This window comes from Symsagittifera roscoffensis, chromosome 1, assembly GCF_963678635.1.
Source record: "Symsagittifera roscoffensis chromosome 1, txSymRosc1.1, whole genome shotgun sequence".
Lineage (NCBI taxonomy): Eukaryota > Metazoa > Xenacoelomorpha > Acoela > Convolutidae > Symsagittifera > Symsagittifera roscoffensis.
In genome coordinates this window covers 3698431-3762126 of record NC_087062.1, presented here as the reverse complement: position 1 = coordinate 3762126, position 63696 = coordinate 3698431, and the positions used below count along the sequence as shown (strand labels likewise).

General features: G+C 33.3%; 1 protein-coding gene across 1 annotated transcript; it reads right to left on the bottom strand.

Annotated features, from left to right (window-relative positions):
- Positions 1-3067: 3067 nt before the first annotated feature.
- On the bottom strand, positions 3068-38632 carry LOC134841878 (uncharacterized). Its single transcript, XM_063857972.1, has 9 exons — positions 38597-38632; positions 35845-35955; positions 35739-35771; positions 35637-35657; positions 34479-34655; positions 33443-33592; positions 32998-33102; positions 8180-8524; positions 3068-3282 (listed from the first exon to the last, which is right to left on the bottom strand). The coding sequence occupies exons 2-9, from the start codon at positions 35879-35881 to the stop codon at positions 3068-3070; spliced, it is 1083 nt and encodes a 360-aa protein (XP_063714042.1). The 5' UTR covers positions 35882-35955; positions 38597-38632.
- Positions 38633-63696: the final 25064 nt, after the last annotated feature.

The following is a 63696-nucleotide window of genomic DNA, read 5'->3' as shown; positions in this document are numbered from 1 at the left end:
GAAGGCAGTATTTAAGATGAGATGAGAGTGTATTCACATCAGTCAGGCAGTGTTTGAGATTAGATGAGAGTGAACTCAAACTTTTTGAACTGATGAATTGAAAAATTGATTCTAAACTAACTAGTTATTGAACGTATGTATCGCATAGATCGTACTTTTGACGCCGCTAACTTACGAGCCGGCTTTGAGATGGAACGTGTGGTATTTCACTTGGTAGCTGATAAAATTAGTAAATAAGATTGACCTTGCTGCGGCCACACCTAGTCAATAAAAGGTATAATTTAAAACGCTAATTTATATATATAAATATGTAACTGGAATCCGCAAACAAAATGCGGAATCCACTTGTAGTTCGCGGAGTCTAATTACAATTTGCCAAATCTAATTACAATGTGCGGCTTTTGTTTACAGTTGCGGATTCCGCAATCAACAGCTCAATTTAACTATACAAGAATCATATTATGCAGTCTGCTCCGGATTCCACAAATACTCTTAAAGATTCCTCAAAACCACGTAATATTGAAGTGATTTGGAATGGTACAGTCTTTCAGGTATTTGTTTGTGGAACTCAAAACAATAAATTAGTTCAAAAAATAAATGTTGCTGATTTCTTGACCATCTGATTTTTACCTGTTGCGGAATAGGCTTACAATGCACAGATCGCTCAGTTTGGCCTCGTAATGAATGGAAAAAGCTCGGTGGTAGCTTGGACGCAAAAAACATCTAATCAAGACTTTTTATCAAACTGCCGAAAAAACTACTACTCCGAAAACACTTCTGACGAGCTTCAAATCAGTTTGGACACAGAGAAGAAGCTGCGCATCGCAAACATAAGCGAGAAAAAGGCGAAAAAATCTACATCTGCTCCACGACTGCTTGTAACATTAGTAACACTTGCCGCCAAAAACGCAGCAAAAATTAGAGCAAAAATGTTCCGGATTTGAGACTGCACCACGGTCACTTGGAAATAAACTAATGGCCCAGCTAATTCTGGATGTATCTGTTTTATTATACTCGATAGAGAAAAGCGTTTAAAAAATTTAATGGGATTTACGCAAAAATTTAGCAGTTTTCTGCTTAAAAAGGAAGTTGAAGAAAAAAGCTACAAGACGCTTTTTCAATGGAATTCATAATCTCAGATTTGGCTTACTGGTTTTCAAAAAAAAAAGAAAATGATTCGAAAAACGATCAAAAATCAAAAATTTGAATTTTTTTAAATCCATGAATTTTTCTGTAATGAAGCATGAAACTAGCTTCTTTTGCAGGAAAACTTTCCACAGTTGAATTTTTATGATTTAGCTAGTAGTTTTCGAAAATAGTGAAGAAAATTCTAAAAAAAAAACGAAAGAAAAAGTTTCAAAAAAAGAATTTCCCAAAAAAGGGTGAAAAAGATTACGCATGGTGGGTTGAATGAACTATCAACCTCAGAATCAACAGGTTAATTTTTGAAAACTAAGTTCCCAAGAAAACAGGAAAAGTTTCAAATATTGGCCTTTCATATTTTTATGACCATATTTTTTCTCACAACGCAGGGCATAGCCGCTTGCGCAGAGAAGATGCAATAACTTCACAAAATGATTTCTTGCTTTCAGTTTAGACCTTAACTTCCAATTTGTCAGGTTGTTTCTGAGAAACGTTTTAAAGTTTAACAAAAAAAGAGCTTGTCTGAGGCCAAAACTTTTTTTCTATCAGTTTTTTTCTAAGAACAAACCACTTGATAAGTGGAGATTCCCATAATTTTTTCTTCTGGTTGAAACCTTCATCTCATATTCGTGCATTCACTATATGAAAAAATGAAAGAAGTTCGAAAACACTAGGTCAAAAACCCCCTGCTGAAACTTTCGAAGGCCGTAGAACGTGGGGCAAAATGAAAAACGACTGCAAACTATGCAAGCACATAGAAGATCAGCCGGTTTGACTACTGATACCATTGGTTGAAAAATGGTTCTGTAGTTTGCGGAAAAAAAATTGAAACTTCAGTGGAAAATGCAAAAATTTTCCGAAGCGTCGCAAAAATTTTAACAAAAAATCAAAAATCGCATTTATTTTCATAATACCTATTTTTTCAAATATGACCTTAAACTAGCCAAAAGGAACAACAGATGGTATTGAATTGCCTATGTTTAAATAGGCTTAACTATAAACAGATTGAAAAATATCAAAAGAGCCACCAAATGAGCACTTTCATTTGCGAATTAGGTTAGACGTTCAATACTGTGAAAATTGTCTAAACATAGAGTGAATCTTTAAAATAGATTTAGAGACTTTGACAATATTCAAACGCGTGCTAGCTTCCGATTTTGTTCATTTTATTTTTTGTTCCGACTTCCATAAAGAAAGTAACGGAATCTTTGTGCTCGGGGTGGGTTTTTTCTCTAGACATATTTCGACTTTTTAACTAGTTATTTTGACGGGATTTATTTAATATCATTCGAAAGGTATTGTTGTCTTGAGCTTAGATAATTTGATAATTTACCTGTGATCATTTTCACAAAGTTATGGAGGTCTAAAGATTGCCGCTATGGCCAATTTGGGACAATTAACGCGCGATACACTTCGCGCTATTAACGCGTAAGCGGAGATTCAATCGGTCTCAGAAATTGTTGCAAATTGGTTGAAGGAAGATTACTTGCTAAAATTGATTTGTTACTAGGAGCGAAATCTATCATTTTGTACTTTATATGGCATGTGGGAGGATGAATTTCACAAAAAAATCTCAATTAATTTTTCTATGTTATTACTGCTCCATAGACCTTAAGAAGCAGTCGGAACATTCAGGGCCTCACCCTGATACAAGCAGTCTTGTTCAGTTTTATTCCCCATGCACCGTGTTAAAAAAATTATATATTTTGTTTGAGCAAAACGAATTACTTGGAATGATTTATTTTCAGCGTACATATTGAAAGGGCAGAAAACCCGGTGGGCTATTTAATCCAATTTGAATCATAACGATCAAAGTAGTCCTAAGTTAAATCCACCATATTTTGAGAGCAAATAGTTTCAGGTTGAATTTCTTAAGTTCTGAGGTTTTAACATCAATTTTTCTCAGATATTCTATAAACTTCCATCAATAGTTTGACGGTTTTTCATGACTTTTATCAACTGATCGGGCTTTTGAATTCTTACCTTCGAATATTGTTAGTTTGCGGGTTTTTTCTGAGACAAATACATTGAAAACTTTGGCAGTTGTATTTTGATTTATTTTGAATGAAACCGATAGTCCATGTTCCGAGTCCACAACGACACTCAAGTTGGCAGACTTTTCCGTGATTTGATTCGGCTCTAAAACAAATTACATTTTACTATAATCAACCAGAATTGTAAAAGATTAGTATTTTCATCTAGTAGTTGCTGCGACCATACTTTTAAAAACAACAAAAAAAATTTCTGTTGTTTGTCTGTCATGTTTCTGCAAATTGTGATTTAAGACGAAAAACTAGAGCTTAGGCATACTCAACAGTCATGAACTTTTTCGAGTTTTTGAAGTTTCTGATTCCTTAAACGGCGTTCAAAACTCCAAAAACTACTTTTGATTGAGTAAAATTACAATTAGGCACAAACAAACTATCGTAGACGGCTTAAATAACTCTGCTCTCTCGCTTTTTTTGATCGAAAGTAGACTAAAAACAAAATATTTTAAACGGGTTTTTCTCGACAGTGAGAAAAATGCTTCCATTTTTTTAAAATATCGTTCAAATTTCGATTGAAAAAACGTTAATATGATATATAACTCAAACCAATCTGATGATTTTGTCTTCTAATCCTCCTTTCTTAATAACTAACTGAACTTCAATTACGAGATCTTTAACCTTAAAAACTTTAATTTTATTTAAATTACAAGATCAGCAAGGCTTTTCCTTCGATCTTTAACTTTAAAAAATCTTTTTTTTGTTTGATTAATTGGATCATCATAGCCTCTCCTTAGATCTTTAATGTTAAAAAATTTAACTTATAATTTTTCGAAATTCAAATCATCAAAAGTTTTAATTAAGATCTATTAATTTTAAAACTTTCAAACTCACCCATTTCCCTATAAAAGTGTCTAACGACACATGGTGTCATGCCACTTTCCGATTCTTTCAAACGACCCAAGAGTAATTGAAAATTTTTTAATTCAAAAACTCGCCATTCAACTGAAGCCAACACTGAAGAACTTCGGTTAGTCATCCTTCATTTGGTTCTTACTGATCTTCAGACCCTGATTTGAAACAGACATTGAAACTAGTAAGCTGTTTAATAGTATCTAACAATCTACTCGTGTTCTATTTATACGTGAACTCTGTGGATTGATTTACTATTCGCCAATACTCGTTCTCATATCGATCCCATCAATCCCATATATCACAAGTAAGATTATGAATACTGTAAAGCAGAAAAAGCCACAAGTTTGAGAGCAGTATGTATCATTCAAAAGTATTGACTGACTCTCTCCACAACCGGTCTTGCTACAAAAACATATGACCTGAAGTTTTATGATATCATTCTTGAAACAGTTAGGGCCTAACAGTCCAAGAAAATAGAACAAATAACACCTGGATTTTGCATCAGTTTTTCATACTAATACTTAAGTCAATATCAATTATAGGAAACAAACAAACAATAATTATCCAAAATTGTCTCATTAGAGAATTCCTGTTCGATCTTGTAGTAACACAACATAAACAAAGAAATAAGTCGAAAAAAAACACTCGCAAAAAAATTTCAATAATAAAAAAAAATTCCAAAAAAAATGTTTTCGAGAAAACGTAACGCCATTTCAGAATCAGATACTACAAGCATACTTAAACCAAAACAATTCAAAAGCCCAGCAATAACAGACAAAACAATAAATTTCGCGAAAGATTTTTTTCTGACTCTCTATTCTATCATTTTTCATGCATCCAGATAGTGACACATCACAAAACAAAAAAATTTTGTCACAATCCAAAACAAATTTATTTTGCACAGTATCTATTCTACGCAAACATCAATTTCCAGATGTACAAATAAAAAGACAGATACTCGGCCACTACCTGCCATATCTGTGCAACATAACCTCACAATATAGAATATTCTTAATTTAAACTCTGCCAGTGAATCCAAATAAGGTTACTCCATTGAATAAAGTAAAGATGATATAAAGATAAACGAAGTTTTAACAGGATGCAAAAACAAATATACAGCATCAAAGTTCACATCAAGCAAACTCATTTTTCACAATTTTTTTTTTGCGAAAACTCAATTCATAGTTAAATATCCATCCTTAGATTCAAATGAAACATTTTATGTATCACTACCATAAACAACACGACATCGAAATGTAAGAAAATTACTCTTTTTATTCTCAAAAGTTCTAGATAGAATCTGAGAGAACTTCAACGAAACTGACATACACACTATGGTAATACTTGATCTCCAAAGAATTTTAGCTTGGTTCATAACTGAAAACTTTGAACATAAAATAGATTTCATAGAACAATCTTGGAAAAAATTTGCACAAACTGTGATGATGAAGCCATTCAGATTATATTTGGAACCCTGAATGGTATCAAGATAGTTCTATTGATATAACAAACGCAATTTCAAAATTAGCAATATAAACAGTTTCAATATATGAAGATTATTTTAAAATTATCTCATTAACAACAGAAACAATGCCATTGAATTATAACGAAATTAAGATTTTGAAAAATAGAACATAAAACACCATTTTAAATTCAAAATTCATTCATGCAAAATGCAATTAAAACGGAATATTATCACTAACCCATCAAGGTTTTCAAATCCCATCACACTTTACAAATGAAAAATTGTTGCAGCAATGCCAGGATTAACGCAACAAAGTATCACTCGAATACGCCCCACAGTTAGAGCACCACTTACAGAGAACATACACCTCCAGCAATCAAAGTTTCAATCAATAACTATACATGTTCCCTTTGGTAAGTTTTAATTTATGGATTACCAAACAAACAGACATTCACCAAAAAGGTACCTTTTTAGTAGAAAGCATCCTAAAAGAAATCATTTTTCAAACTATAAGTATGATTTTTACAACCCATAGACCATACTTGCTACCAACTACAGGCTAAAATTAAACGTTCACAAGCAAATTAGTTTTCTCAATAAAAAGAACATTCAAAAAGATCAGTCTGAAAATTCTTCCGTTTTTCAACAAAACAAACAATTTGGACAAAAAATCGAAACCATTTCTCAGAAGAAGAAGAAAATTTTCGAAACACTAACGAACGCCACGTGATTCTAACCAAATGAAGTATCATTAGTAAAACGAGGAGCAGCCTGATTTTTTGAACCATAAATGAACAAACAAAATATTGAAAGTAAAAAGTAATTAACCAGTGAAACGAGTTCCCAGTGAAACGAAAATATTTGTGAAACATAAATGGACACACAAAACATTGAATAACGAAAAAGTAATTAACCAGTGAAAAATTTTTGAACCAAAATCTACCAACACACAACCCAACAATTTCTCAAAACTATCGACCTGAAGCCATGAAAAATTAAAATTTACAACAACATGAAATCAGTAGACACCAGCTCACCAATTTTACTTAATAACTAAGCACAGCAGAATCACTACAATGAATCAATACTTCATGGGTGGATCGTCAGTTTCATCAAATAAACGCCTAATGGTTTTCACAGGATATGAATCTGAATTAGCTGTTGAAGATTATTGAAAAGCCCTAACAGCAAACCTAATTTTTAACAATAAAACCAGAACCTATAAACAAATAACCATACAAAACAATCAAGCAATTAGCTGTAAGATGAGAAACGTTGGTACGAAAAGCATACTCACTTAAAACACTTGATTACAAAATCACAAAAAGAACAAAACTCTAATGATAACGTTAACACCGCATTTACGAAAAGTAGCTATCAAGAAAGAGCATCATATCCTTCATGAATTCGCGAATTATGTTTTGATTTTAGGAAACTTATACGCAAACTAAACAATCAGAAATCACAATGAAATTAGAAAAGACAGAAAGTTTAAAATTACAATTTGTTTAACACATTCAAACAACTACTTCAAACTTTAACAATAAACAAAACTTTGAAAATGAACAAGCAAAAAATAGGAAAAAATGACACAAGTACTTTAGATATAAAATTTCTAAATGAATTCTTAAGGTTTGAACGCTTGAATTTCCCATTTGATTGTCATGAAAATCTACTTTCAATGTTCCTAGTAGTTCCGTAGGTCGGTTCCTTGAGAAGTTATAAGCACACGCATGTCTCTTGGTTTTTGTTGGTACCAGTTTGTTTTGGTCCAAAGCCTTGGCAAAGTAGTTTTTTTGTTCCACGATATCCTTGTTCAAAACGTTTATCTTTTCGTTCGCACATGACTGCTTCCTAAAATGCTTTAGATGGCATGTTACACACTAGTAATGTTGTGTTATCTGATATCATGGGTTTGATTAGGCTGTCGGTTGTTGAATCAAACCATTGATGATGTGATGCTATGTTGTATTTTTGTGTAGAACTGCCTGTGTCAAAGTCCTTCTGTGGTTCCGTGTTACCGCACTGTTTCAAAGGGCTCCAGCTGTGAGAAGTTGCTCGTTTCCAGTTCGTGGAGGGTTGACGTATCCAGTTCAAGGGTGGTTACTCGTATCCAGTTAGTCCTTGTCGTTGTCACCTCCTTTGGGGGAAGTAGACAGACAGCTCAACTCTACGTTAAACCTTACTAGAATGCTTACTACGCTTAAACTAATCACTCAAAGTGCCGGCGTAACTAATGCCCTGTTAGCCTCTTATGATATAAAGCTGGTAGGCTATTATTCCTATTGAATTTGTACAGTCTGATTGAGTACCAATCAGGTACGTTGAGTACCAATACTGAAAGTATGAGAACTGTTATACATAGTTGAGAACTGTTATACATCGTTTCTCATTTTTTATGAGGTTACCTAACGGGTTTTTTCTATACGTTTGATCAGTTTTTCTAACTATTTCAATCGAGTGTAAAAAGGTAAGTCAAGCAATTGAATATTACTTAATTAAAGAATCAATGGTTGCTATATTTCCTGGTGTTTTGACTTAGAGTTTACCACCACTATGAAACATCCGCACAAATGCGTTATCATCTGCAAATCACTGATGAACGTTTTTTTAATGAATTTTAGTAAATAGAGCGCAAGAGTTGGAATTAGTTGAAATTTATGCGACTCGCCTGTCACAGCTGAAGTATTGAGTGCTTTGTTCTCAATTGGAAGGCCTTGATCATTGAGGCCAGTGATTGCAACATTGTACGATGAGCCCGACTGCAGGCCCTGCAAAAAGGTCCCAGATGCAACCGAGATTGTTTTGTTCACGGACAAACCTTGCAACTGTTCTGCAGAAAAGAGAGCGTCTGTTAGATTCGATCTCATAATTTGGGCTTGTATGTTAATTTGAACAACCGAATCTTCCGATCGCCGATGTCGTTTGCGTTTTTTGAGGTCGTTTAGGGCATCCCATGACAGTTTAAATGAAGAAGTTGTCGGTCGGTAGGCAAACGCGTTGCTATCTTGATCGGCTGAAACACACAAAGTAAGCAAGTTGGGTGCAACACAGAAAATGCAATAGAATTGTGTAGATGCGTAAATTCCCCCAAAAAGCCCAGCACTTTTCGAAAATCAACAACCCAAAGGAGAATGCTTTTGTAGTTTTAAAACATCTCTTTTTCGGCCATCCGTCCTTCCCGCTGAAAAGTTTTCTAAATATGCCAATTTTTGGCTCTAAATCGCATTAACCCGGATAGTCTTTTAATGGTATTTTGAAATCTCAAGAGAGCTTTATTTTTTGCTATAGATCTATTAAACTGTTCAAAAAATGTTGACAGGTTTATCTTGTAGTAGTTAGTAAGAATCACTCGAAAAAACATCGGAGAATTTATTGCGACCCAAATTGATTTCACTAATTAAAAAGTTTTCTGATTGGGTTCCCTAAGAAGTCAAACAAGTATTCCAAACAATCTATTCAAAGAACTCGTCTAAAAAAATAGAGTGTTTTCATAAGCCACAAATAGGCCATACGTCAAAAATAAACGTCAAAACAATTTCTTCTCCCTTATTTCTGACAAAATTTATTATTTTTTGCTGTCAGTACGACCATGATAGATAGTAAGTAATGAGGCAGCATTTCAGAGTTTAAGTGAGTCATATTGTTCTTTTCTACGGCAATAGCAAAGCAATTAAAACTGTCGAGCAACGAAAACAGCAATAAATCTAAAACAATAATATTACTTGACTGCAAGCCCCTTTAGCTAGCCCAATCTACCAGCACGAAAACTCAGGTTGGTCAAGTTCAAGAAAAGTTTTGAACCCGAATAAGTTCGAAAAACCCTCTGTGAGGACAAATGAGCCCTTCTACTTCTTCTTAATGTATAAAACGCGGTGCTGAGGAAAGTTTGTAGGATTCATCTGAGTCAAATCACACAAAGTTGGAGCCCACTAGTTTTTTTTTACTTTGAGCAAGCGTCGATACAATGCAAATGAGAGTAATCGTTGTCAAATCGCTTTCTTAAATATGGCTATTGTTCAGGATGCCGCTCCGCTATGTACATATTGGCAGTAGCGGATTTAAGAGGGGGGGGGGGGTTTGGACGCATCATCTTTCCCCCCCCCCTCCCCCGCCCCCACCATCAGGGATTCGACCCCCTGCCGACTAAAAGGGTCACTCCTTTGTACTTTTTTGAGACATCCATTTTTGGCTGACTGACCTGAAAATTTTTCTAAGGGTGCATTTGGCGCCAAACTATACTAATTTTGAGGGGGGAGGACGCGCCAAAAAGCGCAATTTTTTGATCGAAAACTTTTCAAAGTTGCCTACAAACGCCTTCTTCGGCCTTTTTCAAAAATGGTTTCAAAGCGCTCAGAAAACCCAATCGGTCGACCTAAAAAACGGTCATAAATTCTTTCAAAAAATGTTTGAAAGTTTGCCCCCCCCCCTCAAGATCCGCACCTGTATATTGGCCTGTTTTTTACATGTAATTGCCTAATGAGTTATGACCGATGGGTATAACTCATAGAGTAATTTCGGATAGGGTACACCGTCTGCTCGTCACGCTATCTTATTTTCGGCCGGATAGATTCGTGCAACTTCTTAGTCTAATACCGATCCTAATCTTACTCTTATACTATCTAGTCTCAGGTTGTTTAACTAGTCTCTGCTAGACTCAATAGATCTAGGGTATACTGGTTTATTGCGGTTGCTGAAGTCTTCTTGGAGAGTCAACTAATTTCTAAGTTAAATTCAAATCTCTCTGGTGCTGAAATTACAAGTAATTTCAGCACTTACAAATAAGTGGATTGTTAGTCAGATGGATCATGATTGGTTAATATTAAATACTTTACATTGGTAAAATATCTAATTTATCCAATCATAAAATGTAGTTTAGATCAGGTTCCACCCATCCGGGTTTTACAGAGTTTTTTAGAATAGTCTTTCTGCAATTCAAAGGATGGATGATGGACGTTGGTATTTGGCTAACATCTTATTTCTTCTGGGTTTTCTTATTAGAGAAGTCCCAGATTCAATCGTTGTGTCTTCTCAAGACAACGACTGGGTCTTTGCAACAAACTCAAATCTGATTTCAGAATGGTTGGCTATGTCAGGTTTTTCTGTTTCATTGATGAGAACTTCTTTGTGTTTTGATCTTGTCTAGGAATGGCGTGGAGATTGTGCGTGGAGGGGATGCCTGGTTACTCGGATCTGTACGTATACTTGAACATCGAGGTGGTCATTGGTCTAGTTCAATGAAGTCCTTTTCTGCGAAGTCAAGTCGTACTCTAAATCCTTTGAGTTGTGATTGTGAGCGGCATATTGATTGTAGTTGGCCATTCTTTCTCGAGTGTAGTGGGGTCGTTTTGTCTTTGGATGTTCGTCCTTGGTGTTGTATTCTGATCTATGTATTGCATAATGTAATTTACATTTTATAAAACTTTTATTAGTTTAATGTTTTTAATTATGATTTTGGTTAGTTGTTTTCACAAAAGCTTTTTGTTTTAGTTCAGTTATTTTGAAAAGTTACTCACCCTTGAGTAGCTCTTATTAAAAATAGGAGTGTGGTCACAAAGCGTGGATGTAGCGCGGTGGGTTAGGCCGGCTATAGAGCATGCTCAGGACGTCCTTCCTGGTGGGTTAGGCCAGGAGTGGGAGTATGATTTCGTGCTGTTTCTTTGAGAGGTCCTGTTATGTGATAACGTTTTATGCTGGGTTTATGTTGGTCTTTCTTATGTTACTTTGGTCGTGTCCGTTTTTCAAAATCAATTTGTTTTTGGTATGGGTTTGTCTTGCGACTTTTTTGTGTTTTATTTTTTCTTTCTTAGACTTTATAATAGTCTTCAAAAGAATAAATTATCCGGTTTTAAACTGGGTTAATCCGGTTTGGGTACCGTTGGTTTCCTTTTCTTAGTCATGCTGTTATGCTATGTGTTGTGGTGTTTAGTAAGCTGCATTGGTTAGTTTTGTTTAGTATATAATTCCTTTCCAACCGGGTTAAAGGAAAGTTTGAAACTTGTTATCGTGTGTTAGAGTTGTTGAGTTGTGAAAGCTTGAAACTGAAATTCATAGTTTAAACAATTCTTCGTGGGCGAGCTGTGCGAGTTTGGATAGAATTCTTGTGCGAGTGAATGAAAATATCAAAAGGTTAGTACTGCATTTGCTTCTTATTAATTTACTACATAGAATTTTTAATTTTACTGCTAGTTGTTGGGGAAAATTAAGTTACAAATTTTCATTATTTTTAGATTTACTGCTTGTGGGGGAAAAATTTATGAATTAAATTACTGCATTGGTATTATATTTATTTAATTATTTGATGAAAAAAAATTAATAGAGTTTTAAACAGTTTGAAGAAGTTTTCAATTTTTTATTTTCTTTTGTGAATTTTTCAGATGATCGTTGGGTGAAGGCTAAAATTCTAAAGAAAACATGGATAAAGAATGGTGAGTTTCTAATATTTAAATTAGTTAGTAATATGTATAATTCATACTTACCTGTTAGTCGTCGGGGAAGAAACCGTGGGGGAAGATGTCGTGGATGAGATCTGAAGTTGTTAGTAATTTGGCTAAGATGCGGATGATATTTTTAGTTTGAAGCAGTGGCCAAAGCAATTGAAGTGCCTTAATGGTGGTTAGTTCTTCAGTGCCAACTGCAAATTCATAAGGTGTGTTTTGGATTAGATTAGATAATTTGTGGTTGAATTTAGTGTTATGGATGAATTCTAAAATGGGGATTTCTATAGGTTGTACAAACTCGTGTGGGATGAGGAAGGGTCGGGATTCTTCTGCGTTGAAGGTCTTGGTGATGGGACAAAAGATATACATTTGGGTTATGGGATCATAATTTCGAAGAATACCATGAAGGTTAGTATCTTTAATGCAATATGTGAAGTTAAGAAAGAATGGTGAGGTGTATTTGGAATTGATGAATTGAAAACGATGGTGTGGTTGTCTGGAGGGAGTGTGTAGGTCAAAGTGATTTTGGATGAAACGATAATAAGTATATGTGTGTGTTTGTTTAGTGCGCAACATAATATCGTGTGAGCAGTGCAAATCTCTTTCATGTGGTGCAAGGAAATGAAAGGTTAGTGAAAATATTTGGAAGCGTTCTTTAAAACTTTCGTAGGCTTGCGTGTCTGTTAGTGCTTCTGAAATAATGTGGTCAAACTTGCGATCGAAGATATTTAGTGTAAATACATATGGTGTTTTAATGAAAAATTTCTCGGTGATTTGTGGGTTAGCGAAGCGATCGTCGTCTAAGAATTGATCTTGGTTAGTTCTGATGATGTTATGATCGTAATATTCTAGTGTATATTCATTTGCTCGGGGTGCAGTGTGTGTTTTTAGTGATTTTTTATATCCAATGTAAGTAAATTGTCTAGGTGTTAGTGGTGTAGTGAGTCGATATAGCATGTCCTTATTTCGTTCTATATCGATGTGAGTGTTAGATAAAGGTAAGCAAAGGGGATTAGTAAAATAATAATATGAGGTCCAAGGAAGGGTAGGCATTAAAACGTGTTCGTCTACAAAGTTACGTGTCTCGTTAATGTCGTGAGGGGTGTTTAAGGTGTATTGTGGAAATGAGGGTAAGGTGATAGCTAAAAATTCTTTTGTGTTAGTGTGTTTTGGATGGTTGATATATTCACGGGCTGTTCCTGGTTTCGCTGGGAAAGGATGGTTGGGGAACTTTCTTTTAAAAGTGCGGTAAGCTCTATTAGTGCTGAGTGAAGATTCAGTAGATGTGGATGATGGTGCTAATGATTCAGTATATATTGAAGAGGCTGTAGGGGTAGGAGGGTTGGATGAATCTATTGTGGATGAGATTTGGTTTATGGTTGGGATGTCAAGATGATAGGGTTGTTGTTGTAGGGTAATGAAATTATCTAGTTCTGGGGAGATTCGGGGGGTATCTGGAGAATGAGATGATTGGTCTGAGTGAAGTGAGGAGTAGGTTGGAGTGACTTGGGAAGCATAATAGGGTGTAGAGTTGGTTGGGTCAGGGTTATTTGGTAATATGGGTTGAAAAGGGGGCTGGGAAAAATTTGAGGGGTTGGTGGGAAAATTATTGGATGGAGATGGTTCAGAGTCGGCAAATTCATCGGGGGTTTCAATATTCGGGTTATTGAGTTGTGATGTGGAGTATAAAACTGAGATGTGTGAATTAGTATCGGAATTCATGCCTGATGTTACATTACTGGTTGGGAAATCGGGTGGCGGGAAAGCAAAAAGTGGTATTATTGTAATGGGAGTAGTGAGGTTGATTGGGTGGGAATTTGAACGGTGTAGGGATCCAAGTTGTCGGCTCATCGTGGGCTAAAAAAATTATTATTTTGAGACTGAAAAGCGGTGGTATGGGGTTGTTCTATAATTTGTTCATAAGTATTTTCATCTTGTGAGTGGTGTGGCATTATATGTTGGATGGGACTTTGTGATATGGTTGATCTAAAATTTTGATTATGTGTTATGGCTAAATTTCGAAAATTACGTGGGACTAGGGATAATGGATGGTTATGTGGTAGGGGTGGTAACTGTGGTGCTGTTGGTGTTGGGTCTACATTGTTATGTTCTTCGTCGTATGTGTTCTGTCTTGTTGCTATTTTTGTGTTATATTCTTTTATTTGTGCGTCTAAAAGAATTTTGTTTATAGATGTAGAAAAGATTCCAAAAAATCCTGCAAATAGTATGCGTGCTACACTTGCTTGTCTATTGACTTGTGTGTGTATAGCACATGTGTTATAGATTCCTTTTAAGAGTGAAAAAAGAAATCCAATAAAGTTAAACATTGCGTATAAAATAGTCAGTTTTTCTAAGATGTAGTAGGGCCATCCTAGAAAATCAAGAATTTCATTCTTGAGTGTAACAAAGCTAAAAATATTGATAGGTGATATATCTTGGGGACGGTATTTTTCACCGTTTAGATATATATAATCTTTAATGTCTTTAAAATATCCGCTATAGTCTTGCGTATAGATGTCAGCAAATCCTGCGGTTTCCTCAAGTTTGCGTAAGTTTTGGTCAATTGATTGTCTTTGTATTGTGTCCATTTGTGTTAATAATTCTTGGAATTGTTGTGTTCTAATGTGATGTTGAATATCTGATTTTGAGTATATTCTTATTGATTGTAAGTCTATATTTGGGTTTCGAGCGATAGCGCGAATGCTTTCTGGTGAAAATTTTTTGAGTGATTGCATTAATGTGGGATATGGGGTGAGAAGGTAATATTTATCTTCATCAGGGTTTAGTTGTACTACGTTGTGGCTATTTTCTGATCCACATGGGACTGCGGTATCCCAGAAATAGGTTCTTCGTGAAAGTGTGTCAACGAAATGTACTTTATTCTTATAAAAGATAGGGATTCTTTTATAGCATCGTTTATCTTCAAAAACGTATAGTGGTGATACTTTTTTAGTACAAGTATAAAACCATAAGATGTTTCCTTCATAGTCTAAAAAATTTGATCTATTTCCTGATAGTAAATATCCTGCGTAGGGTTTTTTTAATACTGCTAGTGCAAGTGATTGTAATATTTGTGTTCTTTCTAATTCGCATAGTTGGTGTAGTGTTTCTAATTCGGAGAGTGACATTTCTTGAAAAATTCGGCTAATCGTGTAGTCTAGTTTCATATCTAAGTGAATATCATAGTGGATATTACCAAAATATGTACTATTCTTTAGTGATAGTTCTTGTAAACGTGTGCTTTGATCGTCTTGGGGCTTTAAATGTCCACCAGGTTGACCTGTATTCTTTTGAAAATGAACTGGTATGTATGATGTTCCTTCATTTGGAGGATGACTTGTGGCGTATGGGTCAACTTTTAGTTTTCCAGTGGTCATGTCGAATCCATTTTCGTATTCAACTAATATTTCAGAGTATTGTGTTTTGTGGAGTGGGTTTCTGTATTTACATGCAAGTTCTGTTTCTTGATATATTTGAAAACGTGTTAATTTATTTTCTATATTATGAATGTTTCTAAAATTAGAACTTATTTTTCGTAATGGATTTACTTGTTCATATGGTATTGATTGTATAAAATATTTTTCGTGAAATTTTATCATACGAGCGTGTATTTTTGCTACTTGAAATGTTGTACATGTGTCTTCGGGGAACCAAACAATTGTTGCTTGTGTTCTTGTTGTAGGATCGCAATAACCTTGGTCGTTTTTACAAGGTAATCTAATTCCTTGATAGATCATTGTGTTGTCTGATAAATCTCGTGTGAGTTGTATTTTTTCGAGTTGTATTTTCCAATCGAAAAACATTATTTCTTGGTATCCTTTATTTTTTGTGTCTGCTTTGCAGTTTGATGGGTCATTTATACCAATGTGTGGTATCCAGTGTTTATCGTGTATATCATAAGTTAATCGTCCGTGTGCGCCGTTATATGGGTACTTTTCATCTAGTTTTATATGTCCTTGATATCTTTCAAGTTCTGCTTGATGTACAGAATCTGAAAAAACTTGGAAATATACTAACTTTCTATCTGTGTTTTTATTTTTTGTGATGTTTAGTCGGAGTAACTCGTTTTTACAATCTTCTGGATTGAGATGTAAAAGTCGTTCTATATTACTTTGGTAGAATGATTCATGGTCAAGTCGGTTTTTATTTCCGTTTGAGACTTGTGAACAAGTACTTTCTTTTCAGAAAATGTTGCTGTGAATTTATATACTATAACTGTAGTTGCTCGGGCTTTTGAATAAAGTGTTGTTATTACATTTGTAGTTTCTATGGCTTGGGGTTCTGTTTCGCATTGTGATACTTGATTTATTGCATACTTGTGTAGTGTTTTTTGTTCGTTTTCTTCACAATCGTAATGTGTTACTAATAAATCTTGGGGTCCTGTGCGGGGAGAAGGGTTTATGTTTTGATTTGAGATTACTAGAAAAAGGAGTTGGAGAAAAATTAATAGTTTTAGAATATACATGTGTATGATAATCCTGAGTATGGGTTATAAAATGTGATGTAACCAATTGTCTTTTTGGTATATCTGTCGTATTTATATTTTACTTCAGTGGTTATAAATGGTGGTGGTAGTGATTGAGCTGTTATGTTTGGTGGGTTTAATGGGTAGGGATGTTGAGTAATGTTGTTTAATTTAACTGTGATTTCAAACTTTAATTGTAAACTGTTTTGTTGGAGTATTTGGATATTGTGTTCACGGATATCGTCGTGAATGTCTTGCCGGTATTGTAATCTATTAAGTGCCCAGTTGTGAAGGCGATTACTTTCTAGATGTTGTCCAAATAATGGTGGAGGGGCTGTAAATGTATTCCAATCTAGTCGTAAAGGGATAATTGTTGATGATTGTTCTCTATATCTGGCGTCGAGATTATTTGGAAAATTTAAGTTAAAAGGTGGTCGTGAAATCTGGCTTATTGATGGTGTTGATGGTAGTGATAATGTTTCTGGTAGTGATGAGGATGTTGTTGTATCCGTAGAAATATCTATTGGATCATTGACTAAATTTAGTTCACCTTGTGTAAATGAATGTGTTGTCCAATATGGTAGTCGTGATGCCTGGTTTGGGGGGTTAAAGGGATTTTCACGTATTTGTTCAGATGTTGGTGTTGAACCTAAATAATCTGATGGTAAGCTTGAGGTGCTACGTTGTGAAAGAAGCGTAGGGGTTTCTGGTAATATACCAATGGGGTTTTCTGGAGTGTTTTGTGATGGGGATTGAGGTATTTCAAAATGAACTCGGGGAGTTTGAAAATTTCTGTTTCGTCGAGGATGTATAATTTGTCTATTTATTTCGACTGTATTTTGGTTTTGACTAGGATTTCTTATTCTACTTAATTCTTGTGGTAGTGTTGGGTATAAGTTATATGTTGGTTCACTTAGAGTTGCTTGTCGTTGAACTGGTTCTAGTGGTTCTGATAAACGAGCGTGTCGTTCTTCAAAAGTGTATGGGTTATCTTGAAAGGAAATTCGTGTAGATGTTTGAGGATTTTGGGTAGTTGAAGGTGTTGTTGGGTTATCTTGGGATGATGTCGGTGAAGACTGACTTTGTGACTGTTGGGTAGCAATTTTTGATAGCTTTTTGGTATATTCTTTTAGTGAAAAAGTTTATGTTTATTATAGTATTCTTCTAAGAAAAGAATTAGGAGGATTGTTGCTAGAGCGAATGTGATGATTGCTTTCTTTATACATTTGCATATGGTCAAAATGAGGGATGATAGAAATGTTATGAAAATTACAAATAGTAGAAAAATATCAGTTCTACTGAAAATAGTTTGTATCATTTAGACAAGTTGTATAAATCGTACCTGTGGATATAATCAAGGGTTTTTGAAACTTGGAGAAATAGTTCGAATATAGTGTATAAAATTAAAAAAACATTACAAAAAATGATAAAGATTATTAGAAAAGATTCAAGGATATCAAAAAGAAATATTATGAAAGTTTCAAGTATCGTAAAAAATTGTTTGAGGTTTGTGATAATTTTAGTGACTGTTTGATAGAAGAGCATTTAAGAAATGACTTCGTGATCGAATATTTTTTGTTGTTTGGGGCAATTTTCAAGTGTGGTCGGATAGTTTATTAGTTTTTTGACAAGTGGGTTGAGTTTTGTAAAAAATTGTTGGGGGCAATTTTTATGGTGATCGGGAGGTCTTCTTTGTCTTTATTTTCATTTGTCAAGTGATCTGGGGTATTTTTGAGATTTTTATACTTTAGGCTAAATAAAATGGTCGTTCTTTTACTTTAAGCTAATTTAACATATTTGTTTGGGGGATATTTGAGGTCTGAGTTGGGGAAATATTGTTGATCTTTGGTTTATTAGATAAGGGAGGGTTATGATATTATGGTGATATTTATTTTAGTTGTCAAGTTGGAGTGGTTTGCTTATTTTTGACCTGGAGGTCGTAGAGTTACAGTTATAGATATGCCTGGAGTTTAATATTTTTCGTCTAGTTGGTTTGTGTTAAAGTTATAGAAGGTGACGGATTGGATGAATCCTATTGGCTAATTATGAACTAAAATCGCTGCTTGTTTGTCAGCATGTTATTTTGAAAAATGAAAGTGTAAAATGTTTCAGAGGTGCAAAGATTATTAAATGTAGAATATTTTAGATTGTGGGATGAATAATTTATAATTTTTACGTGGTTGATTTCTAAGTCGTGAAGACTCTCTATGTTCTGATTTGTCGATTTGTTCTTGGGGTATTATTTGTTCTGTCATTTTTCTATTTTTTCTTTCTTTTTGAGATGTATTTTTATCTAGATTTTTTGTATTGTTTTTTGTGGTGGTTGATTTTGTTATTTGATTTTTGAGGTGAAAATCTTTTTGTTCCTTCGTTGTATTTTCCGTATGTGGGTCATTTTGAATAACTTGTAAACCTGTAAAAGAATATAATTGAGTTAGTTCGCGGAGTGCGTATTCTTTTGGATAATAAGGTAATAGGTTATTTCGGTGTTGAACGATTTCTTTTTTGTCTGAGTCGGTGATTTTATATGTGACATCAGTGGGTTTTGCAATTATTTGGTATGGTCCTTTACGAAGGGGTTGTAATTTCTTTGAAATTCCTTTTTGAGTATTAAAATTGGGTATTAAAACAAATGTTCCAATTTTTAAATCGGAGGCTGGTGTAAAGCGTGAATTTATTTGTTCATTAATATTTTGCCTTTGTAACAACTTTTTTGTTACTTTTTGGTAAATTTCATTGTGTTTTTTATCTCTGTTTAAAATCCATTCGGTGTGTGTACCGGAGGCTAGTTTAAGAATTTGTGGGTGATGAAAATGATCTTCATCGTGTGTATGTAATGGTAGGTTATAACAAATTGAGTCTTTATTTGGTTGACAATAACCTTGTGCGTTTTTATGAGAGTTTGCTGTAAACATTATTGGTTTGCGTGGCTTTTGGTTAAAAACCATTTCATATGGTGACATTCCTAAAGTTGTCGTGATTTGTGAATTATATGCTAAGGGAAATAGTTTTACATCTGCTGACCATTCGGTATATCTTGTATCATTGCCATTGATGATACATCTGAGATATTCTTGTAATGAACGGTTCATACCTTCGACTAAGCCGTTTGTCCAAGGTGCGTGAGATGTACGTGGTTTGTGTTTAATGTTATATAAATGACATAGTGTAATGATTTCATTATTTATGAATTCTGTACCGTTGTCTGTAACTAAAATTTCTGGTAGTCCGAAATTTTGCTATCCAGTGTTCATAGAGTGTTGTGTAAGCGTAATAAGCGTTACAATGTGGTACTGGGTTAAGTGCTACATAATGTGTAAATGCGTCAACAATTACCATGATGTAGGAGTTTCCTTCGGATGAGGGTGAAATTGGTCCTTTGGTATCAAATGAGATACGATGATTAAAGTACAAACTTTGTCCTTTAAAATCTTGTTTTTGTGCTATTTGCTTTTGATTTGGGTAAGGTTTATTCAGTTGACATACTATACAGTCATTGCATAGTACTTTTATCCAAATTGGTGCATTTGGGAAATAAAATTTTTGTATAAAATTTGAATATGTTTTCTCTGATCCAGAGTGTCCTTTAATATTTTGTGTATGTGAAATATTAAAAGCTATGAAAATCATGCTTAAAGGGAGACAGGGAACTGTAGATTCATTTAGTTTGTATTCTAGAAGGTCTGTGTTTTCGTTAATTGTTGTATTATTGAATTTTCGAAAATATCGGAGGAGTGTTTTGTTTCCTAGAATAGTTGAATCTGCTTTGATAGGTTTAGTTTTATATTTGTGCCATGATTTCAGTTGTCGAATTACTGGGTCAAGGTTTTGATATTATTTCAGTGTTGAAATTGTAATTGTTTCTGTTGGGGGGAGAAAAATGTTTTCAATTTCTAATTTAGATAAGGGTATTGTATCAAGTGGGTCATGGAGGTCAAAAACTTGATTTATTGTGTATTTTGAATCGTTTGTTTGTGGTCCTGATAAGTTTATTTTATCAGTTAAATTTTCTTTTTCAATTAGTGGAAAACGGTCTTTTTTATGCGAGTGTGGTTTTACTCTTTTTTTTTGGGTGTTATTTTTTATCCATTGTGAATCTGGGATTGGTTTAAAAGTTGATGTTCCAAGTAGATCAACTTCATAGTGATTATTTTGACAATCTAAATAAAGTGGGAAGTGTTGTAGATTGTTTATTTGTGATTGTTCAACGTCAGTTTTTACTGCATATTTGCATTCCAATCGGGGTGATGTTTCATTTTCTGCAAGGTAGAATTTTATATTTTTGGGTATTTCAACTGTGGTTTTACGTGTAAGTAATTCAGGTGGCGTATTTCGACTTAATGTGTCTGGTAATGCAAGATTTTTTCCTGCGGTCCAAAATATATGTAAGTTTGGGAATTTCATTAAAATTAGTTGAAATCTATAAACTCGGTGGTTTGGATTAGACTTTTGTGTAAAAAGAAAGATGATTGGTTTATGGTCTGTGAATAGAACTGTGGGATGTTTTGATCCAAGTATCAGAAATTCGTATTCTGTTAGTGTATATATTATGGCTGTACATTCTCTCATTAGAGTTGAGAGTCGTAGCTCTGCTTGAGTGAATAATCGAGAATTTGCTGATATGAGGTTCATTTTATTTGTACCATTATGTGATTGTAATAATGCTGCGCCGATGCCAAAGTTCGAAGCATCGCACATTGCATAAAATGGTTGATTTGAGTCTGGAATTGTGTTTGAAATTTGTTCAGTTAGAAGTTTTTTAATTTCTTCAAATCGTGCTTGATGTTCTGTATTCCATTCAAAATTATTTTGTTGTCTAAGTATATTATAGAATGGTCGTAGATATAATTGCATTTTATAAACATATTTGCTTAAAAAGTTTAACATTGCAAGGAATTCTTGGATTTTCTTTTTATTTGTTGGTGGTTGGAGTTTTTGAATAGCGTCTATACGTGATTTCAATGGAGTGATTGTTTTTCTTTCTATATTATGTCCTAAGAATTTAACTCTTGTCAAAAAGAAGTGTGATTTATCGGGGGCGGCCTTCAGATTTTCGTTCTGAAGTATTTGGTGATATTGTTCTAAAACATTGAACATTTCCTCTTTTGTCTGTGATTGCATAAAAACATCGTCTAAATAGGTGATTGCGTTTTTCTTGAGTATTAGTGGTCGAAAAATTTTGCTCATAAAAGCTGAAAATGCTGCTGGTCCTATGGATATTCCATAGAATAAGCGGTTGAATTCGTATTGTTGGTTTCCAATAACAAATTGTGTTAAACGTCGCGATTGTTCATCTAATGGCATTTGATTGTATGCACTATTCATATCTGCGGTTGTAAATTATTTTCCGTTTATTTTTGTTAAAATAACTTGTATTGGTTCAATAGGCCAATTACACTTTGATTCATCTATGAGTGAGTTGAGGTATCTAGCATCGAGAACAATTTTTAATGATTCTCCTTTGGCTAGAATGATAACAGGGTTGATAAATGTGTTGCCTTTTGGTTGTTCTTCTTTGTTTACTGGTGATATAATGTTGTATTGTTCTAAAATGTCGAGTAATCTGTTCACTTTATCGTGTAAGTGAATTGGTACTTTATTTGCTCTTTGTTTTTTGAAAACTGCGTCTGGTTTTAATGGGAGATGTAGTGATGAGCTGATTTTGCCAACATCAAATTTGGATGTTGCATAGACTGATGAATATTTAATTAGCTGTTTGGCTAATTTTTCAAATTCGTCTTGTGTTATTTGTGAATGTTGGAAATTAAACATTGTTAAAAATTTCTTTTGATTCTCTGTGTAGTTACTTATGTTGAATGTAGGTTTGAAATATGGGGTTTTTGTGAAATAATCCGTATTTCTGTTTTCGTTACTTATTATATTATTTATAGATAATTCTTCATTAAGGATTGTTGATTGGCAAATATCTAGTAATTGGAGTATATTATTTACACGATATGCTTTTTCGTGTATTGGTGATATTGTAGCGTTGGTTTCGCAATAGCCTACAAGTCCTAAAGGTAATGTTACTTGGTAAGGTGTATTGTTGTATACATGTAAGGAAATAATATCTGAATTCGAGTTTTTCAAATATTTTATTGATGAGATTGTGATTTTGAAAAACTTATGAATAGGTTTGAATTCAAAATCTGACATATAAAATTTTTGTTTGTTTTGTTTTTTATCATATTGGTGAACTTGTTTGATTGAAAAATTATAGATGTTTCCTGATAGTGGTTTCAGGTGTTTTCTTTGTTGGTTATATAATGGATAAAATTTTGAAAAGAATGGTGGTTGTTTATTTAATCTTTGAAAAAATGTTAGGGATGTGTCTTTTGTTTTGTATATTTATCTTTGATTAATATTTTACTATTCAATATGTTGATTGTTGGTATATATTTAGAGATAAATGGTATTCCAATGATATTATATTTAATATCAGTGATATGGAATATTTGTTTAAATGGTTTGGTTAAAATTTTGTTTTGTTCCATTGTTCTTGTGGGGAGAAGAAATAATTGAATTTTTCCGTAGTTTATTAATGTTGATCCTTGTGCTGTTGCTAGTTTGCTGGAGGTTTCAAGAGGTGTTAGCTTTGGGTGTAAGGTTTTTATTTCATTCCATGTGGGAATGTTTATTATATTTGATTCTGCTCCTGAATCAATTAAAAAATCAATTTCAAGATCTGGTGGTTGAAATTCTTTGCTTCTTGGACTTTCTAAAAGAAATGGTATTGTCCAAATTTTTTCTTTGGGTTGTTCTTTTTGTATATTTTGATAGATGTGATTTGTATTCAAGCATTTTGTTTTTTCGTTCTCATTGGGTTGATTTGTAGTGTTAATTTCATTAGTTTTTTGTGTCGTCGGTGTGGAATGGATGGGTTCAATATAATAATTGTGAAGGAGTTTTGATTGATTCTCATATATGTGTGATGAAAAAGGTTGTTCATATATAACAGGTTCATAGTCATTTTCGACTTTTATCATATTGATGGAGAGAGTGTTTTCTGCATCGCTTTCTGAATCTGATGATCCACAGTTTATTTGATTGAGTTGTAACGTATCAGTTACTGTGTCATCAATACCTGGAGGGTCTGATGTTGTTTCTGGATTAGATTGTACTTGATTAATATGTCTTTGATGTTTAGGTGTACTACTTCTGTGGCGATTATTAGAATTATTATAGTTATTATTATTCCGGTGTGGTGATTGGGAATAATTTCTATAACGATTATTATAACTTGAGTGTCGATTTTGTGAATTATTTCGCGATCTACTTTGGTAATTATTGTTTGGTCTGTTATAGTTCGATCTATTATATGAATTATTCCTTGATTGATTGTTCGGGTAATTCTGGTTTCGGTTGTTTGAATAACTTCTATTCCGATTATTGGAGTAGTTTCTATTTCTATTGTATGATGAATTTCGTGATTGATTGTTTGGATAGTAATTATTTCTTGATTGGGAATTAGATCTAGAAACAAATCGTTGTGTATTTGAATTTGGTCTGGAATAGTTATTTCGACTATTTGGTCTATTGTAGTGATTTTGTGATGAATTTTGCGTGTTTCTTCGGTCTGGTGATCTTCCTCTATAATTTGAGTTATATGGTGATTGATTTCTTGTATAATTTGTATTGTTCGGGAGTGGTTTTCCTGAACTGTTGTTGCTGTACACAGTTTGTTCGGTAGATTTTGATCTTTTTTCATGTATTGATAGAATGATTTATTTGGTTCTTTATATTTTTGAGGTTTATTTTGATTGTCTTGCTGTTTTTGTCTACATTCAGAAATACTATGTCCGTATCGTCGGCAATAATTACACCATTTTTTGAAAGATGGTTTGCCTTTAAAGTTTGGGTGTTTTTCGTAAATATTGAGTATTTCAGTGATTTTTTCAACGAGGTCTATATCTGATTCCTGTATATTGTTTATATTTGTGGAAGCTGTTTCAATTCTGTTAACGTATTGTAATTTCAGATTTTCCGTTTCTTCGAGTTTCATTGTGATTTCTGCTTGTTCTAGTTTGTCTACTAATTTTCGAAAATCTAAATCGGGTTCTCGAATTGAAGAAGGATGGGATGCTCTCTTTTTTATTGCTATTTTTCTTAATTGCGGTGTTAAGGTCATCATTAAGATTTCTGTCATCTTTGTGTTTTTATAGTCATGTGTATTTAATGAATATGCTTTTCGAACTAGTGTTTCGATTCGTACTGCTAATTGCTTGATGGTTTCGTTTGGTAATCTGCGAATTTCATTACATAAAACTCTTTGTTGTTGTTTGTTTCTTTCGGAGTCAAACATTTTTGAAAATTCTTGTGTAAACCTTTTCCAATTTGATTTAATTTCTATAGGCAATACTGAAAACCATTTTTGGGCTGCGCCATCTAAAGTTGTTTGTATCAACGCTGTGCGTCGATGTATCCAGTTTTGATGTAGTGGCGTATTAATTGGTTCGGGTCCTATATTTAAAATTAAATTTGCTGTTACTGCATTTAAATAGTCTTCTACAGAATATTCAGGGTCTGTTCCTGTGAATACCATTAAAGGTTTGTTTGATGTTATTGATGATCCACCCATAAGGTATGGATTCATTGTCATTTGTAATGATTCTGCTGCATTTGGCATTTGAGAAAAGTTTGAAAGTTGATTTCTTGTTATTTCGTGTTGTTGAAGATAATATGGGAGTGGTATTTCATTTTGCATTTGTGTTGGTTGGTACGAGTTTGCAATCATTGGGTTTTGTTGCTGAATTGGTTGAAAATATTGTGTATTAATTGGGTTTTGTTGCTGAATTGGTTGTTGATTTTGTGTATCTATCGGTTGTGGAGAAAAAATTCTATGATTTGTATGTGGTTTCTGTATTCCTTGTCCACGATATTCTTGATTATAGGGTGCAAATATATCTGGTTGTAAGAAATCATCATCTGAGGATAAGTAATCCATTTGATAAGATGTTTGTTTTTTATTTTTATTTTGTTGAAAAAATGGATAGTTTTCACGACGATCCTGTGGAGGATGTAAATTTGTTTGGAAATTTACTGAATTAGGTGGTGCCATTGAGTTATCCCAGTTTCGAGATCTTGTATAATTACTAAAATTTTTTCGTTGTTGATAATTTGTTTTTGATGGATGTGTGTCATTATAATTATGGTCTGCAAAATTGTTTCTAGATAACGTTTTGCGTGTTTTTGGCGGTATTGTCATGGGTCTGTATGTTTGGTAATCCATGTGTGAATATTTTGGGGCAACCGAAGGTTTAACGGTTGATTGTAAGGTTACCTGTGTTTGTGAAGGGTTTGTATTTCTTGGTGTTGTTAAGTTGGGACGTATTGGTGAAATACTTTGTTGTGTAGTTGTTGTGTGTACGATTTCTTCATTTATGAAGTGTGATGGTGTCTGGATATCTTGTTGAGTAAGATTCCTAGTTCCATTGAGGTTTTCATTGTGTATGACTGTAGAGTTTAAACTATTATTTTGCATATCGGGTAAAAATGTATTATAGTTTAATGGTGTTGCATCAATGGTTAATGGTATTACTCTTACATAATCTCTTACATAAGATATCGTATTTATTGCTTGACTTGAGATTGATTGTGGGAAGTTTATGAATGCGGGATGAGACCATTCGGGGTCCCAAACATAGTCTGATTGTTCTGTGATGGCAGTATCATCGTTTGAGTTTTGGGGTCTAAAATTTTTTCTTGCTTGTGAAATTAAATCAATATTATGTGTGAAATAATCTATTATGAACCATGCCAAAATTTTTTGTAAGTCGTGTTTTGTATGTTGGGAAACTTCATCTTTCGTGAAATTTTCTTTAATTATATTTAGAAAACTAGAGAGTAGTGTGATTTCATGTCGTACTCTTATATGTTTAGATGTTTCTGTCGGTGAGACATTTGGTATCTAGATTTCGTTTTCTAATATCGATATATAACTATATATTATCGCAAAAACTTCATTGGTGAATATGGAGTTTGCTCTTTGTGAGTTATGATATTGGATGCTTTTTATATATTCTGAGAATACTTTTGAAAATTCTAAATCAAGGTCGTCTGTTTGAATTATATATTTATTGTGATTCTGATTTGGTGAGTTGAATTCTATGGAGTAGATTCCGTATTGTTGTGTTAGGTTACATATATCTTTTAGATAGTGATCGATAATTTGTCTTTTGATTTTTACATCTGGGAACTCTGTTTTACATGGACTGATTCCGGGTTCAAACAAATTTAAGAGTAAATTTTTGCAAAATATATGCTGTCCTCTATCAGTGGTTGCATCTACGATAAAGGGGAAGATATCATCATCATCTGGACTTTCTTCACCTGGGGTGTGCGTTGAGCTCATTTTTTTGTTCGATGACTGTTAATATGTAATTATCAATGTGTCTAATTGGTTGATTCCAATTGTATAAATGTACTGGTTTGTGTTTATACTGCTTTTTTATTCTTCTTTTTCCTCTTTTTGATGAATTTGAAGTTGTTTCTGAGTCAGAGAAATATAATTGATCGTGAATTGGGCAATTTTTATCTATTGATTCTTTTAGTTTATAAAGTTCGTCTAAACTGTTGGTTTCTGATTCTGAAAATGCGTTTCGATTTTTTGAAAATCTTTTTCGTGTTATTTGTCTTTGTTTAGTTATTATTTTTCTCTTTAATGTTTGTCGTTTTGTTCTAATGTATCCAACTGTTTGTGTATGAGGTGTGATTACAAGGTCGTATTTTTTGTTATCTATTTCACAATTGTGTAAAACGATTGTTTGTTTATTTCCTAGGTTTTTAAATGACATAAGGTTTAGGATGACGGGTGCAAAAGGTTGTTAAATGATTTCTATTTGCTTAAACTGTTAGTCCTTACGATTTTTTTGTTAGCCTAACCTGGGTCTATTTGTTCAGGGTTGGGGAGAAAAGTATATCAATTCCGAAGAATGATTTTATACTTTCTCGTGGCTAGTATAAGCTAAGGTGTTAACTTACTTAATCTTACTTAAGGGTAGTGATTGTGTTCAGGGTTGGAGAATAGTAAATCGATCCACAAGGTTCAGGTATAATTAGAACGCGAGTAGTTCGTTAGATACTATTTTAAACTTACTAAGTCTAAGATTTATCCTGGGTCTGGTAAGAGGGGGGATCAAGTGAAGGATGAATAACCGAAGTTCTTCACTGTTTATCCTAATTTGAATGTTTAGTTTTGTTCAAAAATTTCTATTAGTCCTGGGTTTTTAGAAAGGGTTGGATAGTGAATCGACGTTTGAGGTCGTTAGACACTAGTTAAGTGGGTGGGGGAGAACAAAGTTGTTCTTTTTGATCCAAGGATAGGCCTTGATGATCAAGTTTTAAGTTTAATTAAATAGAAAATGATTTAAGATCCAAGGATAAGCCTTGATGATCTGATTTTAAAATTAAGTGAATTTAAGTTTAAAATGATTTAAATTTGTGTAAAGAAAAGATTTAGTATTTTTATGATATTAGTGAGCTTATGAATGCTGTTATGTTTAGGTGATGAAGCTGGAACAACAGGATGATTGATAATTACTAACCATTTATTGTCATGCTACTAATTTTTATTTTGATTTTTCAATAAATATTTTTCAAACATGTTTTGTATATTACTGCAGAATTTAGGAAAACGATCTGAGATCTTTTTATCAATCGTTATTGTATATTAATAATTTTGTTTAGCGCCTGAAATGATTTTGAAGATTGACTTCAAAATTTTATGTTTGCAAATGAAAATCTAAATTCATTGCTAGTAGTATTCTAAATACAAAAGTTTGTTCTGGCTTTTGCCGAACTATCATATAACTATATGGTAAGTTTCTGCTTTGTCGTATGTCGTCTCTGGTTCGAGGTCTTCTTCCAATTCCGGGTAGTTCTGTTATCGTTCGGAATATTGGCTCTTTTTTAAAATCTTGTTTAAAATCAATTTTCTCTTAATTTCTTGCTTTTCCTGATTGACAGTGCTAAAATCATTGATCACTGAACTGATCCCTGGCTTACCATTAGTTGATTTACATTTTCTTTTGCTGTTCGATAGTGGAGTTTGCCTTCCTTTTCACCAATAAAACGAACTGAATTGAAATAAATCAAATCGAACTGAATTCTCAAATTAATCAATTCCGATCGCAAAAAAAACTAATTGGAGCGTTAAAGATTTTTGCTGAGAAATCGAAAACAAAAAAAAACATTAGAACTTCATCATCGACTCCGATTTAACCAATTTTATAATTCGATTTTGTTAAAATTAATAACAAAAATGCTCATTGAACTTCGAGACTTAAATAAACATGCAGATGAGATATCGTTATCTCGATCACTGAAAACTTCTCAGCGAGTTCTAAATATTATTTCAAAGTCAATTTTGAACCTGTATTTTTGTTCGTCGCATTCGCTAAAAAAAATTAGTCTATTCGCCTGATTTAGTTCCAGTTTAGTTATTTTAATTAATATGCATGTGGGCTATTTCAATGAACTTTCTCTTGAAAAAAGGCAAGGACATTTTGAAAAAATGATAAGTAAATCAAAACTAATTGAGAGTCTGTTTACACACCGACAAGAGGCAGTGCGAAATGTGTTTATGTACTCAAAGAGAGCATAACACTTCTTTGGAGCTGAGCCGAAATGAAACAAGACTGCTCGTATGAGGGCGAAGCCCTGAATGTTCTGACTGCCTTTTAATGTCTAGGGAGCCGTAATATCAAGAAAAAATTAAATTATAAAAAAAATAAAACGAAAAAAAAAAACTAAAAATTGAGATTTTTTGTAAAAGCATCCCCCACACGCTATATAAAAAGCAAAGTGATAGATTTCGCTCATAGTAACAAATAAATTATTGCAAATAAGCTTCCTTCAACCAATTTGCAACGATTTCGAAGATGGATTAAATCTCCGCCTACATGTTAATAGCGCTAATAGCGCGAAATATGTCGCGCGTTAATTGTCCCAAGTTGGCCAAAATCATAATCTTTAAACCCTCATAACTTTACAAAAAATTATTACAGGCAAAATTATGTTTCAAATTTAAGCTCAGGACAACAATACCTTTCGAATGATATAAAAAAGTTCCGTCAAAAATGGCTAGTTAAAAAGTCGAAATTTGTCTGCAGAAAAAAAAGACCCACCGCAAGCACAAATAATCCGTTACTTTCGTATCGAAAGTCGGAACAATAACTTAATACAATTATTACTTCTAACTGCTTTACAGACCGTTTTTTAATGGAATCTTTTCCTATCAATTCATATCTGTCAGTGTTGCCTCGACCTTTTTTTGTTAATACACTATATTATTTGTACAAACAAATACTACCAATAATCAATTTTGAAGAAAAAACATTAAAAAATAAATTTCGAATGATCGAAATTCCTTGAACTGTGAACCAATTTCAACTATTGTTTTTTTCAAATGACGTGAACAACTTCAAAAATAAAATATATCGTCATCTTTCGGTATAAAGAACTCAGACATAATTTGAAATTTTTAATAAAAATCATCCCCCACACGCCATATAAAGTACATAAAGATAGATTTCATTCCTTGTAACAAACCAATTATGGCAAATAAGCTTCGTTCAACCAATTTGGAACAATTTCTAAGACGGAATAAATCTCCGCTTACGCGTTAATAGCGCGAATTATATCGCGCGTTAATTGTCCCCAATTGGTCAAAATGGCCAAAATGGCCATCTTTAAACCCTCATAACTTGACGAAAAATGATCACAGGTAAAATATCTTTTCAAATTTAAGCTCAAGACAACAATACCTTTCGAATGATATAAAAAATTCCGTCAAAAATGGCTAGTAAAAAGTCGAAATATGTCTGAAGAAAAAAACCATCCAGATCATCAATATTCCGTTACTTTGGTTACGAAAGTCGGAACAATACGATAGCATGTTGTTATGCAAGTAGCACAAAATGTTGTGGTCAAATTAGTTAAAGAAATTTTTTTACAAAAGATTATTTGGGTTAAAAGCAAAACGATAGCAAGCGTTGATTTTCTAGTTGAATTGAAATTTAGAGGTCAGCTAATAACCAATTTTTGTCTAATTTTTAATCTGAACGTAAATTTTGTTTTTTTATTAGGCTAACTTTGATTTTCAAAAAACAGAAAATTTGTTAAGTAAAATGTGATGACATTTATTAGGAAAATTTTCTCGCAGCTTTATACTTTTCATTAAAAAATGGCACATGCCTCCGAAACACAACTTTAAAATAACGTAATAAACAAAGTTGAACCTACTGAAGTTTCCTTTTAAAAAACGGAAAAATTCAGAATAGTTCTCATCAAGAAACGATAGATAGAAACTGTCCAAACTGCCCAGCAAAAAATTCTAGGACAACTTGAAGATTTTTTAAGAAAAAACATTAACCTTATAAAGGCAAATTTGATGACAAAGTTTTTGACAAAGCCTCCAAACTGATGCCTAATATCTTTAAGAAATCCCTGCTCTAAGCGAGCCTACCCAAGTTCTTTTTGTTCAGACAAAATTTTATCGAAGTGTTTTTTTTTTATTATTTCGACGAATCAGTCCACTAGAAAGATTCAAACTTCCATATAGATGCAAGTTTTGCATTGAATACAAATCATACGGAACACTGAATATTTTTCGAAAAATAGCTTTCCTACGAAACATTACCCGAACTTATCATATTTGTTTGCAAATTGCTTACTTAGTCTCAATTGTTGTTTCGAATAACAAGTACACATTTTGAAAATTTGGATGAACGCAAGTTTTGCATGGCCTCACTTGTTGCCTTGAGACTAATGTTTTCATCAATTGAGGAAAAAAAATTCGGAGACTTGAGTTAGTTTTTTTGTGTGCTTTTAAATGCTCAGTTAAGCTCAATTTGCGTTCTAAGTGTAGTCCCAGGTACTTAAAAACAAAAACAATTAATTTATGTTCACCGCTCAAATATCACTAAGTGCTAATCGTAAAATCGTGTGCTATTCGAGTTTTTTGTTGCCTGGAGCGTTCATCAGAGATGTATCTTGGAATAGGAAAAGAGTTCCATAAACTATTGATTTTGTAACAGGAGTTCAATTTACGTAAAATTGATTTTGAAAAAAAAACGATTGAAAGGCAATCTTTAAGCTTAAGAAAAGTTATATGCAGAAGTTTTTTTGGCATTTCTAATGTTGAATAAAACCAAAAAAAAACAGAAAAAACGGAAGTGCTAGAAAATTACAATTAAATCCAAAATCGTATAGCAGTTTTTCCCGCTAAATTCATCTAAATCGCAAGGTATTTTAAATTTGTTTGCGCTAAGTCAAAGTCAGAATTAACAGTTTTGAAAGAATAATATGTAGTTTAGCGGGAAAAAGTGCTACACGATTTTGGTTTAATTGTAAAATTTTCTAGCAATTTCGGTTCCGTTTGAAAATACGCGTTCAAAGGCCTAACATTTTGCCATGATGGTGGTAATATTTAGGGTTCCTATTGTCAAAATTTATGCTCGCTGTGGTTTTTTTATCGGTCAATTTTCGCCGATCGAAATAATAGTTTTCGACAATATTTTTTATACCGAATTGAAAATATTGACTTTTTGAGAGTTCTGGGGTTTTGAAAATTGACAAATTGGCCATGTTCAGGGCTAAACTAAGCTCGCTTTGAAGAATTCATTCCTATTGCTGAGAGCGCAACTTGAATTATTTATGCATGGCGAGTTATCCCGCACAGCAACATTGTTCCAAATTGAATTGAGGCTAGCTATGAATTTTTGCACGACGCAACCCTTCACACTTTGATATTAAATTAATAAGTTTTCAATCTTTTCTTTTCCCGAAAACTATTCGATATATTCAATATGAATTAAGGGACAGTCGGAACATCCAGGGCTTTGCCTGATATATGAGCAGTCTTGTTTATACAGTGCTGATTTAAATTAACCGGACAAAACGCGTTAAACTTGAAATTTAAAACCCGTTTTTTTACAAATTGGCTTGAGTTTAGGTGAAAACTTATGAAGACAAAACTTACTTAAAATTTTAGCAGAGTTAATATGGTTTAATTGATTTTGCAAAATGCGGGCCCAAAATTTTGCCCCAAAAATGGGTCATTTTGGCTTTTCTTAGTTCATCAAAAATTACGCCAAAAATACCCAGGCGATCACAGACATAGTCACATCAAAGTAAGCCAAGATTTAACCCTGGAGATCTGAAGATTTAACCCTGGTTAAGTTTTGTTGAACTGCGTAAGAGGCTTCCTGTGATATAATTTTCGTATCAATTAACAAAATAGTTTCAGCGTAATTCTTGATTAATTGAAAAAAGCCAAATTGACCCATTTTTGGGGTGAAATTTTTGTTAAGAATTTTGGAGAAAAAATGGCACCATATTAGTTCTGGTGAAATTCTAAGCAACTTTTGTGATCTTCACTTTTTGTCTAATCTTGACGCAAATTGAGAAAAACGCGTTTGAAAATTCAAGTTTTGTTCGTTTTGTCTGGATAATTTAAATCAGCACTGTATAAAGTCAACTAATTTTTTCAGTGTAAGAGCTATTCGCTGCGTTTTTCTTGCACTTTAATGAATATTGAGGGAACTGCGTCTCTTGAAACAATTTTGGGATGTGGCTGCAACTCACATGCTTGGAAGATGACAAATTCCTTGTTTCCCAATCTTCCGTAACTCTCGATTTGAACTTCAAATTGGTACGTCGTCCCAGTGACCAGATTATTCAGCACAAAATCTAAGCAGCATTCGCAAGAAGATGAAGAAAGCAGTAGCGAGCTTAGGCTATCTGCACATACCTTAGAGCGCACGTTTTGGATGTGAAAAGGTGCAAAATACGAAACAAATCATTCAAGTTGACAGTGATAACCTTCTAATACGCTTTCTAGTACAAAATTGATAAAACCTCATATTTGGCTCAGAGGCTTTTTGTTGGAATGCCATGAAGAAGTTCTTAGATTCGAACCAAACATTTGGTAAAATTCTGCAACAATGACGCCATAGTCAACGCTAATGGTAGAACGACTTCAAGTTTCAACTCATAATGCACGATTCAAATTACCGCAATATTCCCTCACCCTTTTCAACAGTCGTTCCGACTAATTGTTTGTTCACAAATAGCCTGAATGCGGAATAGTAGTCTGAGTCCGTGTTCCAAGCCACCCGAATACTTCCTGCTGAGAGAGTTTCGAAGCTCATGTCTCCCGAAAACTCAGGAATACGAGCCACTAAAAGCAGAGAAATAAACTTTTTCATCATTCACAGTAATCGCTTCATGCCTGTAAAAAACGCGGTCAACGTCACTAGTGGATTTAGATGGAGGGGCGTTGGCCGGCCTCTTTCTCTCTCTCCCGAGACTTTACTGGTCGTCCCTTCTTTGCTACTAAATTACAACATCTCTTTTTGATCGGCCAATCCTAAAGTTTTCATAAAAGAGCTTGTGGCGCCAATTTTCCCCATTTTGAGAGTTTTTTGTTACATTAATAATTTTTTCTAAAAAAAACCATAAGAAAAATTGAAACTCCACCCCCATGCTTCAAGAAAATCCAAGATTAAAATAAATTTAACAAACATTGTTATATGCTCTCGGCGAAACTGGAATCAACAATCGTAATATAAAACTTAATACATATCATCGGACAAAAGAGGACGCCCTTATAAATTGATATCAGCCTATCGGAATTTGAAGAAAATGAGAGCTTTGACTGATCCGCACTAGTAATATCACGTGATGGCAGATCTTGATCGGACAGAGGTTATTACAGCGCATACAGGTATAATTTCCATCATTTGTTCGTTGGAAGAGAAAAAGTAACTTTTTTTAGCCAGTGGCTCTACCAGCAGATTTTGGTCCTTTTTACATAAATAATTTTTAGTCGGTCCAATGAACACAATCGAATGCGTATACAACCGAACACGATCCATTGAAACACGACCTGTTTGTAAACAAAACCCTGGTAGTAATCGGTACTGTACGCCGAAAAAATTCAAGAGCGCCCGATGTGAGCAAATTTTTGCAAAAAGAGTAATTCTATCGCTTCAATTTATAGAAGAAAAAAAAGATACTGGATAAAATTTTGGCCATTTTAGCAGTTAATTTTTGATTTCACTAACAGCAGAAAAGGGACTCTATGTTGCAGCTGATCTCCTGGCTATCTGCATTGTAGCACCAGAGGGTGCTTGGTAGAGGGTCTGCTCGCTGAAGGCATTTTGACCAATTTCGCCCATTGTACAAAAACGGAAATGCGCAGACATCATCAAGATCATCGTTTGCACAGTACTCGCAGCTCTCTTAACATAATAAAAAGTTTGTTTTCAGGCTTAACAATCAGACAAGTGTAAGTGAAGTTACCAAATTTGTAGGTGTTTAGAGATTTGTATTTGGTTATAATCTTGATAACTTGCAAGAGATTATAATCTTTTATGATGCAATATAACTGATTATAGTTCATACAGAAAAACTCTTTTAAGCAATCACAATCTAGTACAATCTATTCTAAATTATTATAACCTCCTATTTGGTCAAAAATTTGTCTTAGAAAAAGGTTATTTTAATTATATTCTATGGGTTATTATTTTTCTATCAATAACAAAATCTTTATAAGTGAGATGTGTTGTCAAAGTTTGGTTTATCTGAACACAAAGCCTTACCACGAAACGAAAGTTTTATAGAGATCCCTTCATACGAATTGAAAGGTTACCGCGGTAGGTGAAATCAAATCTTCGAAATAAAGCATGAAACTAAAACACTGTGCTAATTTTTTGGTGGTAAGAAAACTAACAATATGCTTCTTTATACAAATATAATATAAAAGAAATCAAAAAATAAAAAAGTAAAAAATTTCAATTGATGTGAAAAAGGACAAAACAATTTTCCCATTTTTAACATAAACCAACGTCTATCAAGTCATAAAATATAAGCACTTCAGAAGGCAAAATGGGCAAACCAAAAGGATGATAATTGAGTATAATCGATTAAAATATAGTTTTTGTGCGTAACAAACAATTTAGATATTGGGATGAAACTAAATTCATTATAGTTGGTTTTAATTGTATCAATAAAAAGATGGGTTAATCATCAATTATTATCGCTTAAACGTATTGTATTTCATAATAATTTGTTTTGAAAGAGAGAAAAAAATCTATTGTTAAGGGATTATAATAGATTTTTTCTCCTTTTTAGTGAGACTGATAATAAAATCATAATATAATCGATTGTGATTCGAAACTGTATGTGATACTGTTAAAGTTGTAGAAGAAAAAAGTAATTACCAAGAGCTGCAGGAAACTGTTCTGAAACGAAAAAAAAACATGCTTCAGAAAGTAATCGAAAAGACTTTTTTTAATTTTGATTCGAGAAAAAAGTATCCTCACGATAAATAGCTGCGATAGAAGCCCCATCTTGCCCTAAAACCACAAAACAATTCAACAATTCCTCATTTATCAAAATCAATGGAAATCTCAGCTATTTGAAACTCACAGTTCCGGACTTGGACTTTCGTGGGATCATTCAACATATCTCCTCTTCGTGGTAAAATGGAAACCTCGTAACTCAAACACAGATCCAGTTCGTCCAGAACCACACTTAGAACTAAGCATGTAAATCAAAATATTTAATCGCAAGAAAATCTCAATTAGCACTGGGGACAATATATGATGACAGTATATCAGTCTCTGTGGTCTGTATTTTGTGACGTAATTTTTACCTTTAAACATTCTACGATGCCCTGAATTGTCAAAACATCTTCCTCAATCCCAAGTTATGATATCATGTTCACTATTCAATTTGAAATTAGAAAACGGAGAGTGTTTAAAACTCGATTTTGAGTGGCTGAAAACTTTGACTTGTAACCAAGTTGGCATCTTCCTCCTTAAATGCTTAATAGGGGTAAAAAATTCACACGGTCCCACATTCACGCAATCTCAAGGTTGTTTAATTTTGCCTAAGACTCAATGGTTGTGAATTACAACAATACTGCTCGTGTATCAGGGTGAAGCTTGTCTTAAAAACAGCTAACACTTGACTAGAATTATTTTGACCATTTAAAGTTGGCCTTAATTCATTTAGAATGATTATGAGTGCGGATAGCGTGTCACATGAATAATTTACGTTTTAAAACAATCAATGCATGATTCGAGCAGCGATGCCTTCAGCATTTCAGTCTAAAATACCCGGGTTACCCACCATAGAAGATAATGCGCAGCCATGCACATCCATGCATGATTTGTATAGAAAATGACTAATCATACGTAGCACATACGTTAGTTTCGAAAACCCTCAAAATAGCTTTTTAACGGAGTAAATTAGTAATAAAACGGTTTCTCATCATTATGCAAGCCGTTGGTAAAATATCAAAAATTTTCACCATGCAAATCATATCTGGTGCTACGTATGGAAGAGATTTTTCACCATATTTTTTTCTCTAGAAAACCGTAAAAATTGAGGTTAATTGTCAAACAAGATTGAGAAAAATTATCCGTAGTGCAAAATACACTTTTATTAGGTTTTCATTTTTTTTCCACCATGCAAACCATACGTCGCACCATATATGGTGCTATTTATGGAAACGATGATTCCATACAAAAACAACTTTAATTGAGCATGCGTTATCACAACCGACACCGAATTTGTTGTTTTAATTTTGGGGTTTATTTGCAATTTCAAATATTGACAAATAAGCTGAGAATATACTTTTGGACAAAAAATGTGTGAAGAAAAGTGAAAAAAAATTGATTTTTTTTTTCAAATTTTGATTTTTTTAGAAAATTTTTTTAATCCGGAACATGCGTCGCGCCATGCATGATACCATAGTATTCATACGTCGCGACATGCATGATACCATAGTAACCATAAATGGCAAGCACCCATGGTGACATATAAATTATCAGCAGCGATGGTAAAAGTATCAATATTGTCTAATTTGAAGTCCCCCATAATAAAAAAAAGTGCAACCATACGTCGCGCCATGCATGGAAAATGTGTTATTTTAACATAAAAATATGTCGGCTGTTTTTCATGGCTTCCATGGAACCATAAATGGTGCGACGTATGGTTGCACATTTTGGTCAACTCGGGTATTTTTTTTAAAAATTAGAATACATATAGGTCACGTTTTTGTATATTTTTTCTGATAAAATAGGAATATTATCGAGCCAAATTATCAAATGGGAGCTGTAAACTAGACTTCATTGTTGAAGTATAAACACAGACGGGAAGCTGCGCTTCGCAAGCACTAGCGAAAACACGACAAAAAAGCTGCTTTATACAGTAGGATAGCAAAAAAGATAACTAAGCCTCAAATTAGTAAAATTTTGCTAGGCATTGGCTTGTAACCGGCGACCGCGAGAATTGCAGTCTCATGCATTGCCCTCTCGACCAAACACGCTTAGCAATCGGCAAACATTGGCCAAAAATAAAGTAGCTCCAAGTAATTATTTGCAATATAACAAACTGAAGGCATCCAAACTTGCAAGTAATAAATTGGAAAGCATAAAGACACATATAGTATAAACTATGCATTTCAAAAAAAAAACGCGAGTTAAAAATTCCTGAAATCGAGTTTTTATTATAGCCTTGATATTTCATCAAACCGATTTTTTTGGCTCCTTTTAACAATAAAAAAAAAGCATCAACTGTGTGAACTTATTACCAACCGAATGTCAAATCACATGCTATTAAAAAGCCTGAAGATGCCAGCAAAAGTGTCAAATTTTCAAAGAGAGTTAATTATCTCGTAAAATATTACTTTAAATCTCCTTGAATTTCTAAAACAATTCGTGATTTTTTTTACTCAAGTAAATTAATTTGAGAAAACTGCATCAACAGGTGAAATGTTTTTATTTTGCTTGAAAATCTGAAAAATTGGATTCAACTTTCGGAACAAGAAGTCAATCACGTTTTTAAGACTTTTACACTTTTGCTGTTTGATAGTGGAGTTCGTTTTACTTCCAACAATGTGATCGAATTGATCTCAAAAGAAATCACGAAAAATCAAACTCGAGCATGACCATATTTCAAGACACTTTCCTTGAAAAAAAGTCAAGACATTTAGGTGTTTTCACTACGTTCAGTGGCACATGATACTGCAAAGAAATGTAACAGAAAAATTTGAGAAGAAGTTGCTGTTCATTGAAAAATCTAACTCTTTATCACAAGTTATCTAAAAAATATTTCACGATATAATTAAAAAAACTATTTGTGTTAGGTTAAATTTTCTGAAAAAAGGCCTTACATTCTTTATCCGCTGCCAGTTTGTCACAAAGACTCCGTTCAGCAGAACATCGTAGAAGTCATTCTGAGTGACATTTATGAAGTTGGGATTAGCTCTCCATCTAACTCTGCACACAGCTGGTGCCAGGAACTCGGAGTTCACTTCAGATGGTGTCGCAGAGAACTCTGAAGGATGCAAAAAATTACAACAAAATTTGATAATTGTTCACATCCTTGAATATATAAAAAAAGTTTCATCGGCGCATAAATAAACAGATTAAAATGGTATTGTAACTAGCAATTAAGTCTCACAATTTAGCAAAGCCCCTGAAAATATTTCGCTTAAAATGACACCAATGAAGACAAACATAATATTCATTGGCGCCAGGGGCGGCTCTAGGACTTTCTCGAGGGGGGAGGGGGCACATTTTCAAACTGTTTTGAAAAAATTTTGAAAATTCATTACGAGGCCAAACTGTGCATTTTGCGCATTGTAAGCGGATTCCGCAACAAGGACGCTCCCTTTGTTCTTCTTTTGTTCTTTACTTTCCTTTGATCGTTCCGACAAAATTTTAACATGTTTAAAGACTTGTCTCTGGAATCCAGGAATATACAGACACAGATTTGTGCGCCTATCTAGTACACAGTTTGGCTTCGTAATGTTTCGTCTACCTTTTTTCCAGGTGAATCAAATTGATTTTCCAAGCACTCCCAGAACTCTTTAAAGACCCTATTTTGACCAAAATATTTGCGCCGCCGGCAAGTTTTAAAAAAAGACAACAGGCCAAAAAAGCCGTTTTTGTGCACTTTTTCGTAAAAACTTTACCAAAAAATTAAGTTTTTTCGGCGCGCGCTTCTCTTCAAAATAAGTATATCTTGGCAACTAAGGCGCTTTTAGAACATTTCATTCATGTTTTTTATGGTTGATCAGCCAAAAATGGATGTCATAAAATAATATCAAAGGTTGACCCTTTGGTTGGTGAGAGGTTCAAATACCTGAGAAAAAAAATCGAAACAAATTCATTCATCTATCTGTGGATTTGAAATAACGATATTACTAACCCCAGTTTGTTACCCTGGTTGGTTGAAGGTACATACATCGCCAAAATAAGTTTTGCAAAAGGAAATTATTTGAACCGTGATGTAATTTTAATCAAGTTTGAGCGGCAAAAAAACCCTTGCACTGTACGCAACCGCTACCCTTCTATAAGCAATTTCAGTGACTACAATAGATTTAGATCTTACACAAGGATAACTGAACAAGCAGCACCGAAAAGTTAGACCACTTTTTTGAGATTATGTCTTTTTGTCCGTGGCGTGATGACACGATCTGAACTACAGCCAAGACCTTAGGCGTAGTGGATAGGTATAGTAAATTAGGCATACTCTATAGAATTTTTCTTGAAAAATGACAAGAAAAAAAAATTAAAAACATTGCCATAAGACAGTTGGAAAAAGTAATAAACGCATTTAAACAGAAAAAGAATTCTGATTTTGTAAGAAAAATCTCAATTTTTTGATTTTCAAAGAAAAACTAGATGCCCTTTAGGCTCTTTGAATTTCTAGAACAATTTATGACATGCGTTTTTTAATATTAACCCAACTTGAGAAAACTGCATCAAAAGGTAAAATTTTTATTCAAATGGATATCTAAAAACTAAATTCCACTTTCGAAACTAGAAATGGTTTTCGCGCCATTATCACTTTCGTATTTTGAGAGTGTTATTTAGTAAAATCCAGCAGATGATTTTCAATTGAACTCAAAAAATGCATATATACCTTAGTGCTTACTTAAATGCATTAATGTGTATAAATGCATATCTGTAATTTTTAGAAAATTTTCCTGAAACCAAAAAATTGCCAAGACCTATACAAAAGCCTTCACTGCGTTCATTACTCTTAAAACAGAAACATATTTTAAGTAAATTGTTCTTCAATTTTTTGCTTATTTTTAATTTAAAAACTTTGTTTCTCAAAAATTAATCCTAAATTTCTGCGGTTTAAGTAATAGTCAAGCAAAACTCATGAAAAAGTCATGCATCATGAGACAGATAACTGAGGCAGGAAAAAAGTAATACTAATTTATCGGGTTATAACTATTGTTTTATACGAGCGCTTAATGGCTCCTAATAATTTTAACCACTGAAAGTGATTACGAGTTTTGTTTTCGTTTGAAAAAAATTTCCGCGCAATGTTAGTTAACACAAGTAATCATGGTATTTTTTAGACATCCTCTCTGTCTTCAATCGAACGACGCACTAAAGTTTTGCTAAAACAACTTCTCAAGGTCGAGAAAAACCGGTTTGAGAAAATTTTTTCATTTTTAATATAGTTGCAATAGAAAATAGCGAGCCAGTGGTTTGTAAAAAAAAGTATTAAGCTTTTATTTTGGCGGCGAAATCAACAAAATTAGTTTTGAAAAAATAGAAAAGTTAGCAAGACCAATTCTTTTTTTATGATTTTTTAGTCAATTTTTGATGAAAAAAGCTGTAGAATACGGCCAATTTTTCATGACTTTTATTTAGACCCTATCGTCACACCACTGACAAATGAAAACATGCAAAAGATTTTTTTTGTGGTCTGAGCTTTCGGTTGTTCAATTATCGATGCTTGTTCAATTATCTTTCTATGCAACTTCCGACGTATGTAGCTTATACAAATCAGAGCTAAGAACTTTGGTTTGTAAAATCGCTACATAAAACTCACAGTTAGATGAATGGACCATTTTTTTGTTTTCTTATTGATTACTTCTAAACAGATCAACGTTTTCTTTAAAACTAAAACACGAATAGAAAGTTCAACCCACTTTTTGTCATAATTTTTGCCGGGGATAAATACAAAAAATTTATAATATCAAACCAGTAGAAGCAGTCATCGTATCTGATGATGTTCGCATTGCGCCTTGTGCACATACTAGACCGCCAATTTCTGAAATAAAACAGTTCTCTGTTTAAATATTTGTGATATTTTTATGAAGTCATTTATGTAGCTATTACCGATCTTGTTTCGCTTCCCCTGTTTCGACTTTCAGAAAATCAACTTTGGCTGTCACTTTTTCAATTCTTGAAAAAATTTTTGATAATACTTTTAATTAAAGTTTCTAATATATGTATTTTCTAAGGGCAAGTAAAATGCATAAGCCCGAAAATGAAAACACAGCTAATTGGTTACAATTTTGAAACGCATAGATTATACAGAAATGGTTGTCAAAAATAAATCTTGCATAAGGGTGAAAAAGTTATTTAAACTAAGGATTGAGAAATTTGAAGACTCAAAACCATCCAAAAAGAAAAATAGCATTAAGCCAAATATCTCAAATAGTCTCCAACGGCGCAAAATGTTTTTGAAAATAGGTTTTTGTGAAAGTAATTTTAGAGCATTATAAGAAACTTTCCTCGCAAAATTTTAGATGCGCACAAATGTCATCTTATTGTGTTTTGAAGGTGAACTCCAAAATTAATCCCATTCAAGCCCGGTTTAACGTGACTCTTTCGATATAATGTTAAAATAACAATTTGAAATTTCTCAGAATTGGGTATAGTGATCAACTTTTTGTTCATCAAAAAAGACAAAATAACCGTTTTCGGAAGCCTCTCCAATGGTCAGTTCAACTTGAAACTCATATGTCGTCGCTGGGAGCAGGTCGGTGACAACTATCGTGTTGTTTAGTGCTTGCACGGTTTTGGAATATCTTAGTTCTACGCTCCGAACAGTTACATAGGCCGAGTCAAACGCTCCCTGAGTCGTAAATGAAACGACAATTTCATTGTCTTTATTTCCAGGCACTGCTGTTACACTGGACACGTTGGGTTCTGAAAGGAAAACGAAAACTCTTTAAAAATCTATATTTTGATTTGCAGCGTTTCAAGCAATATGCTTTAATTAGAGATCAGATAAGTTCAGAGGCGGATTTATGGGGGGGGGGGGGGTGGTTTGGATGCCATTTTCCCTCAAGGATTCGACCCCCTGCCGACCCAAAGGGTCCCCCTTTGTACTAATTTGAGATATTCAATTTTGGCGACGTGCCATAAAAGTTTTTTAAGGGCGCCTTCGGCGCCAATAAATACCAATTTTGAAGGTGGAGCGCGCGCCAAAAAAACGCAATTTTTTGGCGTGTTTTTTCAAAATTTTGCCTGCGGCGCAGAAAATCTGGCCAAGGCAAGGTCTTTTTGTTGCTTTGGCAGAGCTCGGAAAATCAATTTGATCGACAAAATTTTCGAACTTTTTGAAAATCCCCCCTCGAGAAAATCCTATTTCCGCCCCTAGATAAGTTTATGTAATCAAATATACTAAAAGTATAAGGGTCGATGTCCGCGACTAATTTTTTGACATTTCCGTTTCGCCGAAGTTAATTCCGCAACCGAAAACCGCATAATCAGCATTATATGTTTAATAGTCGCGGCAAAAGTCTGGAAACCGTGGGTGACTTTTTGGCTTCATCACTAGAAATCATCAGTATAATTATTTAATTATTATTTCGACCAAAAACATATCTCACTCACTGGTGCACATTTGTAAAGTTTGAGCACTTTTTGATCGAACTCCGTTGCAAGCATTTATCCAGCTGAAGAAACTCAGATTGTACTGGGTGCCTGGTTGCAAGCCTGTTAAGCTGAAACTCTGAGTCGTGTTCATCTTATAGCCGGAAGCACTAGCAACAGCATTTGCGAAAGTGCTGTTGTCGAAATGATACTGGTCAATGTTACCGCGGACTGCCGTAATCGGCCACTGAGGATTTAATTCCACAAAGGTTTCCCCCGTTGTGAAGTCTACGCTGGAAAAGTCAGGAGGCAGAGGGTCTAAAATTGTGCACAAGATTATAATGCGGATGTTAAAAACATTATAAAAAATTGTATATGATAACAGTTCCAACATAATTGCACTGAATTATTGTTTCACTTGCACTCGAAAACAAAACAAAAAGTACAAAAAAACGGAACTAAAAACATAGCCAAAAGACAGTTGGAAAAGAGTCAATGAACGCAATTAAACATAATCATAATCATAATGATTAGTTTCCAAGTGTATGATGAAATTAAATACACTTGGGAGATTGTCAAAGGTGTTTAGCCTGTCGAGTGACGCCTCAAGAGCAAAGAATAAAAAAATAATTTTGAGTAATAACAGTACTCAGCTAATCAAACAAAAGAGCCCTTGTTGAAAAGTCACCGAAAAACCCGGTCTAAGTTACGAATCAGAGTATTAAAAATTATGCTTTCATTGTTATGAAAGTCAGCACAGAAAAAACAAACTATATAAAAAAATTTTTATGCGCCCCTTTTTCTAATTTTGGCAAATTCAAGAAAGAGATGAAAAAAAGAAACCTTACCTATGACGATAGTTCCAAAAAGTATATGTTATCTATTATAAAAAAATTTCGAAACTAAAAAATAAGTTTTTCTAATTTTTTGAAATCATTGTCCTTATATCTTCTAAAATTGGTTTATTGAACTCTATCAGAAAATTAAACGATTTTTTTTCTCTATAGCCATTGTTCTATTTTGATTGCCATCGCCCTTTCTCTTTGTTTGAAGTCCCTGGTTTCTATTTATCCCTAAAACATCAGAATTCGAGTTCATCCTCCTGAATAAAACAGTTAATACGGTAAATGGTGCGTCATTTTCATATTACTTTTGTTAACGTCTTCTTTAAATTGTATGTGCAGAGTAGTTCTTTCTATGTGAATCATTTGTAGTTATTTTTTACGATTATCAGTGTCCATTTTTTAAATTATAACAATGTTGTAATTTTCTATTCTGCACTTTGCAAATATTTTTCGAATAAATGTTTTTTTTGCCAGACCATATATTAGCACCACAATTTGCAAAACTGGTTGAATATACACTTTATATAACTTATTAGGAGATTTTTGACCCAGAAACAGTTTATAAAGATAAATGTTACCTGTGAGCGATGACAACCTATTAATTAAATGAATTTTATGCTCTTTGCTTTTAAAATTGCCGTCTCAATTTGAATCTAAGACATTTTTTCTCAAAAGAAATCTCAAAATTTTCTTATTAAACTCATTTTTGCAAATAATTTTTGGCTCAATTTAATTTACTTTACTTATATCTTTCCCCCGTTGTGAAGTCTACGCTGGAAAAGTCAGGAGGCAGAGGGTCTAAAATTGTGCACAAGATTATAATGCGGATGTTAAAAACATTATAAAAAATTGTATATGATAACAGTTCCAACATAATTGCACTGAATTATTGTTTCACTTGCACTCGAAAACAAAACAAAAAGTACAAAAAAACGGAACTAAAAACATAGCCAAAAGACAGTTGGAAAAGAGTCAATGAACGCAATTAAACATAATCATAATCATAATGATTAGTTTCCAAGTGTATGATGAAATTAAATACACTTGGGAGATTGTCAAAGGTGTTTAGCCTGTCGAGTGACGCCTCAAGAGCAAAGAATAAAAAAATAATTTTGAGTAATAACAGTACTCAGCTAATCAAACAAAAGAGCCCTTGTTGAAAAGTCACCGAAAAACCCGGTCTAAGTTACGAATCAGAGTATTAAAAATTATGCTTTCATTGTTATGAAAGTCAGCACAGAAAAAACAAACTATATAAAAAAATTTTTATGCGCCCCTTTTTCTAATTTTGGCAAATTCAAGAAAGAGATGAAAAAAAGAAACCTTACCTATGACGATAGTTCCAAAAAGTATATGTTATCTATTATAAAAAAATTTCGAAACTAAAAAATAAGTTTTTCTAATTTTTTGAAATCATTGTCCTTATATCTTCTAAAATTGGTTTATTGAACTCTATCAGAAAATTAAACGATTTTTTTTCTCTATAGCCATTGTTCTATTTTGATTGCCATCGCCCTTTCTCTTTGTTTGAAGTCCCTGGTTTCTATTTATCCCTAAAACATCAGAATTCGAGTTCATCCTCCTGAATAAAACAGTTAATACGGTAAATGGTGCGTCATTTTCATATTACTTTTGTTAACGTCTTCTTTAAATCGTATGTGCAGAGTAGTTCTTTCTATGTGAATCATTTGTAGTTATTTTTTACGATTATCAGTGTCCATTTTTTAAATTATAACAATGTTGTAATTTTCTATTCTGCACTTTGCAAATATTTTTCGAATAAATGTTTTTTTGCCAGACCATATATTAGCACCACAATTTGCAAAACTGGTTGAATATACACTTTATATAACTTATTAGGAGATTTTTGACCCAGAAACAGTTTATAAAGATAAATGTTACCTGTGAGCGATGACAACCTATTAATTAAATGAATTTTATGCTCTTTGCTTTTAAAATTGCCGTCTCAATTTGAATCTAAGACATTTTTTCTCAAAAGAAATCTCAAAATTTTCTTATTAAACTCATTTTTGCAAATAATTTTTGGCTCAATTTAATTTACTTTACTTTTATCTTTTTTTAACTGTAAGCTTTGTTTCCTACATCCCATACCGAAATGCGCTTCAATCTATTGGACATTGATTTACCATCATCATTGATTGTTCCAAACAAGGTTGTGTCATCTGCAAAAAAGGTTATTTTGTATTTGCTGCACACTTCAGGAAGATAGTTTGGAAAAAAGGAGTAACAAGGGACCTAGAACCGGCCGTGGGGCACGCAACACACTATCGAACGCTCTTCTGACAATTATTTTTCAAGTTCAACAATTTGGTATCTGTTTTCAAGATAAGACTTCAAGTTTTCAGGTATTGGGTAAGGAAAACCATAAATATAATGTTTTGTATGTAGTGTTGAGTGATCAAAAAGTTCAAAAACCCTAGAAAATACAAAAAAAACTTACAAGCATAGTGATTTTTGGTAGATCAAACACTTAAAACTTTTCAATTACATCTAGAATTGAGTATACTGTTGATTTTTTTTGATTGATATCTATAATGATACGGCGTCAAAATGTTTTGCTTTGATGAAAACTTCGTCTTTCTGTTAGATATTAGTTTTTCAAGTACTTCACTGATTACTGGAAAAAGTTAGACTGGTGTTTATTTTCTGCGGTCATCTTTTTTCAGTTCTCAAAAAGTAATATTACTCTTGCAAATTTAAAGGCTAAAGGAAAAAACTGATTCTCAACGCAACGATTGAAAAGTTTAAAAAGATAACCACAAACAGCAGGGTTTATTGTTTTAATTAGATAGATTTTCAAGCCCTCACACTTCTCTGATGTCTTGTTTTTTAAACATTTTAAAACCTTTTTTGTCGCTCGTTTTTTTTAAAAACATAAGGTCAAACAATTTTTCTATTGTTTCTAGTTTCATAAGATCTTTCCCTATAGTAATAAAGTAATTGTTTATTGTCTCTGGATCAAATTCTGTTCTTTGTTTAGTGTAAACTCCATCATATTTTTTTTTCAAATTGAATTGTGGAATTGATGTTTTTGAAGTGTCTTTTGATTGAATATATTTGTTATCGTAAAATTTGATTTTTTAAATTGAATGATTTTGTTGCTTCAATTTTTTTAATTTTCAAACAATTCCCAATTTTTTTTACTGAAGTCCATTGAAGGGTCTAGTCATTTTCTTTGATTTTGAAGTGTTATTTTTATCTTATTGCTCAACACCTCTCCATTTTCAAAGTACACAGCATGAAGATCTGTTATTGTGGTATTTAATGATTCTGCTGGGCTTTAAAATATTGTAACCAAAACACATCAATCCATGTCTGTAATTTGGCTGTTTCTCTGGTCGGGCCGCTCGTTAATCTGGGTTGCAAGTCTTGAATTAAAAACGTGCTTAAATTTTCTTCTAGTATTTTTGTTATCCTAAATTTTTTTACAGTTTATCTCAACAGTGAAGGTATTTCAAATCGTTTCGGTTTTTCAAACTCAACATGTGTTCCTTTAAAATATCCAAAGTTTCATCTCTGCCAAAATTTGATGATTCTTATGACACAGTTCAAAGCAGTTTTTTTCCTCAGTCAAAAGTTAATGCAATCATTTACAAAATGATAAAATTTGTAAATGATTGCTAGTTGTCCGCTTTATGACATAACTTGAGATTCATGTTGTTTCTGATTTATTCCTTCCTACTCTACCACTGCTTTTTTTCTTTTTATATGCAATCATATTACGATATCCATCATTTTTGAGCGCATTACCGTGCCTTTTTTTTGCTGCATGTCTCAGTTGAAGCAGCTTCTATTGCTTTGTTTTTTATTTTTGAGAGACAAAACTTTAATTTATTAAAATTCCAGATTAGTATATTTCATTTTTTTTATAGAAATACGGTTTGTTTTGTTTGTTTTTCTCATTACTTAGTGGACCAAAATTTAATAAAATTTTTTGTGTTCGTTTTCTGAGTCAAGAGTACATAACGACTTGTTTTACCTAATCTTTGCATTTTATGTTGTCATATTTTTTTTCTTAATATACAACTTGTACCGCGGAAGTCACAGTGTCTTTTACACTGCTTCTGAGATATTATTATTATATTTACTTACTCATTTTTGAATATGAACAAAATTAAAAGAAAACTAACAGAAGGTTGCTTCAAGCAAACTTTTTAACAAATACTTTTTTCCAGCTTTTTTTTTGAAAAAATCTCATGTTTCGAATGCCAAAAAAGGCCTGAAAGTTCTCTGATATATTAGAACAATTTACGATATGCACTTTTTCCCCAAATTTGACCCAAATTGAGACAACTGGATCAAAAGTTAGTTTTTTCATTTCGTCTGGAAATCTGAAAAATAAATCCATCTTTCGAAACTGAAAGTCAATCACCTTTTTTGTGACTTTTTCCTTTTGATATTCGATAGTAGAAGTTGCTTTCCTTTTAAGAACGGAAATGAAGTGAACCTAAGAAGAAACCAAAAGTCAAACTGCGAAAAAATAAGTTTGTGCTAAAAAGAATCACCGGGACCTATATAAGAGTCTGAAATACTCTCATCGACTCTTAAAAATTACTATTCACATTTATGGAAAATGAGCACATTATTGTCCGAAGTTGCTATGTTTACAGAATTGAGACGGATGCTTAGGTATATCAAATATTTTTCAACACGATAAACGTAAACTTTGAAAAAGGTTGACAATGTCTCCCGCTTGTGAAAAAACAATACAGGCACTATGCTGTATTTAGGTGTGAATTTTTGGGTATCGACGTAAGTGAACATAGGGTTCAAACATTCCTTGTATTGTGTAGAAAAATCTTTTCAAGGATTTAAATATAGGACAGTTCCTGAAATATACGTCGGTGTTGTCAAAACATTATTAAATGATTATATAATGATTAAGTTTTATGAAAAAGTTCTAACCAGTGCAGACAGTAATTTGGGCAGATTCTTGAGACATAACTCCTCCGCATCCATTTATCAGTCCGTAAAAACTCAATCCGTATTCAGTGCCGGGGTACAAAGAAGACAAATTGAAAGACTCGTTAGTGCTCAAGCTTACAGCATTCGGAATACCTAATGCAGAGCTGCTGTTATCGAAAACATAGCGATCGATGCGACCACTTGCTGTCTTGATGCTAGTTACTGCTGCATCAATTTGAATTGAAGCATCACTGGTCGAAACAGGAACATCAGTGAAATCTGGATTTTGAGGTTCTAAAAAAATGACACATTTGCAACACTGTTTGAATTGTTTGCCGAGCTGATCAATATTTGAGCATACAGGTTCTCCCTTCCTATAAAGAGAATTCTTATAAGGAGAAAAATAGTAATTTACAATTTTTTCCTGCAAATATTTGTAGTTGGTAAAATTTGTTGCGCTGTTAAAAAGTGCAGTTCTGAAAATCTTATACCAGTTTTCTACTTCTCTATCTTAAATGAAAACAAAGCAAAGAAAAGTATCAAGTTTTCAGATTGAAGGAAAGTAAGGCTTTTCAGCATTAAAAAACGCATGAAAAAACCAAGTAATCCATAGAATACTTTCCGCCTCACGTAAATGTAAGCAAGTTTCTCTTCTGAATTTAAAAAAGTGCATGATAATTAAGCTTTAAAATTTTCCAGCAAAAAGCTTCAATTGTTTTTGCAAGCATGTAATATGGTATTCTGACTCAGTATTTTTTAAAATTAGTTTCATTTGAATTTGTTTAACTGATGCCTATCATTTGACCTTGATATGTTCATTCTCCTCAGCAGACAGAATGCTCTCTGATATTTTAATGTTTCAACTTTGAGATTAAATCATTCTATTCATTTTATTATTTTAGTTGAAGAGTTAGCCGTTACAAAGGAAAGTTTTATCATGGCGGAGGGAAGAGTGGGAAGAATGGAGCGATCTTTTTCACCTTGCTGTGCTGGCTAAAAAATATAGAAAGCGAGAATATACTTAATCCGATAGAAAAAGACTACCCACAACCAACTGTATTCGAGATCTGACGAATAGCGAAACAGAAATTCAAAAAACCGCGTGACTTGGAAAACAAACATCAAAATCACAAGAGATTCGACATAGATGAAACGGCATCGATTAAGACAGAGACCAAAAATTTCAACTGAATGAGGGTTAAAAAAGCAGACAAGAAACAATGATCGTTATTATATCTTGCTTTCGAAAGCGAAGGAAAACAAATTTTTGCTTAAAAACTCAAAGAGTAAAAGTCCTTCAGATTTTTTCCTTGTAAACTAAAAAACTGTAATTTAAAACAAAGCAAAATCAGTCCTAAGCAAGGAAAGAGTACCCAATTGGAATGCGACGACCGGATTGAGGATGGGTACAAGGACAATACGAATCAGAAAAAGAACCAATAGTCATAAAAAAAAGGGTTTCGAATCGGAATTACCGTCTCTCTCAAAACCCTCTTTGTCAAAAATTCCCCTTCAAATTCACTTCAAATGAAAACTGAATCGAAAAAAAAGAAAGCATTTATGAAAACAATTTTTTCAAGAAACTTCACTAGAAAATTCTAAAGGCTGGTAAGGCCACGGTCAAATTATCCGATGGAAAACTCATAAAAAATTAGATATCGCTTCGCCTAAACCCAATTTAGCCTATGCTCGATCTTTCAAAGGTTATATTTCATTTCAAGCTTATACTAATAATAATTTTGAAGTAAGTAGAAAGCTGACAAACCAAAACAAACCAATCCCGAATAGGAAAACCAAAAAACTAGGCACAAAATTAATAAAAGACATCGAGCTGGCTACTTTGGATAATAACCAACCTTAGGACTAGGACTTCACATTCTTCATGCAATCCGCCAAGAAGACAACCTACACGCACGAGAAAAAAAACAATCTCCAAAACAAGTTACCTAGCTTGCGATGAATCTATGTTTTTGCCTTCGGATACGTCTAATATTAGTGACTGGCAATCAGTGGCCGGATGTTTTCCATGTAGAGACATGGCTAGAGAACGCTTTATGATGGAATATTATAGCCATCTAAAACCCGAAACAACCATCACACATTCTCTCGTATTTCCCGTAGTAGAGTAAAATTTAAGATTTTAGACGGAGAGAAAATCAGCATGGTGAAAGCCGTAAAAATATTATCATCAAATTAACCGCAATGACAATGTTATATCAATGCGTGTAACCAATGAACTCAGACCACGAATCCAAACCTGTTACTACTGCTTCTGATGTACCCCAGCTGACCCGACATGATGATACCCATGTTAACTTTCCAGTATACGAGATATCAGATTCCTCAGAAGGACCACGGCAGGACATGAGTCATAAGCCCTTAACGGTAACGAAATACTGCTACGTAGATTAAGCCGAAGTGTTGGTCCACCAACATTTTGCGGCTGAATAGTTTGAATCCTTCGCATCCAATGGACATGAACTCAGACAAAAACCTCTCCATTTCTCTTAAGACATCTTATCTTTATTCTCAACAAACTATTCACTGAGAAATGCTATAAACGATTTCGTCGACAAACTTAGTATCGACAGCGAAATATTCAATGCGGAGTTCAAAAATTAATTCAACAGGATAAAAAAACTGAAAACTCGAATTCCAAAAAGTCTATTTTTTCATGCAAAAGGAGTACTTAGATTTAATTGCATCAACCTTCATAAGGCTTTTGGGGTCTTTAATTCAAATCTTTTAGCCCAGTTATTTTTTTTTTATTTTGACTTTTTTTGATCTAGTCTTTCAACCTAATACCAATTCCACCATCTAATTGTAAAGAAATAGAATTAGCTTTAACAAAAGAGTTTTTATCATATGGCTAGAAGTTCTTAGTTTTGTTTCAAAAGATCCGCAGCAATTCGCTTGTCCGGTGAAAACAAAACATTGCCAACAGAAAGTTGGAGAAGAGTCAGTGAACGCAAGAAAACAAACAAAATACTGTATTACTTCTTTAAAAAATCTCAATCTTCGAAATTCGACGAAAACAATAAATGGCCCTATAGTTTTTTGAATTTCAAAAAAAATTAATTGGAAAGCCGACGACCGGGTTGAGGATGGGTACAAGGACAATACGAATCAGAAAAAGAACCAATAGTCATAAAAAAAGGGGTTTCGAATCGGAATTACCGTCTCTCTCAAAACCCTCTTTGTCAAAAATTCCCCTTCAAACTCACTTCAAATGAAAACTGAATCGAAAAAAAAAGAAAGCATTTATGAAAACAATTTTTTTTCAAGAAACTTCACTAGAAAATTCTAAAGGCTGGTAAGGCCACGGTCAAATTATCCGATGGAAAACTCATAAAAAATTAGATATCGCTTCGCCTAAACCCAATTTAGCCTATGCTCGATCTTTCAAAGGTTATATTTCATTTCAAAATTATACTTATCATAATTTTGAAGTAAGTAGAAAGCTGACAAACAAAAACAAACCAATACCGAATAGGAAAATCAAAAAAACTAGGCACAAAATTAATAAAAAGACATCGAGCTGGCTACTTTGGATAAAAACCCACCTTAGGACTAGGACCTCACATTCTTCACGCAATCCGCCAAGAAGACAAACTACACGCACGAGAAAAAAAGCAATCTCCAAAACAGGTTACGTAGCTTGCGATGAATCTATGTTTTTTCCTTCGGATACGTCTATTATTAGTGACTGGCAGTGAGTGGCTGGATGTTTTCCATGTAGCGACATGGCTAAAGAACTCTATATGATGGAATATTATAGCCATCTAAAACTCGAATCAACCATTACACATTCTCGTATTTCCCTTAGTAGCGCAAAGTTTGAGATTTTACACGGACAGAAAATCAACATGATGAAAACCATAAAAAATTTTATCATCAAATTAACCGCAACGACAATGTTATATCAATGCGTACAACCAATGAACTCGGACCACGAATCCAAACCTCTTACTACTGCTTCTGATGTACCCCAGCTGACCCGACTTGATGATACCCATGTTAACTTCCCAGTATACGAGGAGATATCAGATATCAGATTAACGGTAACGAAAAACTGCTACATAGATTGAGCCGAAGTGTTGGTCCACCAACATTTTGCGGCTGAAAGTTTTGAATCCTTCGCATCCAATGGACATAAACTCAGACAAAATCCTCTCCATTTCTTCTGAAGACATCTTATCTTTTTTCTCAACAAACTCTTCACTGAGAATTGCCACGAACGATTTCGTCGACAACTTTGTTATCGATAGCGAAATATTCAATGCAGAGTTAAAAAATTAGTTCAACAGGATAAAAAAACTGAAAACTCGAATTCCAAAAAAATCTCTTTTTTTCATGCAAAATGAGTATTTAGATTTCTTGCATTAACCTTCATAATGCTTTTGGGGTCTTAACTTCTAATCATTTAGCTTAGTTCATTTTAATTTGACGTTTTTCTACCTAGTCTTTCAAATTAATCATAATTCCACCATCTAATTGTAAAGAAATAAATTAGCTGTAACCAAAGAAATTTTTATCATATGGCTAGAAGTTCATAGTTTTGTTTCAAAAGATCCGCAGCAATTCGCTTGTCCGGTGAAAACAAAACATTGCCAACAGAAAGTTGGAGAAGAGTCAGTGAACGCAAGAAAACGAACAAAATACTGTATTAATTCTCTAACAAATCTCAATCTTCGAAGTTCGACGAAAACAATAAATGGCTCCATAGCTTTTTGAACTTCAAGAAAATTAATTGGAATGCCGACGACCGGATTGAGGATGGGTGCAAGGACAAAACTATTCAGAAAAAGAACCAATACTCATTTGAAAAGGGTTTTGAATCGGATTACTGTCTCTCTCAAAACCGTCTTTGTCAAAAATTCCCCTTCAAATTCACTTCAAATGAAAACTGAATCGAAAAAAAGAAAGCATTTATGGAAACAAATTTTTCAAGAAACTTCACTAAAAAACTCTAAAATCTAGTAAGCCCACGGTCAAATTATCCAAAGGAAAACTTATGAAAAATTAGATATCGTTTCACCTAAACCCAATTTAGCCTATGCTCGATCTTTCAAAGGTTAAATTTCATTTCAATTTTATACTAACAATAACTTTGCAGTAAGTAGAAAGCTGACAAACCAAAACAAACGAATCCCGAATAGTAAAACCAAAGAACTAGGCACAAAATTAAAAAAAGATTTCGAGCTGGCTACTTTGGATAATAACCCAACTTAGGACTAGGACCTCACATTCTTCACGCAATCCGCCAAGAAGACAAGCTATATGCACGAGAAAAAAACTAATCTCCAAAACAAGCTACGTAGCTTGCGATGATTCTATGTTTTTTCCTTCGAATACGTCTGATATTAGTGACTGGCAGTGAGAGGCAGGATGTTTTTCATGTAGAGACATGGCTAGAGAACGCTATATGATGGAATATTATGGCCATCTAAAACCCGAAACAAACATTACACATTCTCGTATCTCCCTTAGTAGCGCAAAATTTGAGATTTTAGACAGACAGAAAATCAACATGAAGAAAACCATTAAAAGAACTTATCATCAAATTAACCGCAACGACATTGTTATATCAATGCGTACAACCAACGAACTCAGACCAAGAATCCAAACCTCTTACTACTGCTTCTGATGTACCCCAGCTGACCCGACTTGATGATACCCATAATAACTTCCCAGTATACTAGAAGATATCAGATATCAGATTAACGGTAACGAAATACTGCTACGTAGATTGCGCCGAAGTGTTGGTCCACCAACATTTTGCGGCTGAATGATTTCAATCCTTCGCATCCAATGGACATAAACTCAGACAAAATCCTCTCCATTTCTTCTTAAGACATCTTATCTTTATTCTCAACAAACTATTCACTGAAAAATGCCATAAACGATTTCGTCAACAACTTTATTATTGACAGCGAAATATTCAATGCAGAGTTAAAAAATTATTTCAACAGGATAAAAAACTGAAAACTCAAACTCCAAAAAATTTATTTTTTTTTCATGCAAAACGAGTACTAAGATTTAATTGCATTAACCATCATGATGCTTTTGGGGTCCTATTTTCTAATCATTTAGCCCAGTTAAATTTTTTTATTTTGACGTTTTTTGATCGAGACTTTCAACCTAATACTAATTCCACCATCTGATTGTAAAGAAATAGAATTAGCTTTAACAAAAGAGTTTTTATCATATGGCTAGAAGTTCATAGTTTTGTTTCAAAAGATCCGCAGCAATTTCCTTGTCCGGTGAAAACAAAACATTGCCAACAGAAAGTTGGAGAAGAGTCAGTGAACGCAAGAAAACAAACAAAATACTGTATTACTTCTTTAAAAAAATCTCAATCTTCGAAATTCGACGAAAACAATAAATGGCCCTATAGCCTTCTGAACTTCAAGAAAATTAATGAGTTACAGTTTTTGCTAAAATTATTTAAATTTAAAAAATTGGACCGTAAAACGAATTTTAAGACTATTCTCAAAAACAAAACAAAAACAATAATTACGAGCTATTTAAGAGTTTCAACTGCGTTCATCGACTCGCAAAATTTTTTAAAGAAAAACAAGCAAAATTGTTGCCATGATTTTTAAAAAATTATATTTTTTATCATCCAAAATGATCTTTACTGCTCAAAAGTTTCAACTGACATTTTTTGAGCACTTGTGCACATAACGAATAGTTTAAAACTACAGTCCAAAAAATTTTTTAGAGGCAAAATTTCAAAATAGTGGATACTGAAAAAAAAGAAGTCAAAATCCTTCAAATTATGAAACTGAAGCAAATTTTTAAATCAACTCAAGTTTTTTTATTTTATTCAATTTTGGTATCATTAGCTTTTCCATAAAATTAACCCACGGTAAAAAAAACGGGCTCAATCGAAAAATTTGAAAAACACGTCGATCCAGAAAAATAAAACAAAAACTTTGTTCAGAATGCTTTGTTTGACCATGACAAAATAAAATTAAGGAAAAACTTTCGGCACAAAGTTTATCTAAAACAAAACGGCCAAAATTGTTGAAAAAATTGCAATCAAAATTCAAATACTAAAAAATAGAACAAGCTTATCAAAATTGAAGAATAATATCTTCGACGTTTTTTCATTCAAAATGTATAAAAATGTTATGCAATTTTTCCACACATTTTTTCTGTTTTGAATTGATTCTGCCTGTTCCTTTCTCGCCTGCCATATTTTTGTTTTTGCTTATTTTGATTTTTAAAAATGGCAAATGAAGAAAACTGATGAACAATTTTTAATAATAGTAAAAACAATAATTTATAAAAGAAATTTAATTTTATCATCCCGACACGACACGCTGAGAAAAATAAAGATTTATTTCGTGTCTAATATCTTGTTGATCAACCAATGTAGCTTGCCTTTAGCTCGGAATATTGCTGAGCCTGGAGTATTCGCAACTTATGTGTTAATATAACGATATATAGACCTTGCTAGTTCGGTAACTCAAAAAGTTGCAAAAAACCGTGCCATACTAAGAAATGTTACACAAAATATCTTTTTATTTCTTGATCTTTTTTATCAATAGTTTTTGCATTAAAAAACTCCTTCACAAACGGATAATTAAACATTTAACTTTTTTTGACAAAAATGCGCAACGAGTGCAAGCCTGTTTTTTTTCTTCGAAAGTCGGAACAATAAAAAGAAAGGTCCCAAACATTTGCGATTGGTTAAAAAATTAAAAACATTCAAGCAAACACGGCAAAGTTTCAACTATATATACAATGCAAAATTTCAACTCATTAAAAAAATCTGCTAGGACCCAGAATTTTAGTGTTTTTTGAAAATCGCATTATTTTTTTTGGATTTTTATCAAACACAATGCAAAACGCTAAGCATAGAGCAAACTATGCTTTATAAGATACATTTTTGGCAAAAGTTTACTAGATCATAAAAAACTAAAAGTTTGTAGTAGCCCGACCCGAAAAGACCAAGTTTAAAAGAAAAAAATTTGAAAGGAACTATGAATTTTTGTTGGGTTTATAGTTTATAACAAACGTATTGGACAACGTCCAAATTTTTTCAAACAATTTTGATCTTGACTCGGTAGAACTCCAACTAAATTTTCTAAATTACTTTTTAACAGACAAACCAGCAATAAAAACTATTGCGTTGCTACATAAACGTCACTTCTTTAGTTCACACTCAATTCTTCAAAAAACTTCTCCCTTGCATTTTGTCAGAGCAAAAAAAAAGAAACCACGAAACTTCAAAACATTTATTTTGAATTAGTTTGAAGGTCAAAATTATTTCAAAATCTTAAAAAGTTGTAGCAGTACATTTGTCAAGAACTATAGAGAGTTGCAAAAAGTTGAAACTAGCAAAATAAATTAAAAGATCAGATAACACAATTTAAAAAAAAACACTTGCATGCAAAGCTAGTGTTACAAAACAAAAACTTTAATAGGTCCCTTATAGGTGTTCTTAAAATTTGATAAATTTGTCACGAACTAACTATGGAGAGTTGCAAAAAACTAGCAAAATTAAATTAAAAGAGCAGATGACCCAGTTATAGAAAAAAAGCTTTAATAGGTCCCTTATAGGTGTTTTTAAAATTTGAAGATTGCTCTTTTTAATTAATTCTGTTTGTTGCATATAGTAAAAACGTGTTTTTTTTTTAAAAAATGCGTATTTGATTGTTGTGGGATGAGAGGATCTCAGAGAACGCTTCAAAAAAACTTTGATAGTAACCGTATTTTAAATAAGTTTGCCAGCAATTTTCTTCATGGAATTTTAAAACATTTTAAAAACTTTTAAAAAAATATTAAAAAAAACAAAATTCCAGGGTACGGGAATTACGTCTGGAGTTTTTTCTAACTTCTAATTGAGAATAGCGCAGATTTGCATATTTAGCTAATTTTTGATCAGAGACTAGACGAGAACAAACAAAATTTACAGAAAATCTCTGCTCTAAAATTTTTCAAAAAAATTTACTGGTCAGATAAGTATAACTGATTAGAATGTAAGTATTCTGCGCCAGAAATGAAAAAGCGCCATTTTTTTTAGCGTGAGAAGCCTTTTAAAAGTCTGCTATGGCTGTGTTTGCTTATTCGCTCGAAATTAGACAAAATCAAAAAAAAAGTAAACCGGTTTTGAAGTCGTTCAAATCAAGACCCAATCTGATAAATATTTTTGGTCTAATTTTTGATTAGACCAAAACGAAAAAACTTTGGTCTAAACTTTGCAGGAAAAACGAAAAAAAAAAGAGAAACAAAAACACGCCAAATAAAAGTTCCCCCAAATTTTGAGTGCTGTCAAGCTAAAACATCAAAATGTTCAAGTTACAACATACTATAGATGGGGTTAGAAATTTCGCGACCGAAGCGAATTTTTAAACAAAAAGTCTCTTGAAAAAATTAAAATGGTTGTTTTGGAATATTCGGGACTTGAATTACGCCATTTCTGAACTTTGATTTTGGCGATTATAAAAATTTTGGTTGAAACAAGATAAATGGTTGGCAAGATGACATAAACGTGGCAAAAAACTCATGTTATTTTAAAGCAAAACAAGATTGAATTAGGTGAAAAAAATGCAATAAAAAGAAGTAATAAAAACAATTTAAACAACTTGATAGTTGTACTGAATTTAAATTGATAGTTAATTCCCATCAAATTTACTGTAATTTGCTCTGAAAAACAGAACATTTCTGACAAATTTTTGCGAAATTTTCCGCTACAATGACAATTATTGTGAATAGTTTTTCTAGTGAATCCAAATTGCTACATTTTTTCAAAAAGCTACATTTTTTCAGGTGCTATGGCCGACCCTTTTTAAACGAAACACACCATGCGCCATAGCTTTTTGGGCCACTTTGTAACGAGGTCGAAAAAAAATTCAAGCTATTTAATATTTCAAAAAAATTCTGCCCTTCGCTTAGATAAATTATTTCTCACCTGTGCAAACCACGTCGTGAACTGAACGGCTGAACATTATTTCTTTGAAGTAAAAGCTAATCACTGCCCAAGTAAAGTTACATGATTCACCTGGCTGTAGGACGCCAGAAATTTCTAAAGAATAGCGCCCTTGGTCGTTCAATTTTGGCAGAGATCCTGTTAAATTGGTACAATTTTCTCCAGTTTCAATAACTTCGCATTGTAAGGGAGACCCTGAGTTGAAAATAGTTTCATTTTCAGAATCCGCAAGCCGAAGCATTTGATAGGTTGCATTTCTGAACTCAGTCAACAATTGAAAATTTATGTTGTCAACTAAAACAAAAAAAAACATTTTGCATTAGGTAGTTATAAAAAGATAGACATTAGATCGTTAGAAAAGAGTCAATGAACACGAGGAAAAAGAAAAAACATATATTAAAAATTAACGCCTTGTTTTTTTAAAATAAACTTCTGAATTTCGACGAACAGATATGTGCTTAAAGCTCTTTGAATCTCAACACCAATTTATAATTGACTCGTTTTCAATAGAAATTAACCTAATTTGAGAAAATTGGATCAGTAAGCAATTTTTTTTATTCCGCTGGGAAATTTGACAATTATAATCCACTTTCGAGACTAGAATCCGTTAACAATATTAGTTACTTTTACACTTTTGCTTTTCATAATAACGTTTGCCTTCTTTTGCTCTTTTGCCTTCCCTTAACCTCACAAACATCATTTTTATGGAGTAAGAAAAAGTTTTACCGGGTCAATTTTTTTGAAGTCATACCCTAATGAGTGTGATAGCCCAGTGGGTCCTCAAGCTAATTTTTGTGACAATTGGACTTTGTGAACAGAAAACTTACTACTGACATTTTGTATATGTGAAGGGAAAGGAAAAAGAGCTCTTTCTCCTAACAAAAGAATTGAACTGAACTTAAAAGTATATCAAAAGTCAAATCGCCAGAAATCAATTTTGATGGTTTCCAACTTTCTTAAAATCGATATTCTTGTAAAATTAAGATTTTTCCTATGCCACTTCCAGAAGTATATTAGAAATCGTGAATCTCCAGTCTGCTAATTTTGTGATTTGTCACAATGAACTTATTGGCTGCAAAATGTTTAGTTACTTTGAGATTTAACCAGTTTTTTTGAGGGTTTTGAAAAAAATATTTTTTTTGAGTGGCTTAAACTAATTTTCAACCCTCGGTCTCTCTAGCTATCTTTCCAGTTTTTGCACTTTTCACTTATCAACAGAAATCAATGTCAAATTACTGGAGCAGATTTCCTATGATAATTTTTGAATTAAAATTTCTTTTTCACAAATTTTGGATTTTTTGTTTCAGTTGGGTATGTCGACGATTAGTAGCTGAGTTAAATTTCGAGCTGGGCTAGAATTATGAAACATATAAATGGTTTGAAAAAGTCAGCTCTGTTCTGAAATTTTGTTTTTACTGTTAACAACGATCGACATTACTTCAATTTAATTGGTACAAGCACCTCACGATGGATCTACAATATTTCACTGTTTGATGCTCATAACCCCATTTGTCTAGATCATCGTTAGGTTTTAATTCGTTTGCATAATTCTACTGTCTGCAGTAAATCTACCTTTAGGATGAGTACGAACAAATATCAAGTCCAATTTTCTACAGCATACAGAAACAGTCGCTAGATTTTCCATTAAACCTCGAAACACACACTTATACTAATCAAGAGTAGTATTATGCCCACTTCCAAAATCTTTTCTGCAAAAAGTGATCAAAAATTTTTCCGATCAGGGCAAGAAAAAATTATAACCTGTTGATAGCTGATATGAGTGGCTTCAAACCAAGTTTCTGTTTTCAATAGTTTATCTTTTCTAGATTTTTTAACAACATCTCCAACGGTGCTCGTGACCCGACATAATTAATTCCTTTTTTATCCTCTTTTTTATCCTCTCACAGTGCGAATTAGATTGACTCAGTTAAAACCAACAATTAATCCTCTTTTTAAGTTTTTTAAATGCATTTCCGGTAAATTTTGGAATATTTATTTGACCTCAGATATTGAAAAAAACCATCAAGTTAAAAAAGGAGCAACTGTAAAGGAGCCGCCCTGCAAAATTTTAGCGCAATAATTCTGATGTTTTTTTGGGTTTTTTGTATACTTTAATAATTCAAATAACAAAAAAAGTAGTTGCAAAGAAACTGAAAAAAAATCAAAATCTAAGAGGGCACTACCACTTATAAAAACTGTCTCATGTTTTTGCGCACGTTTATATGTAATGAAACTAATATACATAAACAATTCGAAGTCAAAAACACGGCTGAGGACAAATTCTACGGAACTAGAATTAGCGAGTTGCTTGTATGGTTGATCCTAAAAGCAATTTTCATCATTGATCTGGCTTTTGATGAACGATTTTTAGCTGAAACGGTTGGCAATTTAGGATGGAATTGTCGAAAAAAAAACCATTTTTACACAAAATTGTTGATCCAGCACTATTTGCGCCATCACAATCTCGTTTGAACTAAGCAGCTTTTTCGAGTGAGTTGTCATTTACGCGGCGTTTCCTTTTACGATATCTTGTTAGAAAAATGTTGCTAGTATGATTGTATCTGCTGTTTAATTTTGTTTTCCCCGTTATCTTAATCATCATTACGCTGTCTCCAAAGGTTTACTCTAAATTCGAATATGGGAGCAGTACCATTCTACCTTCCGCTTTCTGAAGCGAAAGAAACTCGCAGTTGATTTGATTCTGTTTAGGTGCACCCCGGGTTGAGGTGCTCGATTTATGTCTTGACTTTTTTGCCCAAAACTCATTATGTTTCGACTTTCTCGACCAAACTTCGGCATGTTTCAATTTTCTCGACCCAACAAAAAAGTGTTGGACTTTGTTCGACCCAGCTCAGATATGTTTCGACTTTCTCATAATTCGATAGGTTTTGACTTTCTCGACCGACAAATTTTAAAAAATTGAAAGTTACTATAGTTATCATATCTACTCATAGTGAGGGCTTAAAACTAACTGTTTAATTTTTACAAAGAGAATCAGTACACATCCGATTGTCAGTGACGCCGCTTGAAAAGAATCTGAGCTGTTTTTGGAAACCGCCGAAACATACCAATTAGGTGAAGAAAGTCGAATTTTATCTATGCGAGGTCGATAAAAACTTGAATTTGTGATCCCGCATAGATATGTTTCGCTTTTCTCGACCGAAAATTTTTTTTATACTAGACATAACAATGATGCAAGAGCTTCAACGATGTGTGTGCCCATAACACTTTGAAACGTACAGTTATGGCAGTCATGCAATGTTGTCTGACGCTGCGTTGGCTATTAAAAAATTTTGATATGGACGATAACTTTGATAGTTCGAACTGTGCGTGTAAGATAAATATAGAGACGGTAAAATTTTTAAAACTATTAATTATTGGTTTTAACTGAGTCAATCTAATTCGCAAAACGCCTGGACAAATACCCTATCAACACTCACAAGAATCATTGCAAATTAAAAGTGAAGATGTTTTAAAATGTAAAAAGAGCCTTCATTTTTTCTCGGTCTGCAGCGTGAGCACTTCAAAATTTTTGGCTGTAAGTCGTGGCTCGTGAGTACTCTACTAGTAATGATGCCTGTTGATATATTTCAATTCTATTCCAAAATCCTAGATTCCTAACCAAATTAAGATAAAGACCTAGATTATCAACATGTAAACGTGAGAAAGTCAAACTGTTTAGAATTGAAATATATCAACAGGCATCATTACTAGTAGAGTACTCACGAGCCACGACTTACAGCCAAAAGCTTTGAAGTGCTTACGCTGCAGACCGAGAAAAAATGAAGGCTTTTTTTACATTTTAAAACATCTTCACTTTTGATTTGCAATGCTTCTTGTGAGTGTTGATAGGGTATTTGTCCAGGCGTTTTGCGAATTAGATTGATTCAGTTGAAACCAATAATTAATAGTTTTAAAAATTTTACCGTCTCTAGATTTATCTTACACGCACAGTTCGAACTATCAAAGTTATCGTCCATATCAAAATTTTTTGATAGCTAACGCAGCGTCAGACAACATTGCATGACTGCCATAACTGTACGTTTCAAAGTGTTATGTTCCTAACCAAAATAAGATAAGACCTAGATTATCAACATGTAAAAATGAGAAAGTCAAACTATTCAGAATTGAGTAAAATGATTTTCTGTATTAGTTTCACAAACTTTGTTAAAGTCAATAGTTGCACGGTTTTAGTTGCCCCCATGGTTACAGTTTGCCCGGCTACAATGCCTTGTAGAGGTAAGTCACAACATTTCCCGGCCTCCTTGAACGGGTTCAAAATAAAACGGCTACAATAAATCCTTGAGTAATGTCCTGAATTAGAAGAGTTCCGTAGTCGGTCAATTTCTGTCGGAATGCAACAGTACAAATCTGTTGACTGGTCGATTGTAGAGTCCTGTTCGGGTTTTAATTTGTGCAACTCGGATGATGTTGTCATTTCCTTCAAAGACTTTAGTGATACGACCCATTGGCCACATCAAAGGCGGGATGTTGTCCTCTTCGACAATATCAATGTCTCCAATGGCGAATTGCCGTGATGGTGATGTCGTCCATTTAGCTTTTTGCTGCAGAGAAGTCAAGTATTCTTCTTTCCAACGTTTACAAAATTGTCGAACTATGTTGTCAATGGTTTTGATTTGTCGACTAAGCGATGTCTTCTTGTCGCGCGTAGAGCTCGGCATTGCTGTCAATGGTCGGTTTTCCGATGAGAAAATGTCCTGGCGTTAAAGCGAGTGCATCATTGGCATCATTAGAAGGCGTAACAAGTGGCCTTGAATTAAGGATGGCCTCAATTTGTGTGAGAACTGTCAGGATTTGATGAAGTTGTAGTCGCGTTTTCCCGACTGTTCGGAAGAAATGTCGTTTCAACGATTTCACTGCCGCTTCCCATAATCCTCCGAAGTGTGGCACTTTTGGTGGAATAGTGTAC

What these genes read in the sequence shown, in the direction of transcription:
- LOC134841878 (XM_063857972.1), bottom strand. Translation starts at nt 35,881, where the DNA reads ATGTTGAATGATCCCACGAAAGTCCAAGTCCGGAACT. An exon ending in GAAAGTCCAAGTCCGGAACT is followed by an intron (nt 35,772 to 35,844) that starts GTGAGTTTCAAA and finishes TTGTGGTTTTAG; the next exon opens with GGCAAGATGGGGCTTCTATC. An exon ending in ATTTGTCATCTTCCAAGCAT is followed by an intron (nt 8,525 to 32,997) that starts GTGAGTTGCAGC and finishes TGTGTGTTTCAG; the next exon opens with CCGATCAAGATAGCAACGCG.